This window comes from Sinohyriopsis cumingii, chromosome 14 (genome assembly GCF_028554795.1).
Source record: "Sinohyriopsis cumingii isolate HCF-2022 chromosome 14, ASM2855479v2, whole genome shotgun sequence".
Taxonomy (NCBI): Eukaryota; Metazoa; Mollusca; class Bivalvia; order Unionida; family Unionidae; genus Sinohyriopsis; species Sinohyriopsis cumingii.
In genome coordinates, this window is record NC_142974.1 from 112,524,408 (window position 1) to 112,591,991 (window position 67,584).

General features: G+C 35.2%; 1 protein-coding gene and 1 long non-coding RNA gene across 7 annotated transcripts; one reads left to right on the forward strand and one right to left on the reverse strand.

Moving 5' to 3' along the window:
• Nucleotides 1–19,418: 19,418 nt before the first annotated feature.
• On the reverse strand, nucleotides 19,419–24,944 carry LOC149784615 (uncharacterized). Its single transcript, XR_016413900.1, has 3 exons — nucleotides 24,865–24,944; nucleotides 22,230–22,389; nucleotides 19,419–22,049 (listed from the first exon to the last, which is right to left on the reverse strand). It is a non-coding gene; the product is annotated as an uncharacterized LOC149784615 (long non-coding RNA).
• On the forward strand, nucleotides 24,535–60,076 carry LOC149784616 (uncharacterized). 6 transcript variants are annotated; one of them, XM_089932680.1, is made up of 5 exons: nucleotides 24,535–24,734; nucleotides 32,501–32,661; nucleotides 42,939–43,724; nucleotides 53,839–54,036; nucleotides 58,785–60,076. In XM_089932680.1, the coding sequence occupies exons 2-5, from the start codon at nucleotides 32,586–32,588 to the stop codon at nucleotides 59,447–59,449; spliced, it is 1,725 nt and encodes a 574-aa protein (XP_089788806.1). In that variant the 5' UTR covers nucleotides 24,535–24,734; nucleotides 32,501–32,585; the 3' UTR covers nucleotides 59,450–60,076. The 6 variants fall into 6 exon arrangements, with proteins under 6 accessions (XP_089788806.1, XP_089788800.1, XP_089788804.1 ...); XM_089932674.1 differs by lacking the exon at nucleotides 24,535–24,734 and adding an exon at nucleotides 25,018–25,121; XM_089932678.1 differs by lacking the exon at nucleotides 24,535–24,734 and adding an exon at nucleotides 26,656–26,894.
• Nucleotides 60,077–67,584: the final 7,508 nt, after the last annotated feature.

The following is a 67,584-nucleotide window of genomic DNA, read 5'->3' on the forward strand; positions in this document are numbered from 1 at the left end:
TCATATGCTCCTCTCGTCTATAGATAGTAGAGAGTAGCAGCCATGCAAGATACTGTTCGAACGCGCAAGCACTACTTGAATCACCAAGATACAAAGTTTTGCAACTGCAGTAGACTATTTCTCAACGCGAAGTAAGAAAAGGAGATCACCTCTCAAGCCCTGCTATTGTGACTCAAGTCGATTATATGCTCGGCGAACTCTGACGTCTCAAAAGATCAAAATCGTCTCATAAGGATTTTATCTCACGAAATTAGAGCAATCTCTGCGTGCCTCACATTCAAATGCAACGTTTTGATCCTTGGCTTCATGGAAGCTGTTGACTAGCATGCAGATTCAAAGCTCTTAAGTTTTTATCTCAGGGATATGTCTTCTGACAGACAACATTTTAATATGGCGGTTCATGTGGCTGCAACTTAAATGACCACCAGACCTAATTAAACAAACACAGTCTCATAGCGTCGCTAGATTCGCCGATGAATTTTAATGGTAAGAAGACTTCGTCTCTTAAATTTGATAGAGCGGTCCCGGATAACTTATCCATAGGCTATTTTGCTTTATGCAATAAAGGGAGTTATCATTTACAAGTTATCCAAGCTTTCTTTCCTAGAAGTATACCCAAAGTATAGATGGATGTTAAGCATTCTCTCCACTTATTACCTATTCTAATGTTAATGTGATCGGGGAATTGATTCAAAGGTTTATTACAATTTTATAATAAATTATATTTATCTCATATTCCTTATCCTCTCAAATATTTGAGAACCGTCCCAGAAAACTTTCTTTGTACCTTTACGTCTAAAGAAACATTTGTTTTCTTCATTTCTGACTGGCGAATTTATAGCCATTTTCACAACTGTAGGATTTAAAATAAACGTAATAGAGATTATCTTCAAACTTTACTGAGTTTGTCAGCATACATTTATTGAATTACAGATAAAGGGTATTTCCATATTGTCTAAATGTACAAAAAACACATTTATTTTTATGTTTTAATTGTATTGAGCCAGTAACAAGTGATTTTAAGAAAATGTTGTATCCAAGAATGTAATAACTGAGAAATATTAACACTTAAAGACTATACCTTACATTATTTGCATGTTCGTGCATCATCATTTCAATTTATTTGTGTATTGAATAGATAGCACACATTTTTAAGCGAACCAACTTTGAATGGAGTAATTATTGAAATAAATACAAAGAATTATTTCCACATGTATATTTTGTGGTAGTTGTCGCATGTACTGATGAATATCATGACAGCTACCTTCCTATTTGGTAAATTTTACTGTCATGATTTTAATCCGCATATGCTACAATAGCCACAAAATTTTGACGTGGAAGTATTTTTTTTTTATTTATCAGTTAAGCAAAGTAAAATACTGTATCTCTATAAATGTTATTTTTTATTTGTATGTGCTACAGGTTATTCCCCGAAGCCTAGTAGAAGACATGGCTCAGTCATGGGTTGTTCCAATATCCACAGATGAGCTGGATCTATTTCTTAGATTTCAGCATGACGTTGGTATAATCCTTTACTTCATGTGAGATTGGGATTAGTTTCCATTTCCACGCAAACACAAGAAGCATTTTCGTATCCTGTCTAATTCTTTAAGTGAGAATGGATATGATCATTACAAGTATTTACATAAGCAAATAAATTTCAAGTATTGGAGATGGACACTTTAAAATGTAACTCTAAGATTCATTCAGGAATGTTACGATTAGCTTTTTGTTCCTATTGTTGTACCAAGAGCATTTACCTTACGACTAAATTATAATCAGTCTCACTATTTTAGATACATACAAGAAATCAGGGAAAGGTTGGAGGAAAGAACACATTTGGTCATACAAGGAAAGAACCCTTTGACTTTGAAAATATTGATCAAAGTTGGGAATAAAACAAATTCTCAACTGCTACCTGTTGGTATAAAAGTATATATTTTAGTCATAACTGAACTTCTAGCGAGTAAAATGTATTCCATGTATCGAGGCCGTGAAACTATTTAGTCAGTTGAGGTGCAAGTGTTGTATGGATCATTTGAGTGCATACCATAAACATATATGTAAAATTATCCAAGCGCTCATGCAACTGGATTGACTAAGTTGACTGGATATTCCCTAGCAAGATCCACGGCTCTTATCTTTACTTATTTAGAACATATGAAGACCAGTCTAACGTCATCTTGTTCCAACCTGCTGACATGTTGTTTGCGATGTGTGCTCATGATAAGTTGAAAAGAGACATAATAAAGCTTATCTTCTCTAGTGCTCTTCTGCTACGAAAAGTGCAGAAAATGTGGTATGATACATTATTCTTATTATGTTAAACAGTAGTGGCAGAAGTAACCTTCATCGCCATTCCCATCCAAAACTTGCTTGTCAGCGTATGCTACTCTCAGACCTTGCTAATTACCTAGAACTGTACTGACTACTGGGGCAATATTTCATGCGGAATTCAATTCTCTAGGCATAATTGATAATGATTACATTAAATATAGTAGTCCATCGTTGATTAAATTGAATTATTTATAAGGGTACCAAGCAAACATAAGTGTTTTTTGAAAAAAGAAAATTCAGCCATTCCTTTTGTGCAGAGATATGTAAAGACGTTTTGGTCAGAGTCTAAATCAACCCTTTTCTAAACATTTCATCATACCAACATACTCATTCAGAAGAGTAAAGTTAATATTTTATTCAGCACAAGCAATCATCATAATATAGCAAATAAAAGTCTTAAATGTGCCCATATAACCAATAAAAAGAACTTAACATTTAAATAAGTTACATGCAAATTGATTTTTGAATTTAAATTTATGTTTATTTTTCTAGTGATACATGTGGTTTCTACTACACGGTCGTATCAAATTCAACGGATATAAGAGAGCCTCAAAATAAATATAAACAGCTTTTGAGTTTAAAGATGCATATTTGTGAAGCCAAAATGTTGCTGATGCTGTTTAGTAAGGGTCTTAGGTACGCCATTACAAATTTAATTTAGTAATTGGAACTTAAAACCTGCTGCTATTGCGTTGATTGTCTTTTTCAAGATATTGTCCAAATTAAATATTCTCTCCTCCAATTATTATTTGGAGCCCCAGAGTTGAAAAGATCATGAACACAGTCTGATTCCTAAATTATTCCTAACATATAACATATGTTGCTCTTTTTCTTTAAACATATAGGTGAGTACACCTGAGGTAGGATGCTCAATGAATTTTGCTTTTGCACCTGTCTTTAAATTCATTTTTCAGCCAAAACATATCATCTTTTGGTGTTGTTTCAGCCTTTTGTGCTCCAGCTTCATCCTTTATAGTGCTGTTAAAATCCCTTCCATGGCGTTGTTTCATCCTTTCTGGTGTTGTGTGAGTCCTCTTTGGAGGTGTTTCATCCATGTAGATGTTGATTCATTCTTTTTCGTGTTGTTTCATCCATTGTGGTGTTGTTTAATCCATTTGCTGATGTTTCAGTCATTTTGGTGTTGTTTCGTCCGTTTTGGTGTTTCATCTATTTTGGTGTTGTTTCAGTCCTTTATGATGGTGGATCGTATTGGGTGTCGTTTCATCCTTTTGGCGTTGTCTCAGCCCTTCTCAGAGGTTCCTGTATGTGAGGATGAATTTCCTTACCAATCACGTGTTCACATTCCAACACACAAGATGGCTCAGATTATATTCCTCATAGCAGGTTTATGGCGAGGACTTTAATGTCAGCTTACATTGACCGCATTCTCCTTGTAACTCTGAAAGTGGCTTTGGAGTTAGTTCCACTAGAAAAACTTCACTTGTGTCCTCATCTTTTTATGCTACTAGCAAACTGAGCACCACACAAGGATGCATACTTGGCTTGGATCCCCTATTATTCGAATTTTGTCACCATCGGAATTGGCGGCTAGATCGGGACAAAACTCTGATTTGTGTTCCAATCCACACCTTAAAATTTCACTCTTTTCTGCACAAAGTTGCATCAGATTTGTGATGATGTGCTCATTCGTTGCCAGAGAGGGTAGGTCTTCAGGGAATGGGATCTTGGGAAGATCCGATCGTTCAGATTAATATTCTAGAAGAGCAGATAGTGTTCTTAGTAAGAAAGGGGATAACAACTTCATACGGCGTCACTGTGATATGATTTCATCAGGCAACATACTCCTCTTTGCGTGGAAATATGGAACCTACTCTCATGTTCAGTTTCTTTGGAGACCATACTCAGAGTCAGCCATATTCCAGGCAAAAATGATATCCTTTCAAACAGATTGTCCAGTTGGGAGAGTTGTAACGGCGCACATTCATGAGTGAGGGAGGCAAACAGTATACATGTTTGCTACGAGACTGCACAACAAGCTCTCGTATGATGCTCTTTCAGCGCCTTATGAGACGTCTATGCAGGTGGACACTTTCGGTCAGATGTGGGATCATCTGTATGCTTTCCAAATAATTATGCAGATTAATAATTTCAGGTTCTTCACGTCTTGGCTCATTCTAATAACCCCGTTTTGGTCCCAATAGTCGTGCTTTAGTGATCTATATGAGCTGTTTGCAGATGAGCTCACGTGCTAACACAGAGAAGTAGCATTTGTAATGAGTTAGTCTGTCGGTGCCATCCAGTGTTTGACGGGATCGATAGGTCTGTGCGCCTTAAATGTTCTGTCTTAGTGTGGACAGGGGATGGCAGCAATGCAGGTAGTGAGGTCACTGTATCGGGCCTTTCTGACCTGCCTCCTTTGTTCTGCTGCCGCTGTCCTGTTGGCCTCGCACGCTGCCGTCCTTTTCCGATGGAGGAGCGCCACATTACCCTGTTTTGGGCATCTGCTTCCACGTGTCAGTGCTTACGCTAAGTTCCTTCCAAGACGTCTCCAGGATGTCCTTGTAGCGTTTCCACTGGTCTCCACTGGATCGTTTTTCTTGTTCGAGCTCGACATAAAAGAGTTTTTGTTTCAGAATCTGGTGGTCTGGCAATCAAGCTAGATGGTCTGCCCAGCGTAACTGTTTCGGAAACAGGCTGTTGTAGATACTGAGCTGGATTGCTTGGGCAAGGACCTCTGTATCCGGTATCCTGTCTTGCCACTTTAATTTGAGGATTCTTCTGAGGAAAGGTTTTTGAATGTGGTTCAACGTTTTAGCATGGTTCTGGTACACTATCCAGGTTTCGCAGGTGATTAATAGCGTAGGGAGTACTACCATTCTGTACACCTTCAGCTTCGTCTGTATACTAATGCCTCTTCTATTCAAGATATTGGCATGTAGTATGCCTAAGACTGAACTGGCCTTTGCAATCCTGGCATTAACTTCATCATCGATTACACCGTTATGGGACAGAATGATGCCAAAATAGGTGAACCTGCTCACTGTGCTCAGTTTATGGCCGTTGACTGTGATGTTTGTCTCAGCATACGGTTTTCCTGGGATTGGCTCATGCACTACTTATGTCTTCTTTGTGTGATCGTAACGCCGAAATTTGTGCAAACATCAGAAAATGTGTCGATGCTCCGTTGCATGCCAGTTTCAGAGCCAGCTTTGAGGGCGCAGTCAGCAGAAAATAGTAAGTCTCTGACGATGTAAGTGGTGACTTTAATGTTTTCTTGAAATCTCCTGAGGTTGAACAGATTGCCATCAGTTCGGTATCTGATGTCGATCACCACGTCACTATCGATGAAGGCATCAGCGAGCATGGTGCAGAACATGAGCCTGAAAAGTGGTGGCGCCAGTACTCAGTCTTGTTTCACTCCTTTCGAGACAGTAAATGGCTCAGAAATCTCAACATTGGAATTGCTGCACCATGGTGATAAATTTCCTTGAGCATCCGTACTTTGCCATAATCTGCCACAGGCCCTCTATACTAATAGTGTTGAAGGCTTTTGTCAGGTCGACACAGGTAGAGAAAAAGTCCGCATTCTGTCTAACTGCAAACACCATGTCGATGGTTCCGCGCTTCTTCATGTATCCACATTGGCTTTATGGTGGGTGTCCTTGGTCAAGTTGTGATGTGAGATGCTTGTGGATATTCCTGGCGAGTGTGCTTTCCTGCGATGGAAAGCAAAGATATACCTCAGAAGTTGTCACAGGCCTGACGATTTCCTTTCCGCTTATACAGGTGTATAATAGATGCTTCTTTGAATTCATGTCGGATAGTCTCTTTTTGCCACATGAGCTGAAATAACTGATAGAGCTTGTCAGTCAAAATCGCACCGTCTTCCTTGTATATTTCTTCTGGGTTTGAATCTGAGCCAGGAGCAGAGGTATTGTTTTTTGGATCTCTAACAGGGTTGGTGGGTCATCCAGTGATTCATTTACTGGCATCTGGGGAAGACTATCAATGGTTTCATAATTGACTCATTAATGGACACTGGGCAGTTCAAGATGCAGTTGGAGTGTTCAGCTCACCTTTAGATGATCTTCTCATTATCCGTGATCAGCCTGTTTTCCTGAGGAGATGGGATGATCTTGATGATGAGTGGCCATAGACTTGATTCAGCACATCATAACACCTCTTTATCTTATGTTTGTAAGCGTAGCTTTGGATCTTATCAGCGTTGACTAGGAAGCAGCGCACTTCCAAAGATAATGCTGCCCGGTGAAGAATCTTTTGTAAACGGTGAAATAGGAAAAGCATTGGTCAAAGCTATTCCTCTTCAAATTCTATTGCATAGTTTCTTCTCTTCTTTTTTTCTAAGAAAGTTAATGTTCAGTACCGACTAGTAAAAGATGTAGGACAATTCTTGTGACACTCAAGTTCTCAAAGACAAGTATCTAGCTCATTAACGGAACCTTCTCGTTTGTTGGAAGAGCAGTGCGATTCATGTTTTGTGATTGAAATAGGTTTGTTTACGGTTCAATGGCAATTACGATTTGGTTTCTCAATCTGCATTTCTGACCAAGAAACAGCTACCTTCAGTAGTTTCCATTCCCACTGCGTTCCCCAATCTAAGTCGTAGCTGTGCTTGGAATAATCAATGTAGGCTCATATGCCAAGATAGGGCTTTAATATTTATTTTACTTCTTTGAAAGCAGAGGGTAAGGTCAGAACTGGTTTTTCTTTTCTCAGGGATTCCTCTCACAGCATGGCCGCCACCATTTAGAGATGAATTGTCCTAACTATCAAAAGATGTTATCAATCCCTCAGCCAGATGGATCCTGCTTTAATGCTAATTAATGCTTACGTGGTTACTGATGTTGCTGCATCTTGTGACTACCTTAATCACTCGTCCTTGGATGACATTATGATAGTTACATTCTGGTAGTCTCTCTCTACTTTTTCATAATTTTACCTTCATTGTGTTTGTACCAGATCGAAAGCATTTCTTCTAATGTCCAATCGTGACACCACAACAGAAGACAAAGCGATCTTACCAGTAGGGAGTATTCCTACAGTAAGGGTGAGTGCGTCTGTTTTCTTATTCGAATTTTATTTTAGAGGCCATCAGTATCCCTGCTAACTAGTAAATTTAAAACGGAATTGAAACAGGCATTGTGCTACTTGTACTAAAGGCTTTTGGTGGATAAAACCATTTTAAAATTATTTATTAATTTCAGATTTTTGATTTGGGAGTGGTAAAATTATTTTTTTATATTATTTAATGCTAGCTAGCTATTGCTGCAAAAATTCTTCCGAAAGAAGAAGATATTCTTACAATGAATATAATAAAGGAATCATAGTTTATGCTCTGTTCAATTCCGGGCCTCCTTGAGAGAATGTTTAGCGCTCACTGGGATGCATCCCGATAAATAAAAGCAACGAACGAAGGTAAGTATTACATAATTACTATTAGTTTTAGTCCCAAAATTCAGTTTCATCGGGAAAAGTGCCTGGAAAAAATATGGAAATTTTTGTTCTATGAAGAGTGTGGGAGCCACTCATTACAAAAAACATACGGAATAGAATGGCTATATTTGACAGCGGCTTTATGTAGCATCTTCTCGCAACAGTCACTTAAAATGCTTGAAGCAATCAGAGCGACTTTGCCAAGAAAACCAAATGTGATAATTAGCAATTACTTGAGTGCACTTGGTTCATCACATCATTGTTGTGAAGCGTTGTATGACAATTGCAAAAAAAATTGTTTTACATTGAATGCTGCCATCTTAAAGAAAACGGAACATCTGGTTAAATGGCGTCATGTTTGTCAAGAAATTATAATCCATTTTTCGGATGATGTGTATGAAGAAATCACATGTATATAATGAGAAAGAATGCTATATATGCACATGTAAGTGTTATGTTGAAATAAAATAACCTAAAATAACTTGACCTTTCAAATTCCTGCTTACTGCACTATAGCATTTCTATGTATCATCCACAGCATGGAAATATTAAAAGAGAACATTGTGTTGGACCCACATTGGATCACTGATGCCCTCACGTCCCTCATCACTGCTGAGATGTTTGTCCTGGGAGGTATCCCAGATGTCACTGAAAAATGGATTGAGTTTAAAGAGTGTGGAAAACTGGTTCCAGAACTAATTGGTTTGAAAAATGTTCTTATATCGAGTCAAAACAATACTCCTTATCATTTAAGCCTGTTACTATATTCCTTACCTAAAAACCAAATATTCATTATTTTTTCAACTGTTCATTGCATCGTTTATGAATAATTACATTGAAAAGTATTGCTTTCTCACAAGTTGGCACAGGTATTACATGCCCTTAAATAAATGCAGTAAGGACTTATCACAAACATATAATCTACCCTTGATATGAAGGCAGTATCACTAGAACAAAGATCTCACTCATGCAGAAATTATGGAGTATTGGGATACATTGTGAAATAAAAGAGATCGTTGTAGAGATTATGGAGTATGGTATTGGGACACATTATGAAATAAACAGATCAGTTGTAGAGATCATGGAGTATTGGTATACATAGCGAAATAACACAAATCACTTGAAGAGATAATGGAGTATGGCATTTGGACACATTGTGAAATAAAAAGAGGTCAGTTGTATAGAGTACGTAGCATGATATTAAGATATATTGTGAAACAAACATAGATCACATGCAGATTTAAGAAATTCAAACAACTAATGCTACACCTACAGTAAGTGTAGGTATTATTTCACTGATAATGAAACGTAATGATGACAATTATTAGAAATAATTGTAAAATTAATAATGCAGTCAAACATAGAAGCATGATCTCAGCACATTTTTTAAATGTTGTGCATAGCTTGCAATTAGGCAAGATAAAGCTCTATCGATTTCAGGTTCAAAATCTATCGTCACGGTCACTATGACTGAGGAAGAAAAATCATTTTTGCATCGTAACTCCAGTTCTCCACCATTCACAGTAACCCAACTTTGTGGATATCATTTACTTGCGGTAAGCAATAACCCATTTTAGGCTCCAAGAGTCAAATGTCAAGGTCACTCAAACTGAAAAGATAAAAATGGTTCCTCAAAATTACTGGAGTTCTCCATCATTTACAGTTACCCAACTTTGCTGATTATTTGCACCTAAGACTTGACAAAAGCGATATAAAAGGCCAAAGACATCGTATCACGAAAGGTATAGTTCAATAATGTGCGAGATCCAGGCATATCATGCATGTGATCTACCGTCTGATTTCCTGAGATTGTTGCTAATCGTAAGGCCATAATTCTGATCTGGTTTCGACAAAAAAAAAATAGAATAATCGCTTCGAAGATCAACATGGTGGATAAGTTAAATTATGAGTCAGACGCACACATTTTAATGAAGTATATTGCATATTTGCATGGCTGACCTTGTTGCCATACAGTAAGCCATGTTTTCGATCTAATTTTGATCAGACTTGGAATATAGTCTTATATCATAAAAGATCTAGGATACGTGTGATACTTATTAATAAGGGAATCTTGCATGCAATTGGCTGGGCTTATTGCCACGCAGGAAGTCATAATTCTGCTTCGATTTTGATCACAATTGGTATATAAGCATATATTATCAACATCTTGAGTAATTTCAGAATCAAGTGAAGTGGGATCCTTGCATTTTATTGCTGCCATCTTGTATCTGACTGGCTAATATTGCTACCCTTTCAAAAGAAATATGTTTGAGCTAACGGGTTTATTATTAGCAAGATCACGGATTGATTTACTAATGAGAAATAAATTATGCATATTAAACATGACTTTAATTTGTGGGTCACGCCATTGTTAACTATATAAAATAAACATGATATGAAGTCAGCAATATGGTTTATATAGGATGTATTCTTACAATAGCAAACACGTCTGCATTGTAAAATAGACAATTGTAATGAACTACGCAAGCCAAATGAATGATATAATGCCCAAATTTGCCTATGGTTTAACCTGATTATTGGTATATGATATATCGTAGGTTTGTCATGACATTATTTACTTATTTAGCAACTTTCGTCTTCTCTTTTCAAGATTATATCTGGACAAAAGAAAAATATCCAGATTTCCATGACAACAAGATGCACATTTTGTTGCTCATGGAACAGATGAATATCATTGCAAAGCCAATGTCATGGAGTGAGAATTCGTTGGAAACAAAGGTCAGTTCATATTATAACGCTAAAATCTTTTCACGTCTAATGACGCAGCAAGAAAAAAATTCTAGGTGACCATAGCCTTCTGTACGAAACAGCAAGTATTACACAGTGTTTATATAATAATTTCTAAACCGTGTTTTAACAAACTATAACATACTGATTAAACAAAAATGTTAATAGTCAAATCTTACTGATTTTCCTAGTGAACACTTTAAGGAGTCAGCAAACTAATGCTTATCAACCTAACTACAAATAGAGGCTGTAAAAACCTCCTTATTTTTTTATTGAATTTAATTCGCACACACTGTGGTCTGTCACAAGCAAGATATTTATGTCATCGTGGATGGCCTCATCATGGCTCGTATTGGATGGATTACGTTTTGTTGCCGACATTTCTTAGAAAGTTTCAGAAATACATTTATGTAATAGAGTACATCCATTACATCAGGTGGAGCTTCGTTGTAATTTGTTCTACAGTTGACAGTGCACAAACTGTACAAAATGCTTTTCACTAAAGTCCATTAACATATGGTTGTTACAAGAGACGAAAAATACATGTCTGAGCAAAGTAGAATGCAATAATATTTAGTTTATTCACAAGATATAAAATGTTTAATAGTACAATGATATCTGAAAACAACGGAGGAAGGAAAGAATTATTCTGCTTTTATGAACAAGCAAGCAAAGATAATGTTTGAGCGGGTTTATATGAAAAAGCACTGAAGCAATCTGCTACATAACTTGCATATGGTATTCAATTAATTAAATAAGTATAAGCTGATTGTTACGTTTATTTTAACTTTATAATGTGTTTCTTTCTCAACATCTTTTCACACAGTGAAATACCAATATCGACGATACATTCTCTAGTCAGCCATCGTATAACACTTCTGTACCAAATATCTATATGACACATTGAGCCTATGTAATGCACTTATGGACCTAATGTACATATCACACTGACACACTGTAAAACACTTTTGTGCCTAATATACATCTGACACATTAATCCACTGTTTAAAATTTCCGTATGTATGACACATCGACCCAAGAACTGAAAAGTATCTTCTCACACAGTGAAATATTAATATCCAAGATACATCCTCTAGTAAGCTTTTTTATTACACTTCTGGATCACCTATACATACCAAACACTGTCCCAAAGAATTTCGGTACCTATTAGGTCTATAAGTACCCAAATGAATCATTGGGAACCAAAACTTAGTTTGAAGTTACTTGAACGTACCATGAACTTTGAAAGTAAAATTACAAGAAATAATAATCCAAACCATCTACGGTTAAATGTCTATAAATATACATTTACACAGTACAGACAACAAGATGGAGTTAGCAAGTTCTTTGAAATTAAATGTCTTTTGTAGCAGTAGGAGTTAATTCATCATCATCATCATCATCATCAGCATCATCTTTTGAAATTGAACTGGAATGATTACTATTATGATAGCATAGTTGGGAAATAAGACTTATATTTACAGCGATATGAATTATTTGCATTTTGATACATTTAAGTTTAAAAGCTGGATTTAACAAGATGAAGTCAGGTTTTGATTGGATATAGCAAAGACGCTGAAAGCACTTTCGAGAATGAGATATTTATAACGTAATTGAACATTAAATGAATCTGACACAACAATTCCACACAATGGATTTATCAAAATGACGTACACCAGGCTTAGGAAATGATATCGTTCATAGCTGGAGCTAACCAGAACATGTAACATAAAGGAGTAATCAAACAAAACTCAATGTACAGAACTTTCAATCAAATGTTACTGATACACTGATTTAACACCATAAATGATCGACGTTTAGCATGTAAACACAAATATGAACGATGCACGATCACCAATAGTACTGTAAGGATAATATATTAGTTCTCTGCAATATAGAATCGTTGAGACCCTCAGCCTCCATTCTAACTAATAAATTCAGCAATGAACTAGTAGCAGGTATTATTCTGATGTAAATTATTATTTGATTGTGGGGAAAATTTTTAATTATGTAATGCATAGCTTCTACTATTGCAAATGTTCCATCTTGCCACCCTATCCTGACATCCTGTCCTCTAAGTCCAAGTCAAAAGAGGACGTTAATCCTCTTGTTGGTTGTCACTAACGAGTCAGACAGGCATCGTGTTGGTTGTCACTAACGAGTCAGACAGACATCGTGTTGGTTGTCACTAACGAATCAGACAGACCTCGTGTTTGTTTAAATTCAAACCTCAAATACTAATTTAGGAGTGGGCTGGGAAGCAGTGTCCTAAAAAGATAATGCAATAGTAGCAGCTAATAATCACATAATTAAAATTAATGTACCCCTCCCCACAACGAGACAAGCTACATGGTGCTAAAAGGAACATCAATGCTTGTTACTAATCGTGATGTTCGGTGGTTATCAGTCATTTAAAGTAAATGTGCTTAATGGCTGTCCATTGTTGACAAGAGAGGCAGGGAACTCACATGGGTAAGAACTGACCCCAGACTAAAATGTGGTTCTATGGCTGGTGCTTGAATATAGAGTTACGAGAAAACAAGCACAGTAATCTTTTCGCTTAAAATTTCTTTGTAATCATATAAATGGCAACGAAGAGAACATAGCTGTCATTACTAATTCTGCCTATACAAAACATTGTCATACTTCCCAAGAGTCAGCTTACAGATGAAGCTACAGAAGAACAGCCTATATCATAACTCGCATATCTTTTTGCCTTGATATATTATGCCCCGTTATTCATACTCAATAAAATGTTGCAAAGAATAATGACATATGGCATTATGTCCTTTTCACTTGACTGTACATGCCCGCTATTAATAGTATTCCATTCTACTGTAATCTTTATTAATTTTAAAGTTTATATGACAAATATGATTGCTTCATGAATATTTCAAAAGATTGACAGATATTCAAGTTGATAAATTGAATTACACTGTTTACTTAATATAAACTTGCTTCAAAACCAAAGGAAAAATGCAGTAAGCGATATTATTTTGTGTGAATTTCACTGCTTACGTATGATAAACTCGTTCCAACTCTAAAGGAAGATTCCTTTAAGTGATATTATCTTTTATGAATTTAAGATGATTTTTTAATTTTTAACTCTACTCGTCATACAACAAAAGAGCCTACGGGATGGTTTGTTGCCAATTTTTCCTTGTTTGTTTCTTCGCACAAGTCTGTTCTTTCTACTAATCCTAAACTACATGTAAAATTCCATGAAACGTTAGACATACATACGCATGCACATTTATCTTATTGTCTTCGTCGTTCCAAACGAAAGTGATGCTGCTTGCATGTCTAATGTAACCATCTCAACAACCATTTTGAAAATCTTGTTTTCACTAATCCTTCTGAATAGATGGTCAAAGCTGTATGAGATTTTCTCTAAAAGACCTTGCATTTGACTTAGCTGGTCCGAAATGACAAGGGTGTCTATTTGAACTCTTTTATGGCATTAACAACATCTTGTCATTACTACTCCTCTTTAACGGAAGTCACATGGAAATTAACCAGAACACATTTTATGACGTCTTACTGGTTCTGAATGAAAATGGTGCCAAAAAAAGTCCAATATGGCTACTTCATTAGCCATAATGAAATAGAGTTAGAGCTACTCCTTCAAAACGGATGGTCATATCATCATTGGGTTTGCAACATAAGTCTTTGCATTATGTCTTGTTGGCTCTAAATGGCGTCTTGTTAGTCCCAAATGAAAATGGCAATCTGACATCTAGCATGTCCACTGCTGCAGCTACTTTGAGCAAATTGTTGTTGCTGAAGAATAACAGAGATGGTTTCAACACATCAGCAGTCAAACGAAAGAAATTATTTTATGTTGAATTCCTTGAAATTCATTTTGGTCTAAAGATTATTTGTCCCTTCATGGGGTCCTTGTTATATGAATACTCTATTCAATCACTTGTTTCAAGCTGGTCATGGAAATAGATTTGAATATTAGAGTGACATAATGATAGAGTAATCGGCAGTAATGTCCCAAAAATTTGAAACAAGGTATTTATATATGCTACTAGTCGCTGACAAAATAGCACAAATCTTATTACTACCGTATATTGTACATGTAAAGGTATGAAACTGGCACCTGCTGTGCTTGGCCTTATGACACCGGGATATCGCCTATCAGTTATTTTGGTGTGGTCACTCGTTGGGTAAATGCAATAATATTTGAAAGGGGTGGCGTACAATCAACCATGGATGCAATTAAACCCATAGGGATATCTTTCAAAGGTAGTTGACATCCAACAAATTTAGTAACAGTCCTTTTGTACATGGCCCCATGTCCACGTCCATAGTATCAAGTGATCAATTGGATATTCACATTGTGTGTACTAACACATGATATTATTAACAAAGTTCAAGGGCTGATTTAACCTGCAGGCCCTGGCTGCTTTTTTATAAATGCTTACGCTAGAAGGAAAACCAATGCTGAAGACATTTATATATTTTTTTTTAGGAGGAACGTTACTTCCTTGTCCCATGCATGCTTCGCCAGAAGATGCCGGAAGATGCTATATCCCATGGGTCACATCCCCATATCAAGTGTTCATCTCTCCTCTGCTGTGTGTTTACAGGGAAATTCATACCATCGTCTATTTTCCACAGGGTAGTTGCTGCCTGTATATCCATCTGGCCCATCGCCAAAAGGAACTTGGAAAATCTAATCTTCTGTGGATGCTGCGTCTTCCATCATCATACTCATAGACTGAGTCTTCATTTCAGGGATTATGTTATTTTTGCAAGGGTTACAAAAATGAGTAACACTGACGAAAATCCCGACCAAGATGTATGTATCCAAGTTAGGATGTTCATCAATACCAATCTGTCAAAAATAATCGGGTGTATTGGTTCAATCTTGCAGTATGAATGGTACATTCAGTGTCCCCATTCTGAGGGAGACGGCTTGGAGAAAATGTTCCCAGTGTTACAACTACAGAAATGGAACGAATTACCCTGTTATTTCCATGGCAAGGGTCACATGGTGTCATCAAATGATGTGCTGAAATTCTGGTTTAAGGATCAGGTAACTAAGAAAATATTTATCATAGGATGACAATTCCTGACAAAATATTTATTTTTGTTTGAAAAATTGGTGATATGAATTTGAACAAGTTTGTAAAAAATTTAAATAGTCATGTATTTTAGTATCTGTGTCAAATTTGTTCGTGCTTGAGATCCATGCATATTAATCATGTAATTGTACATGACATTGGCTGAATCTATTTATACACTGACCACCACGTATCTGCTCTGGTCATAATTAATCTTGGACAAAACGTCCCATTGACTTTATGCCCAGAAGGACAAGTGATTTGATTTTTTTAAACTTTAATTGCAGCCGTTTTCCGCTCTATGTAATATTGAATCTGCTTAGATTGCAGTTGCCCTTACTCAGTCACCATTCATAAATGTGAGCAGATGAGCAGAAATTTCAAGTCCAGATTAAATTATTTTATCAAGATCTTGGATGACTTCCATGATGTATGAGATCCACATGCACTAATAAGTTGGATCTACATCTGATTGACTCAGATTATTTCTACTGTGAAGGCCATAGTTCTCATCTGATTTGGATCAGACTTCGACATTAATCTTACATCATCAGTATCGCAGAATTGTTTAATTTTATAATCAGCAGCAGCTATGAATATTACTAAGTCGATCACATCAGACTGGCAGAGATTGCTAACCCCTATTGAAGCAATATTTGTATTTGATTTTGATTAAACTTATAGTATAACCACTATTGAAGCAATGTTTTATAAGATTTAGATTAAACTTACAGATCTTTGATTAATTTGATAGAGGGTAAGCATTCTTTATATATATATATATATATATATATATATATATAGATATTAATGAGGTGACTTTGCATGTGATTGGATGATCTTTATAAGAGTCTGTAACTGTTTCTGGTTTCTGGTTATATTTTAATTATACTTGTTTAACAGTCGTGTGCTATTAAGTCATTGGATGAGCTTGCTAACAGTCTGACTACTATTTCTGATCGTATTTTAATTATACATGTTTAACAGTTATTAAGTCATTGGATGAGTTGATTATGAGCTATAGCATAGTATATCTAAGGTATCTGATTGTATGAACTTGTTACCTCTCACTCAGGCGATACCAGAGTTTGAGAGAGTTCAGTTTAGATCCGATGCATAATCTTCTTATAGCATAATGGTCTGATACAGGTTATGTAATAAGTGAGACCTATTGATATAAATGATGAAATTTTGCGTATGATTGATTGAGCGTTTTACCTCTTTGGATACATTATTTATCATGCAATTCAAATAACTAGGCTGATATAATTAAGATCTTGTAGGATCAATGCAAGTTAATTTAACAATTATCTTGATAAATATTCATTCGACCAGTGTTTAAAAAAAGATAAAATTGACATGATATAATAGTTGGGAATTTGTGTAGGGTTGTGTTATTACAGTAGGGTTGTGTTATTACAATAGGGTTGTGTTCTTACAATACGTCAGATGCCTGCTTATTGAAATAGTCAACTGTTAAGTTACAAACGCCATATGATACTGGACCCACTTGGACGTCTAGTTAAATTATGCTCAGAATAATTATTTTCAAAAGAAACAATCTTGTTTGCAGATACATTTATTAAAATAAAATACTGATATGATTGAAACAAAACGTTTGAGTTTTTAGTTTAACCTCAATGCAAAAATTGCCAAACAGCTTTTGACGTAATTTCTAATCAAGTGTCCTGACAGTCATATCTACTTATTTGTTGTGTACATCTTTCTTAAACTCCAAAGTGTGTTTTTATAAAAGTTCAAACAAAACTAGTCAAAATGTAGACAAGGGGGAAAGTGATTCCGAGACTGAGTATCATGCCAGATATAAAATGTTTGAGGTTTAGGAATACACAAGATCTTATTTCATAAGAGAAAGAAAACTGAATGACCTACAGCACTTGCGCAGATTTATCAAAGTTCATACTAAAACGTGATTCAGATTTGATAGTTACCTTGGTATATAATAACTGATCCAATATATTACAAAGTAACTCTGGCTCAGAAATTTCATGCAGGTAAAACAAGAGTAAGAATCAATAAAATTCTTATACTATTTGTTATTTATAATTTTGGACAATTTATATTGATATTATCTTGGAATGTATATATTTTTATCTTTGGAGACAACTTGGTGGACTTTATGCGTGTGTGTCTTTGTGTGTGTCGTTGTGTATGTCTGTTCCTGTTAATATCAAATTAAATATTACCCGTCTTACTTTACAGGTAAATAGAGAACCCATCATGCAGGACCACATCAACTATTTTCGCCTTGAGATTGCTCTGCGTAACATTTGTTGTGAGGCCCTGAGGGAAATTCTACTCAAACATGTACCAGCTGGACTTTCGGACATTTACCAGGCAATAAAAGCCAAACAGGCCTATTTAATTAGTAATATACTGAACGATGATCAGTGTAAGGAAGTTTTCCCAGGTCCTCAGGATGTAGGAAATGTGGAGGAATTTGACATTTCATTGTTGTATACTTTGATCAGGAATGTCAGTTCCATTCCTGCTCCATCAACAGGATGGACAAAGCCTACAGAAGATACACCAGTGAGGGACACAACGCTTGAAGCCAATGTGGAGAGGATTCGCTTTTATAGGAATCATATAAGTGCTAATTATGTGGATGGGATGTGTAACAAACAGGCGTTTGAGTATTACTGGGAACAGATTGAGTTTGTGCTTAGTGACATTGAACATGCACTTGGGAAACAGGGATACAGAGAAGAGTTAGATAACAGTAGGAGCGAGGCCATACCCAACTAGTTCTTTCCCAAGATGTGCAACGTAGCAAGTGGCTACCTTTACAGTGATTCATCAATATTAATGAAATATCCGCTTGAATAAATGGATGATCCTCTTTGTCAAGATATTCAAACCATAAACACTTTTGTCAGAGACATTACAGTTCTAGAAATAAAAGGTCATCCACTACAGAAGCCACATTGTTAGAGACATTTAAGTTATTGTTACACAGAATCATCATTGTTAGAAACATTTAAATTGGAAGGATAACAACATCCTATAGGGAAGCCATCCTACAAAATAATCATGTTGTCGGGTCGGAGAGATGATAGTGAGATTATTAAAAGAAACCATGTTTTCAAAACATTTATATTATCCTTCAAATTAATCCAACTGTCCGTTCTGCATGGTAACATTTATCAGAATTGATAGTATATTACTACAAACTAACTAGCTGTCAGAAAGATGATGGTATTCCACAAAGTAACCTTGCTGTCAGATAGTTGCATTCCAATAATAAAAACCAGATGTCTAAGAGATGGCATTTTGTTCCCAGAAAGTGATCATTCTGTCAGAGAGATAATAGTTGTCTTCCTGCAAAGTACACATACTTCGAGAGATAATAGTTACCTCCATACAAAGTAACCACGCTGTTAGAGAGATGGTGTTTATTTTCCTACAGAGCAACCGTTCTGTTAGAGAAATGATGGTCACATTTTTACACAATGACCATGGTTTCGGAGAGACGATAGGTAATAATTGTCTACCTGCTGTCTGAGTATTTTAGTGCAGATTAACCCTTCTGTTGGATATGCGATAGTTGTCTACATGCAAAGTCACTTTGATGTTCGAGATGCGAAATTTGTCTTCCTAAAACGTAACCCTGCTGTCAGAGAGATGATAGACTCACTGTCACAGAGATGTCAGTTACCTTTCTGCAATGTAACTGTTTTGTCAGATAGATAATATTATCCTAAAATAACAGTGTCAGTGTCAAAGTGATCTTATTCGTGGAGTGGAAATTTTAATCATTATATTACTTAAAAAGATCCAAACTAGTCCTCTGGTTTGCGAGATGATGGTCAGGATACAGCTTAACCTTGCTATTTCAGACATAATTGTCAAGATACAAGGCAACCACACTAACACAGACAAGATTTTTACACCTGAAAGTAGTACTACTGTTGGAAGGAGGTCCATATGGATAGAAATGATAGTCACACTATAAAATTGCCAAGAAAGCCTTAATGAGAGATATGATAGAAACTCTACGAATTTTTTCCTACTGCTTGAAATGACAGGCAACTTTTAATGTAGCCTCATTGTTAATGATACCTGTCTGAAACGATACCTGAGGTTTGGGAGATAATAGTTATCTTTTTAAATTATTCCCCTTATAAGTTTAGATAAAAATGTGTGGCAAAAAAGTGATCAATAAGGCATATTTTCAGTAATCTCTGGTTACAACTGTTATTTCTTGTACAATATTTCTTTGTGTACATTTTAATTCTCAAATATATGGACCTTTAGATTTTATACTTCGTTGGTACAAAAATAGAATTTTCAATTAGGGGTGCGTCTGTTAATAGATGAACTGTGTATGCAATCTTTTTAAATTGTTCAGTATATTACCCAAATGACGATATTTTTACTTCATTGATGTTAATAACATTTTAAGAGTTTTGATTGTGTCAGTTGATGCAACAACGAGTTTTTATTCAGTATTTGAATGCCTTGGATCTACAATATTCTCCCTTCTCTACTTGACTTGATACGAAAGACATAACTGACATATAAAACAAGGGTTTGTTTTAATTTTATTTGACCAATACAATAAACTTTAAAACAAACCAAACTCAAAACACCTTTGCCATTTAATTCGGTTTCCATTAAATTGTCCAACGATATGGCTTTCATGTTTAGTTGACGCTTTTCGCACTTACACTGAGGAGGAATATCACAATTGTTATTATATCACACACACACACACACACACACACACACACACACACACGTGTAAAACTTACAACATGGGGACATATGATTTTTACCATCAAAATGGGGCCAATTTTATTTTAACAAATTCAGGTTGAGAAAGATGTATTTTACTACGCATTTGATGTATACATGTCATTTATAATTGATTTGTGGTTGATTTCCAAGAAACACCGTATCACTATCGTTACCATCACAACGGGGACACACAAATATTTATGCCATCTAAATACTGCAGTATACATACACATGGTTCACTTCCATATTAACAGACTAAAGTGAAATTATCATGTGGAATTGGTATATTATGTCTGTCGTATATATAAGTAACAATGTTTGTCCAGGATTCTGAAATATTGAATTGTGTGAAAATACCGAAAATTTGTCCCTTTTTCTAAAATGAAATAACAATAAAATATGCATGCTAATCTTCAGTTAAAATAATTTTATTGGCAATTATATGGTTTAGAACTTAAAATGTCCCCCAAGTTATTAAAAATTAAACTTTGGTTTACTAAAATTTGCCACTTTAGTGCAATCCCATTCATTAATAAACCAGTGCATGATAAGATCTCTTCGAAATGAAACACACCAAAATTTATTTTTTATGATGGCTTGGTTTAGTTGTAGTGAACTCAGAATATAGCCGAATAAGTGACTGTGTCCCTGGAGCTAAATAGTCCCTATTAAAATCTAACTGTGTGGATTGATTGTACGACTCCTTGTGCAGTATTTATGTACTGGCGCTACGTTAAGGAAATGTAATAACGAGAAACCACGCAGTTGTGAGGTAGGCAGGTACTCGTGAAGTTGTGATGTAAATGTATAGCTGTTATAGTGATGGTCATGCATTAATTAGAGGAAAATTATTATAGTTTCTTTCATTCATTCACTAAAGAGACCCCTGCATAAAATATTATTCATGATCTGATTTAAAAAGGAAATAAAATATACAAGCACAGATGAACGGTTAGCATCTCTTGTCCATCGTAAAAACCATGTATAATATCTCCATGTAACCTTTTATTCAGTTTTCTTGTGTTCCTGGTCTAATTTGGCGAAATGTTTTATGAACATTGGACTAACCATTAATAAACATGTATATGCTGTCTGTGTTAAAAAAGAAAACAGATCTTATGTATTTGTCTATGTTTACTTAAATGATTTAAATACTGTAAGTTCTTCTTGATGCCATCTACGTTGAGTAATTCAGAATCAAAGTGCGCAAGCCGACAGCAAAACAGTGTGAATTGTTACCGCGTAAACGGGGCGCAGTTTCCCGACTGATACACACGAGGTTTTGAGTCGAGTGGGACGTGTGTATTGTTGTGTATAGCATGATCTGACAAAATACTGACACAACGGGTCGATGCTCATATACGCTTATTTTAAGGTTTGTATCATTAAGTAAGGTCTTCGCATTCCATTTAAGCCGACATTACAAAACGGGGACGTACCCGTTTCGAGGCGTGTCCCCGGTTTGTTGTTGTGTATTTATACTGATGTCCCCTTTTCGCGCATTTTACAAACACACACACACATACACACACACTTTTTCGACAAGACATACACAACACTTTTATTTATAATTTTGCATTTTCACACACTTTTATCCCATATGAATAACCAAGACTGGACACAAATAGCCGGATATGTTTCTGTGATGATCCCTCTAGGATTGTATACGTTATACGGTATTCGACCATCGTCTCAGTCAAAACATCGTGCACTGACCTGAAATAAACAATTTTTTGCAAGCAATCATACAAAATTGATGCATTTATGTCCTAAGGAAGTAGAGCGGTTGCACATGTTTCATGTTTGTATACGATTACCAAAGAATTCAAATGAAGTTTATAATAACGTTTATCATATTCTTTGCAAATTTTACTAGCATTACTTGCATATACGTACTCTTCGGTAAGATTCACTGGACCAATGTTTCTGTCACTGATATCGAATACAGTGTTTGTGTCGGGGATGTGGAGAATCGTACTCGCACCATATGGATCCACTTCCATTTCCGCTGACTCCGCAGAGGAATATCATTCGACAACTCGCCAATAGTAGGAATCTATGAAATAAATCAGACAAAAAAAAAACATTCCATTTTCTATTTTTCTTCGCACCAGATAATGAATTTTTTTTTTAACAAAATCGTCATAGGTATAACGACAACTTGTGACTCATGGAGATATAAATATTAAGGCAGTCGATAACCGAGTAGTTTAATTCATTGCCTTACGAATTCATCCAGCTCACCGCCGCAGGTTCGATTCCAATGTCAGACAGGTTGAAACTTAGCATGTGAGAAAACTTGCACTCGGTAGGTCGATGGTTGTTGCTGGATGTATCCGTGCTCTCCCTCGCCCCTCCCCCTCAAATACCGATAATAATAGGCAAATCAGGGCACTTTTAGATTAAAGATGTCAGCACCATTTTTCTGGATAACCGCCGTGAATTTTATGAGAAATTAATCAACTATATTCCTAGAATAAATAATTTTTTTACAATCTTCTTAGATAAATGTTTTCGATTCATACTCTGTAGGATGCACAATTAAAACATGCAGAAGCCAAAACATTCATACGAGATTTAATGGAATACATGAAGATAAATATTGCCATGATTAGCAGAGAATTGTCTTAATTGTCTTAAATAAAGAGAATTTTATTAAATAAAGAAATATTTCTTAATTTTTGTGCCCTGTTGTAAAAGTCAGCAATAGGCAAAAGTCTCACTGATAATTTTATTATTTATGGCCTGCACCGCCATCATTATATGTTGCATTGTAGTTCTTGTGACTTCAAGATAAGGTCGAGTACGCAAGAATAATAAAATGTGTTTGCTCGTGGCCCCCCCCCCCCATTTCCAATTGAATGGTTATGCTACATAGAAGTGAATATGAAGATTTTCACACATGTAAATTATTTATATTGTTTTTAAGTTAGTACATAAGCGTGTGTTTTAAGCATTACGATTGTTTCACATACTATGGCTGACTGTAACCAATTATAAGGGTAAAATGCACATATGTTATCAAATATGGTTGATATTGGTGGCAATATTGTATATTACCTTTACAGTTTAAGCATAGCCTTATTAATATGAAACTTTATAAATATATTTAACAGTGTACTTACCAGTGATGCACGTGCGATTTTGCCAAAACCCACACACGTCACAAGCAATCGCATGCTGTCGCGACCTAACTACCCAAGCACAATGAATACAGTGAACATTACGCCATTATGCCCATTACGTATCTTTTTAATAAGTCGTAATAAATTGATAGACGGGTATGGAAAACAGATTATGGTGAAAGACGATGAAACAATACGTACCAGAACCTTAATTGTGTGTCGTTGAGATAAGTTGTACACAGCAGGTAATTCAGTAAAACAATGCTAAAATTAAAATAAATAGATTGTAATAAAGTTAACATGCAAATAAATCCCTAAACACCTGAATTAGTGATCACCAGTAAAGACGTTGCCGTTTATATAGGTATTACATGTTGTAATTATCTTATTATTTGTTGCTGCTCATGCGCATGTACCTTATGAGAGTAGATGTTTCCTCGTCCCATAGGAAGTTTATAGATAATCGCCTGGGGTAGATTAGTAAGGAGTGTCTCAGTAATCGTTACAAAAACTCTTAAAATCGTACGACACATCAAGCGCTGTTGAGACTGGAGGCGTGGGAAAGAGTTGTGATTGTAGAGACTTATATTTGCGTCTTAATTGTGATTATCAAAGTTTCCTAACTTATTAAAAAAATCTGAGACAGAAAAACAGGTACAGGAAGTGTGAAAAGCACAATGCGATAGCTGCTTCTTCCCTAATATCGGTACTTCAATCTGCGTGATCGGTAAAGGTCTGACGTTTACTATGCGTGCTTTATTCTTGTTTAGGTTTTAATCCTCACTGACCAGCGCTTCGGTTTTCGCATCTCAGTGTTTTAGTGATAAATGTAAAAATTTCATTGACTTAGAAGTGAATAAATATGGGTATTGTAGAAAAGCTGCCTTTCTCCTTCTTCTTCTTCTTCTTCTTATTATTATTATTATTAATCAAACTTTTAAACGGGCTTTTGTAACCCGGGCCTTTTCCGTTCAGGTCCTTTCTGACCCGTTACTGGCCTTTCTGGACCGGGCATTTTTAACCCGGGCCTTTTCCGTACCGGTCCTTTCTGAGCCGTTACCATATGACATGACCATGTGCAATCGGACGCAGGACACAATTAATTTTACTATATGTTCTCTACATTTGTTTCTCAGTACGGACCTTTCCACCGTGTGACAATCAATACAAATCATATGTTAATCTAAAATACCTTCAAAGATGACTTCACGGTGAAGTTCTCGTCAAAGGTTGACCTGCTCTTTTTTTAGATGCTGAACTGTCAACACATCAACATGTAAACAGAACACAGATTTCACTTCCTGATCATTACCAAGGCCTTATTACTCACACTCACTGTGTACTGTCGCCGAAATACACACATACAACAACACCTTGAGCTCATATTATCAAGAATAAACAGTTACCTTTAAATCCCTACCAAAAATGCATAAATTAAACTCTTCTATCACCACCAAAATGAGAGAGGAAAAACTGTTCTAAAAATAGACTGAACTGGAAGTATTAATTGTGACGTAATTCCAATCAGGCTTTAAGACTGGTTAGGTTGATTCAACTTCCATTTGCCGCTTGGATTTTGTACCTCGCACATTGCTGAATATATAAATGCGTTTTGGCGAAACCGAGAGAGAGAAAAAAATGGATACAATATAATCCATATTAGGTATTTCTTTCATTGTTATATTCCAAAACTTTAATTAAGATGAGATGAGTAAAAACTCTTCAGATAGATGATGTTACTTGTCAAAGTTGATTGGGAAAAAAAAATATTGTTTATAAGTTAAAATGGCTTTCAAATACGTCTTGTCACAGGAGCCCTGTTATCCTGTCAGCACCTGTGTCAGATATAGTTATAACCTCACATGCCCTTGAGATTTTTTCCCATCAATAAGCTACTACATTATTTGTTAACCATTAACAGTCTGGTCCAGTGTGAGTCAGGAATTCAGCAGCTAAAATACATTTCTAAATTTAAAGTGAGTTTTCACGTTTATGAGGGTTTTTTCAATTGTAAAATTTGAATTGGGAATGTGGATGAAAAATGTTTCGGATTCCAGTGTACATGAGCTTGGGGTTAAAATACATTTCCAAGTTTTAAGAGAGTTTCAGTTTTATGAAGTTCTTTTTGAAAAGAGTAAAATTGACATTGGGGATAAAAATTTGTCGCAGTTCTGGAGCAGATGAAGTGAGTTTCAGTTTTATGAGAGTTATTTTAAAGTGTAAAATTGAAATTGGGGATGGGGATCAAAATCTGTTTCAGATTCAGGAACAGAGGGATTTCAGATTAAAATGCATTTCCAACTTGTAAGTTAGTTTCAGCTTTATGAGGTGTGCTTAAAGTGTAAAATTGAAATTGTGGTGAACATTTTCTTCAACTTTGGATTAGAGAGGTTTTCTTATATAATATGAAAGAAGGAACAATTTAAGAACTCCCTCGAAATTGGTCTTGATTGGATTACTCTGTTCAGCAAGTTCAGTTTTGATGGGTTTCAATGTTCATTTGGTTGGGGTTTTAGGGCACAGCAAGTATGTTTTTTCATGCAGAGATATAAATTAAACTCCAGTGACTTGCCCAAGGACACACCACTTTTATTGCATCAAACACAATGTTTATACAACAAAACACAAACTATAACACAAATATGGGTTATTTAGATTTGCATGAAAATGAAGTTTACTTCGTGGTAAAAACCAGTGGATAAATAACATTGAAGGGTACTTCACTCTGCAATAAGCAATATTTAATGGAATATTTTCAAATTATTGCAATCCAAATAAATGCGGATACAAGCATTGCTTAATGAATACCATAATAAAACAGATAAGCACAGTGGATACCATACATGCATTTCTGGATGTGAATAGTTGCATGAAAAAATAAAAAATAAATAATGTAGTGTTTTTTTTGTATGTCAATTTTTAATTTAGTTTTGTCTGTATGTACAATTAAACAATATCGAACAATAGACCTCAGTTTGTCAAATTGTCAGTATGTCATGTTTATTACATAACCCTACTCAGCATGATGAATTGAATTTTCAGTAAATTTCAAATGTCATTTTATAGGCGATTAAACAGTAGTTACATTTAAAGTTTCAGTACCAATGCACCAATAAAGAAAATATTCTTCAAAATCCATGCACAAAAAACAATACCCAACAAAATTAATCTCCAACATGATGAATGAAACAAACACAACATTAGTATCCTAAAATTTCAGGTTGCAATCTCCGTCCCAGTCGCTAGATTTTACTTGGGGAAAAAAATTCTGCCATTGTTTAGTTACAGTGGATAATGCTTGTGCCCACTCTCTTGCTCTCTCTCATGATATGTGACTCAGTTATTGTGACAATTAACTACTCGTGATAAAAAAGATGCTGAAAAGAATGAGAACAGAGAAAGCGCCATAAATTAAACTGGATTACAGTGTGAGATTGTGCATGAGTATTGGCATATATTTCCAGTTCACTTGTCAGTAGATATTAAATCTGATTAATGTAAAAATTATATTTTATTAGGCTACTATGCAAACAGCTGCAAGAGGACCTACTGCAAGAAAACATTTGGTCAGTGAGCTTTTAAGAAACTTTTTAAAATAGTAGTAATATTATACTGTAACTTTTTCATGATGCATTCATTATTCTGAGCAAATTCAACTAATCTGTTGACCGCATTATTAATTTCCCAAGTATTAAAAGATAGCACAGATTCTGCGCCGTGTTCGGTACGATTATTAGACCATATATAACACATATTTACTGCAGGATGGGCTACTTCTGTTCAGGTCCAGCATCTGTCTTTAGGTCTCACTGGATAGTTTCGTATTTTGACACCCCCCTAATTTTTAAGGTAGAAGGCATGAACCTAATTATCACAAGCCTAGCATTTATAAATTCACACATAAGCTAAATCTATAATGTGGTTCAGATTTACTTTGAGTTAGGCTTGGAAATAGGTTGGCTTGTGGGTGACTGCCTGTCACAGTTAGATTTGCATTGGAGATCAAATGCGTAACTCGGGCTGCAAATGAGCTGTCGACTTGTCTTACGTATTTTTGTGTGTCTGCTACAGAGGTAAATATCTAAAAATCTAGATGGTTGAGGGGTGATGAAAAGTATGCTAATTTGTTATAGTACTAGTGAACTTTATTCATGCATAAGGCACATACTGATTCTTTTAGCTGCCTTGTCACAGAAAAATATTCAAAATAGCTATTTCTTGTCAAAAATGAATGTAAAATTTAGGGGTTGGTGGCAGTGTTGGTTCAGTATAAAAACCACCAGTTGCATCAGGAATTAACCTGATTACTGCAGTCAAAATCTCACATGTATGCTTTCTACAAAAATCATTAGTTTGTTTTTATTTGTATCTTCAGTGTAAAATTATTCTCACTTTTCTGTAATTGGTCATCGTCGAATGAAAATTCACCAGATAAACTGTCCAGTGAGACCTTAATATTTGAAGTCTGATGATGTCATCAACCATTATTTCTGCTATACAAACTTACATATTTCTGTTCTGCAAATTTATATAAAATTATAAAATGATACAATCTGAAACAAAAAGCAAGCTAAGCATTTTATCTTATGAAATTACTTTCTTCATGTTATTCAGCCCACAGTAGAATGGGCTACTTCCGTCTGGTGGATTCTTATATGAAAGGTTTGTGACCGCAGTGGTGAAAATAACGGTTAATTTGTCGGATTCGATTAATGACATGGTCTTCCGAGAGTTATGCATTGCTACGTAACTGTCTTTTGAATGTATATGTGTAGTTTTTCAGTGTCCTTGTGATCCTGAAGTGATAAAGACGCATGAGAAAAGTCTAATCGAGCGAAGGGTTGTGGTCACCATTGCACTTCTTGTGTTCATTTATATTACCGATACAGTGATTTCATCATCATTCATGCTGTCAGAGATTTCGCCGTACTTTATTGATAAAACATCAGACTCATGTGGTCTTGTCAAGCAATCTTGATTTTTAAGTGATGCTTCATGCCTAGTTTGCGAACAGATAAAACCCTCGGCCTTGGGACCGAGTGATTTTACTTGAGAATGGAATATCTAATGGGCACGGTGAGTCTTGTTGGTAAGGCTTCACCTTTATTAAGATTTAAAAATATTAAGAGCAGATTTTGTGATCCATATATGACAAATGTGGAAATAGTCTGAATATAGTTCCCCATCAGTTTGTAACCCCTACTGATTGAAAAAATGAAATGAGAGAAAAAGATGCACATAATTTATTTATTTCATTCATTCATTTATAATTTCAAGCCTCATTATGACCAGGATGTCATAACATTTATATTGTCTGCGCATTTTTTTCCAAACGGAAGTTTCACAGTGTAAAATATGAACTTGCTCGCCAATCATTTGCAGTTTCTGGACAACTCCATTTATAACGTTAGGGTGGATGTACACATTGTAATAGCACACATTACCGACATTACCATATCCAGTAAAGACGTGTGTGATTTGGATTTTTTACATAGCTTTTAAAAAAATCAGTCATATCACTATGATGTCTGCATTGTCGTAGTTTATAGTGATGTCTAGCACTGGGGCATCACGCCTCAGACATGTAGCATCATGTTCCACCCAGTCACATTCTCCTGACACCAGGCCTTAACAGTCCGAACTAACCTTTAATGCTGAGCACTTAGCAATTCAACTGTTATTACCATTTTTGTCTTTGGTATGACTCGGCCGGGGTTTGAACACGTGACCTCCCGCATCCAAAGTGGACACTGCCACTGGAGCGGTCAGTAAAGATCTAATAGCCCAGATTAACAAGCACAGTGGAGTAAATGTCTGCAGTGCTGTAATTACTCACATTTTCAAGTACTCTCTAGAACACTGTAATGTCCAATGTTAGCAAGCGCATCAGGGTCAATGTCTACAGTGGTGTAATGGCCCATGATAGCAAGCAAAGCAGGGTTATTGTGAACAATTAGATTATAAACATGCTGACTTGACATGAAATTTGTTAAATATATTTTTAAGTAAATCATACATTTTAGTTTCATCCTCTTCTATAGCAATCCACTCTGAAGTCCATATTTTCTAATGGGCTGAGTTATATCTGAGACTCCACTGTGCTTCAGTCTGTTTATAGTAGTTATGGTGCAAGTTGTATTTTGAAATTTGATGAAATAAATAAAACCCAGAGCAGCAACTATAAGGATTGTATTTGTGGACTTTTAGGAATTGTGTAGGTTTTACAGGGCTCGAAATTAGCAGTAGTCCACTAGCCCGAGGCTCCGGCCAAAGTCTGATGTTGCTGCATTTTAGTTGATTGTAAAATAGTAATAATATCTTGCCCTTGCTGATGAGATAACCATAGACGACTGCAACTGAGTTTGAGTATATTGAATATCTCAACGAGAACTCTAATGAGCCTAACAAGATGGGAATCAAAACATTTTATATGTGTTTTTGTTGCCGCACAAAGCTGTATTTGAAGTTCAAGGTAGTACAAAAACAGCTGCTAATGGCTAGTGGTGATGTTAGCATCAGTACACAAGTTGCACTTGTTAACAACGAATGGAGCCTGATTAAAAGTGCCAGATATGAACTTCCTAATCAAACAGTAGAAGATATTTCTATGCACTTGCCAGTTGCAAGAACTATTCTTAACATTGTGTCATTCAGTGATGATTACTTGAGATCGAGTTCAACGAACATGATTTGGTTCAAAGATTCTGAAAATGGAAGTGCATTTTCAAACGAATTTGCTTATTTTGATGCACTTGGTGCTGTAGCTTATGCACCTACTAGATTAGTTATAGTAAGAAATTTTCTTTGAGCAAACGCTGAAAAGTCATTTGGAATTGCTGCACCACTGTAGATGCAGACGAAGCTGCAACAAGGACCTTGCTTACAAATCATTGTAATATTCTTGAAATTACTCCACCTGTGGTTGTAAATGATGGAACTGCAATGTTAGCTGTGTCAAATATTAGTATAGATAACACCACTGTCAGAAACCGAAGATGCAATGAATATTACGCTAAATGAATAGCGTTTTCTAGCTAAACAAGAAAAAGTACAGTGATGTTACCGTTAAGCACCATATTTAGGTTATGCCAAGACTATAACAAGGTGTTCCGTGGTATAAAACACACTCATACTTGACTCAGCAGATCAAAGTGATTGTTTTTGATCGCGACTTTCTTCAAGTTCAACAAATAGGGATCAATTTTGGGGTATTTTCTGGTTTAAAAAGGGGAACCATGCCTGACTCCACGTTATAAGTGGGTTTGCAAGTTATCGAGGGAGTGGTGTATGACAATCATGTAAGGTCAGATTGGAAAGTGATAAAACATAATTTGTTAAGGTAATGGAACTTGTTTACAATTAGTTTGGAAGCTCATTCCATGTGGGTAAAGTTGTGAATTTTATCATTACTATAACACCTGCCCTTACACAACGTTGAAAAATGCCTCAAAAAGAGCACCTTTTGAGTCTAAATTCAGTGTCAGTAATTATCCTTCCAGATAAGATTGAATATTTATCGCAAAATAAGTAGAATTTGCAGTATTCCCAGGGATTCTGTTTGCTTTTTCCTGGCCATATGCAGGCAGAAATGTGTATAAGCCTGCACTTCACAGCTATTTATATTTTTGGATAATAGTACAATGCAAACAAAAATCAAATGAATTATTTTTGTGAGAGGCCATTTTAAGGGTTTTGATTTATTGATAATTTTGATGTGAAGAGCAGTTTTATGTCTTCATCTCTGCTTTGAAAAAGATTAATGAGACTCAATTTGACTAATAATGTTACTCATCCAAAACATTACATTTAACCGATACCTTTGAAATGAGTCTCATCCTAATCAGTCACTGTATTTGATTATGTCTAAAAAATGTCACAAAGAAGTCCATTTACATATACATTTGCCACCCTAAATATTATGCTTCTTACACTTTGCATCAAGTAGTGGGGTGTTGTTCAGTTTGTAAAACACAGTGGTAAATACCTATAGTGCATTATGGATGGATGTGAAAGAATTGATTTATTAAGACATAAAATGTAAATGCATTAGATCAATGCCAACTTTGCAAATGTGAAAGCCCTCATACATGGGAATTGGCTTAGTCTAATTATGAATAATTAACAGACAAGTCTCGTGTGTTGGTCAATGCTTTAATGCAGATTTCAAAATATTAGTCGGCAGTAGATTATATTTTCCATATATACAAACTGGTACAAATAGCAGAGTCGTAATACCTTTAATAGTGTAGTCATTGTCATAATCATAGCCATTATCATCACCACACATCACTACTACCACCACCGTTAGTAAAGTTATACTACCACCACTGTTAGTAAAGGTATAAGTCGACAGCATTGATATGGCACCTTAACAATGGCACACTTACATTCATAGTGCTGATAGTATTGTTTGGTGATATGCAAAGAGGTGATTTGATTGTAGTTGTAGAAACAGCAGCAGCAGTAATAGTTGTTGTTGTGGTAGTGGTTGCAGTTTCAAAAGGAGGATAAGAAGGGGAGAACGATGATTTCAACCCATATTAGTTGTTTTTATTCAACTGGAGAGAGAGAGAATATGTGCAGTTATGTTATTGATGTCAAACATAACATAACACATGTGTGAAGACTGAAAACTTTGGTGCTTTGCATTGATAACTGGACCTTTATTCATTCTTCATTCCTGCATTTTATTGAACAAACCACATGAATGAGGTACACATATTGCAACAGAAGTCATTCGATCCACGAAAAATCCCTGAAGTAATTGTTTGCAATAACATATATTACCCAGGTAAGGTATCATATTCTTGACCTAGCTCGCTCAACTTCCAGGTACGGTAATGTATTCATAACCTAGATCTTAGCTATATGCTAATGAAATTATATGCAGTGTTTGACTGGTATGTTTATAGCACTAAAAGTTTGCCAGGGAGCAAAGAAGATATACGTTATGTAAATTCAAGTAGATTAGATTTTAAGGGATTTAGACATTACTGTATGTACATGAATTTTAGCTGGAACTTTCTTTTCTATCTTTTGCAGCCTATGCCTAACATCTAAACTGTGCTAGTTTTACGATTCACTTCAACTAGAGTCAATACGTCTCGATCCAATCACTTTAAACAACATGATGGCTACAGCAATGTCACAAGAATCTGTTTGCAGTCTGGTCATGGTTGAAACTCAGAAACTAAGAAAGAAAGGTATGTAATAGATAAATAAAACGAAAAACATGAAACTGCACAAATCATAGTTATATGTAACGTGTGCCGACAGTGTGATAAGTAGTGTTATTATATGCTCATTTTCATCCCTGTTAATTTTACATTGTCAGAATTGTGCAGTATTTTACGATATTGAACACCTTCATGTTGCACAAACATACTCAACACGTGTGCCCAAAAGTAGTATAGTGTATTAGAGACTACTTTGTAAACAAATCATGAACACTCTTGTATTAGGTGCTTTAGGTTTTGTTTCTGAATGATCTAAAGCAGATGATCTTTGGCTGACACACACCAGCTGCTTTGAAATATTCCATGTTTCCTTTTTTGATACAATGATTCGGATATAGTCATGCAGTAGACGTTATACAGGTGATAGCATTGCTGGGGTCCCATCAATGAGCATGCAAGTTTCTTCTTTAGCATTTAATAAGAATGGCAAAGTATAGTCTTGCAGTTTTACATCCTGAATTTCCTCAAAATGTCCTTTCTAAGTTCAGCAAATCCGAATCACATGAGCTATGTCTTCAGTTCTAATACTTGATTACACACTGCAAAATTGTACTGTAATTTCAACTACATTTCCAAATAAGTCTTGGGTAGAATAAAAAAATGAATTATATAATAAAAAGGTTACTGCATCTATATGGGAAAATATGAACTCATCTTTCTTGGATGAATGCTGGCACCCACAAGGTCATGCAGTTTTAATCTGAAAAAACTCATATTTTTCCATACAATGCAGTAATCTATAAACACTGCATAATGACATCACTAATGTAAACCTATAGGGTGCATGGGAGGTTGACCGACAGCAGTAGATGTTCCCAACAGTGATTCGACTGTGCGGATGGATGTACAAATTATATTCAGCATAATGCCAGTATATATCATGATTAATGTTTGAGATGTTTTATATTAATTATCGTTATTAACATAAGGGCCAGTATTGTTGCTTACAGTTGACCTGTCATACATGTACTATATAATGACTGTAGTTATTATATAGTACATGTACAACAGGTCATTTATAAGCAATGATACGAGCCACTTTGGTTATTAAAAGGTGCCACACATATTCTGGGGTGTTATGGTATAGAGAGTCTTAAAGTTTAGGATCGGCGAACAAATAAATGAAAATACTGTCCTTCAAGATATTATATATGCCTATTTGGTATTATTGTTCTGTACTAACATAAATTTCATTTGCAGTTTAAATCAGATGATTGTGGGAAACAATTGATAAACAGATGCCTTGTAGATTCTAGGTTATGCCAGGGGCATTACTCTGATATCACGGTATTATCGAAAAATTATTTTTATGATAGTATATACTTGTCCTAATGTTAGGATCATTGATGTATAAACTGCACAGATTGTAACTCAGAATTAAATGCTACTTCAGTGGCTCTCATTCTGTCACCTGTACCCTCCAAGGAAATCCAAATTACATGAACATATTGTACTGTAATTTCGACTACATTTCCAACTGCAATCAGATTCTCCTTACTGCACTCAAAATGAAATGAACATGATATTCCATAACATATCTTTAATAATTACAATTGAAAGTTCATATTTATCCCATATCATGATTCCAGACATTCAATAACAGAACAGAAAAACGCTTGCAGAGGGGTCAGGACTTGTACCTCCTGGTCAAAACAATAATTCTTTTTAAACTGATGTCTCATGGATGTGCCTTGTGCACATTAATATTGTTATTGTGTATTGAAGAACCTATGGCTGTGTATTTATTTTGGAATACAGCATAAATTCAATTACTTTGTTTCTTGTAGAATTTTTTATGATTAAGCCTTAGGTAGCGTATGAAAATGCGTATATAATAAAATGGTTAGTGCATTTGTGTGGTAAAATAAGAATAATGGCAGATGAAAGAGAATCATTTGTGTTGAGATGTAAAGTATGTGAAAGACTGCTATAATAACATGAAATATAAAGAAGTAGTCTACACATGTATATCAACGTGTATGCCTTAACTATATCAAGTACAGTAGTTGTGTCTAACAGTTTTCGGTTTAAAACAAACCCTATTTCAAAATGTTACTAAATAGGTACAACATAGTTGGGTTCAGTTACAATTACGATGTGCTTGCAGATGCCAATTATAATTCAGTTGACCTCTCCAGAGGCCAAAGTGGTTAGAGTGTCCACCTCAGGTGGCCTAGTTGTTAGAGTGTCCACCTCAGGTGGCCTAGTGGTTAGAGTGTCCACCTCAGGTGGCCTAGTGGTTAGAGTGTCCGCCTTGGATGCGAGAGGTAGTGGGTTCGATCATAGGCCAAGTCATATGGTATACAAAATTAGAATGAGAAGGGAGTCACCTGAGGCTAAACAGATCTTAGGACCTACCCAATATGTGTAAATATCTGATCATGCCTGGTTTGGCTAAATATTTTTCTTTCTCTGTTTTTTGTTGTTGATATCTCACTTAAAATCAAATGCAAATTTAAATTTTGGACAAAACATCCAAGAATAGAAAGTAAAAACATATACAGACCTATAAAATGACCCAAAAAATAAATACCATATATGGTAAAAATGTTAAATGATGTATGAATTACTTTGTACTTTATAATTAGATAATAAAAGATATAGTAAGATTAGTGCTTTAATATACCAAAAGGTCTTCAAGAGTGTTAAAATGCTAACCTGATATATATTAATATTACTGCTGTACTACTTAGTGAAATTATCTATTTATGTTATGGAGAAAAAAGATATTAGCATCAAAAAGCACATACACAATTCCTCAATGTTAATGTATCAAAATTGGCAAAACGTTATCTCCTGTTGATAGGCATAATAAGTACTTAGAACAAGCATGTTACATATTTACTGGAATGGAAGGATGGTGATAATAAATGATAGTATATTGAATGAACTTCTATGATTGGATTAGGGGGAAGTGGGGAAAAACATTTTATCCACTAGTCCATTAATATGAGAAAAAGGTGTATGCAAGTAACATGTTCCTATGTTTGATGATGTTTGGCAGTGGAAATCTGTTTATAACATGTTATCTGGAACTGTAAGTTAATTTTAAAACAGTATGGACCTTAGATTGGGGAGGGTGAGATTCCTGAAAAATTTTTTTTTTTTTTGTTTTTTTGCTAAGCTTTCTAGAAATTTAGTCCCATGGAGTAAATAAAACGAGACACAAAAACTCTTAAATTCTCTTCAGTGTGATGTGGGTTTACCGATATTTTTCATCATATGATAGACTGTACATGTCGACCATTATAACTGGTAGAGGATGAACAAGGGAAAACTGCGATAAGAACCACCAACCCACAGGAAACTAATGGTATACTGTCTCACATGCCCACATTGGTTGAACCCGAGATTGAAACCCACATGGACAGAAATGAGATGGCAGTGATTCATAATGGACTACACTCTTGACCACTCAGCCACCTGGGGCCATCCCTTGGTACAACATCTTAGGTTTGAATAATTGCTCCACATAAAGGATGGATTGAAATTAGGATGCAAAATGGATATGATGATAAAACAATTCATCATACTGTTAATAAAATAAATAATGAGAAACATTTTTCGGGCATAATGAGCTCCTGATTACAACACATAATGGATACAAAGTATAAAATGTAAGAATGGAATATATTAATATCATTTAAAGTGTTACCAACAAATACTTTGCTATCACATATTATCATTCTGTGCATGAAAATTGACAAAATATAAGAAATGTACTTGCTTATTCCTATAACTGGATTGAATCTACATTTGAAAACCAAAAGATATTAAAAGAAGATAATGGATGAGTTGGACTTGTCTTGTACCTCTTTTCTGACGTAACTGCAGTATGGGAATTAGTCACAAGCAAGAGGGTTTCTTCTTTTCTACATTGTGAATTTTTGGCGGTGGTTCTGAAAAGGATCATATTGAATTAGGGCCACAAAAAATGGAGTTCTCTCAAGAGTTCTTCAAGAGCCAAAGGGAGAACTCCTATTTGAGGCAATTTGTAGAAGTCGTTGTTTCCTTCCTCTCGTTGTTGTGGGTTGCTGGTTTGACTTCTCAGTGTTCCTATGTGTCAGCAATTGGTCTGAGGTAATTGCTATGTGCTTCCTAGTGTGGTGTGTTGTTATTTATAGTTTTGTTGTATCTTTATTTTTGTTCCGCCTTGTACGGAGGGACCTGATGACTGGGCTTGGGTCACCTTATAATTCTTAATTTAAAGGATTGAATGATATTCTGTTGTTGTGTTCAGACCTTGATTGTTACATGGTTAGTATATTTTTGCATGCATCAAGTGTAGGTGGGAAAGATGAGAGGGTGGAAAGAAGGAAGGAAGAAAGAAATTTTATCTTGCTAAATGTATTGTTTTTATTATTTTTTTTTTTTATTTGAATCTTGTCTCAAATTAAACCCTTTTCCTTTATTTATATTCGTTTTTTGAAATGTATCGATGTTATCGTTAGTAGGTACAGGCCCTGTATTCAGATCCCTGTGGTCTTATCAAAGTTGCCTGTCCTCTTTAGTTAATGCCTATCGCCTATCTTTTAGTTTGTTGTTCCCTATTTTTTTTTTGAGAATACAGGTCCTTTTGTTGAGTATTCAGATCCCTAGGGACTTATCAAAGGTTCTTGTTCTCTTTGATTAACGCCTATCTTCTGCCTGATTCCTATCGTTTTGTTTTTGTTTTCCCTTATTTATTGAGGTTGCAGGCTCCGGTGCTGAGTATTCAGATCCCTCGGGACCTATCAAGGGTACCTGCTCTCCTTGGTTTATTCTTGTCTTCTAATCAATATCGATCTTTTAATTTATTGTTTTTATTTATTGAGAATACAGGCCCTTTTGCCGAGTATTCAGGTCCTGTGGACTTAACAAAGGTGCCTGCTCTCTTTGTTTGATACCTATTTGGTGACCTTGAATTTGGTTGTTTTGGTTTGTTTGTTGTTTTTATTGTGTTTTTTTTTTAACCTTGAGTTTGCTTTTTAGCTAGCAACATTTGCTCTTTAACTCCTTGGCTCAAAGTTTGTTGTATTTGTCTATTTATTTTAGGTATGATAGTACATGTCTGTATGTTAATTCCCTGTTATTTATTTTGGTATCTAGGAAGTCTGGATATGTGTAGGGGAACCTGATTTTTGTTGTTGATGTTTCTGAAGTTCCATTCTGTGTGAATGGTATTTGAGGCAATTATTGAAGATGTGTTCCAGAGTCTCTGTATTGGTGCAGTGGGGACATTGTGTGTTTTTGTCTAGCCCTTTGTTAATATGTCACCCTAAGCTTCTCTTAAGCAGGGTTTTTTCGGTTCTTATTCTATTTATGATTCTGATGTCTGAGTTTTGTAAAGTCTTTGGTAGTATAATATTCCTAGCAACTTTTTTTTGCCATTTGTATAGGTGTCTGATTTTGGGGATGTTCTCCCATATTTGTTACCATTTGTTGTTGATCTTTTGAGTTATCTGGCTGTATATTTCTGGCACACTATATTGTATGGCCACTGTTGTGTTTTTCATGAGGCTGCATTTTGCACTTAAATCTGCTTTGTCATTTCCTGGTAGGTTGATGTGTGAAGGTACCCATAGGAATGCCAGTTTTTTGTTGACTATATTCTATTTCCCTAATTGTCTGTAGTGCTGTTTCCATTAAGTTCCCTCTACTTTTTGATGTACCGGATTCAAATTATTTAAGTACATTTAGAGAATCGGTGATAATTACATATTGTTGTGTGGTTTTTGCTGCTATCCATTTCAGTGCCTCATATATTGCCAAAAATTCAGCCGTGTAGATTGAGCATTCGTTTTGGAGTCTGTCATGTATTTCAATTTTGTGTTCAGGGATGACTATGGATGCTCCTGTTCTATTTAACTATTTTGATTGGAACTGTCTGTATATATTTGAACATGTGTTGGATATGTTTCTGAAATACTCTTTTGGACTTCTGCTAAGATGCCTATTGGATTATGATATTTAGATCCAAGTTTTTGTGCTGTTATATTGATGTTTGGGGTGTTGTTTTTCCATGGGGGAATATCAGTTAGCTGGAATTGTTCAGCTTGTATTCCTCATTGACCTATTTCGGCACAGAGTGTGTGTACCTTACTAGTTGCTGGGGGATTTGGGACAAGTTTTGTCCTAAAACGTTTTTGGCATTTGTCAATTATAATTTTAGTAGGGTTACTTTCTTTGTGTATTGAGTTTCTTGTAGCGTATCTAAGGATCTGTTCTCATCTTAAGTGTAGGTGTAAGTCCCCTGATAAAATTTGTAATTCTTCTGTGCGATGCTTGGTAGTGTTCCTGTGCAAAGCCTTAGCGCTTTGTACTGGATGTTGTCTAGTTTTTGGAGTAAGTTTGTATTTGCTGAAGCGTATGCTTGGCATCCATAGTCTAATCGGCCCTAATTAGTGACTTGTATAACATTACTGGTAACATGGTCTGTTGATCTGCTCCCCATGTTGTTCCCCTTATATTTTTTAGTAGGTTTAGGTCCTGGCTGCATCTTTTTATGATGTTATTGATATGTGGTTTCCATGTAAGATGTTCATCTAGTAACATTCCTAGAAAGTACGTATATTTAACAAAATTTGTTGGGGTGTTTTATAAGTATAGTTTAGGGTATGTTATTTTGCGTGTGTCTAGTGAAGAGTATTGTACTATGTTTGACCTGGCTTTTTAAACAATTCAAAATTACTGCCCAAAAGGGGGCCCCGAGTGGCTGAGTGGTCTAAATTGCTCTCCATTATGGATCACTACCATCTCATCTCTGTCTGCGTGCGTTCGAGTCGGATTCAGCCAATGTGGGTATGTGAGAAAGCTTGCCAGTAGCTTCTCGTGGGTCGGTGGTTCTTTCTGGGGTTTTCCCGGGTTCTTCCTCCAACATTAATACTGGCTGCCATGTGTAGCCTATCGTGTGCTGAAGAATGGCGTTAAACACCACCACAACAACAACAGCTATCCAAACGCTGTAGCTGTCTGCATGAAAGTGCTGCTCCTGTATCAATTAGTGCTGTTGTTTTTGTGTTATTGATAATCAATGTTAAGTGATTTCTGTTAATGTCTGTAGTGATTGTGTCCTGTATGCTACTGAGATTTCATTGTGGCATTTTCTTACTGTGATGGAATCTTAGTTTCTCTAGTCATGTTGTTGACTGAGTCTGTGAGGCTGATCTGCACACTACTGCAAAATGGTTAAATTTTCCACATTTATGGCATTGTTTGCCATTTGCTGGGCATCTCTGCTTTACATGACCAGGAAATCTTCCGCACCATCCACAAACCTCAGGTTGCCGCCTTGTGCGGTTGTTCCATTGTCCACTTTCTTTCGATGAATGCTTGAATTCGAGCTTGAATGATACTGCCACTGACATTGCTTCAAGTTTTTTTTCCAGTCTCTGAATAGCTGATACAAGTGTTTGTTTTGCTCTTTAGTGCTGTCTGTCATAGTGACTTCAGCGAGTCGTGCACTTTGACGGAGATCATGAACCGTTTCTTGATTCTGTTGTAATATGAATTGTTGTATATGTGGCTTTAGTCCATTATGATATGCTTGATTTCTGTCTGTGGTAGTTCCAGCTCTTTGATGTAACTGCGCTATGGGGGATTAGCCACAAGCAAGAGGGTTTCTTCTTTTCTACATTTAATGGAATTCTGTTACCTTTAGTTCTTGATGCTGACTCACTGCACTATGTTTAACCTGGCTTTTTAAACAATCCTAGCGGACTTTAGAGAGAACATTCCCTGAAGACCTATTCTAAAACTAAACTTTGGTCTGATTGTGTTAGGTGCAGTCACCCTTTATCTAACTCTAATCAACATCAAAATGCACAGATTCTAAATTATGTAATCCAAAATAAAGCCATTTATGTACTCTCCATACACACTTTTTTCCACTGATGCTGTATTTTAGAATTTTCAAAAATATTATTTTGAGTAGGAAATTACTTGCAACTTTATCCTTTTTGAGCAAATTAATTCAGAAATAAACTATAACTACCCAACTCTATTTTAAGCACTTTATACCTAATAAAAGAGAGTTAAATTTCCCTTCAAATGGTCACTAATTTTAATGTTTAAGTATTAAGGCAGACTTGCTATAATTGGTTTTAATTAGCTTTACAAACACATAATCCAACTGTCCTTTGTTTCAATTTCTCTAGACTGTAACCTGACACCATAGCTTTTGAATAGCTGCTGATAGATACTGTATTCCCCCAAATCTCAGCCTCTACATTAATGGTGACTGTAGAGTTACTCTATCATAGACATACTGTTATTAAATATTTGGAGAGAACTTAGAAAATGTATACACGAATATATCTTCTCTTCTAAAACTTATATAAATACCATTGCACCTGGAATAACTAAATACTTGCATTACCTAATGATGGTGCTGCCTGTTTGCACAAACCAAGTAAAAGTGTACATTGCATGCATGTACATTATAACAAATAACAGTAGTATTGTTGGGCATGACTGGATCAAATATGAAACATTATGGTCTCATAAAATACTCAAGAAGCAACAAGAGCATTCCATGCATAAAAAACAATGCGGAGGTTTCATAATTTATAATTTGAAGGGGGAAAAAATGGGGAAGCTAAATTTTAATTTTGTTGAAACTGTATCAACAAACCTGTACTTGGAATGTACCAATTACATCCAAACAGGGCTTTTCTTTGAAGTAATCAGGGTAATACATACTTGTAATGTTGATCATCATTGGCAAATATTGCAGGCTGACATATTCTATCTCTTTGACGATTATTTTTTAAGTATTGTTTTAAGTGCCATGGGTACTGATAGGGCTTCTTGTTTTCGTCAGTAAAAAAGAAAAATATGGAAAACATCCACTCCCATTGTACTTGTGTTTAGAAAGTGAATGAGTGTTTTCATCAATTGTTAATGTTTACTGACATAAATGAGTGCCTGTTTTGAGAGTTGGTTGTGTCTCTCTGGTTTGTATTGCCACTGTAATGTGGGTTTTTTTTTTTGTCTCAAAATATGGACGTTAACTGTTTTATATTTCAAAGGAAAAGTTTACCTTTTTTCTCTTTTTACATAGAATAAGTTCTTCATTCACAAGGCAGTCTATCCTCTATGTAATTTTTCACTGGTTTTTAAAATAGAAAATATAATGTAAATTTACTGTAATTCTTTGTCTATGATTTGATAATTTTATGCATACTCTTCCATTTGTTTGTACCCGCTAGTGATTTTACAAACAAAAGGCATCAAGGATATAAAAAAAATTAAAAAACGTAGTCATTCATTTTTTTCTATCCTTGATGACATATGTTTTCATAAATCTGTTGGTGCTACACCCTAACAGGAAAGTATGTGAATAATGTAACAGCTTGAATTCTGTGTATGTTAAACATCTATATTCACGTCTTCTTATTTTGACTGAAAACCTGAAGATTGTGCCCAGTTTGGATATGACCTCAGTTCTATTGATAATGACTGCCTTAGAGGCAAATATCAGTTGTGTAGGTGCTTTTGTCTTTTCATAAGCAGCAAGTATGTCAGTTGTACATAGTTACTAGGTGAGGACCTTAGCAATTTCCAAGCAATGACCTAGGGGCTACATCTACTGGGATAAGGGTTATTTCAGTTGCATGTATTAATTTGTCTCTCTTTGCACAGTAGGCATATATTTGGTTATATGGTGGGGATCTCAATAGTTTCCAGGTTGATACAAGGAAAACAACAGCCATTAGAATAGGAGTGGGATAAAAAAAAACATTTGAGGGTGAGGATAGACCCTGGGCTGTCACCTCATATAGTTTGTATTGATACTTGGTCATATATCACATTTGGTAATTATCAGGAGTTACTTGAAATTTATGCAAAATCACAGCTACCCCTTTAGTCCTACTTTATTCTGGGTAATGTTTATCATTTTAGACTCAAACGAATTGTTTATAGTTCGTTCTACATATCATAGCTAATTTTTCCTATCTGTAAATTGGTAAATATTCATGTCATCGTTATTCAATGTTGCTAAAAATATCTAATTTGTTTTAAATACTTCGTGTGACATGAATCAAGTATTTTGTGGAATGAAATATAATAGTAATAATAATACAAATAATACGACTATTATGGTAATGGTGGTGGTGACTAAAATTACGACTGTAGGCTATTGTTTTAGGTCAGAAATAGATATATAGATGTGTACAAGTTTATTTTGCATTGTTTACTAAAAGTATATATGTCTGTATTTTGTTTATTTCGTATCCTGATGTGTGTCACTCTTTTATCCACAGCCAGCCATAAACCCGACTACCATGGCATTGTCGTGATTGAAGACACGTTGTTGGTCATAGACAGGAAGGCGTGTAATCTCCAGCGTTTCAGTCGTGGTGACGGCAAACTGCTGTCTACATCACAAAGACTGGAGTCCTTTCCCATGGGTGTCTGTCTTCTTAGCAAGACGGAAGTGGCTGTGTGTCTGTCAGACATTATGATTGTAATCTTGGCATTTGAATCTATAAATGATGTAAAACTGGTCAAAACATTTGATGTAAGCACAGGATTTGATTGGTGTCATTCAGTGGCAAAATTTAATTCAAGGGACAAACTAGTTGTCAGCGGTGTGGGATTGGATGGCATGTTGTGTTGGGGTGTTGTATCGATTACAGATGAAATTGTAGACTCAACTCACAATATCTGTAAATGGATTCAAGGTCATATGACTCACTTGGCCATACATGACAGCACAGTTTACATATCATGTCGGACTCATCACTCCACTACTACAGGTGTGTATGCATATGATACTTTTAATCCACACACACCCAAGTTCCTATATAGACACCAGGAATTAAAAGACCCATGGTCGATAGTGGCTGGAAGGGATTGTGTGCTCGTGAGTGACTACATCTCTAACAGCATTCATCAGCTGACAGACAACGGTCAACTAGTGACCATACACACAGTGTCATCAAGGCCCCGTGAAATATTCTCTGATGACCAGCATGGAGTTCTTTACACCACAGGCAAGGACAGTAATGTGATTACTGTATATCGGCTGGAGTATTTACAAGAACCAGGTAATTCTATTTTATTTTGCATCAACTTTACATCACACGACAACAAAAACTACATTATTTATTTATTTACAGATCTCAATGATTTAGATTCACCTTTTGAATAATGCTTTATAATTGATTCAATTAAAACTTCACTATCAAGACAAAAATGTTTTATCCCTTTACCTCATAGAGTGTATGGCTTTTGAGTCCTTTGATATACATGTAGCAAAGTTACACAGAGCAGTGTGCTATAAATAGAACACATGCTACCTATTTGACAACATACACATAGACCTGCCTGTTAACTGTTAAGCAGTGTAGTATATGTTACGTTTAACAGCAATTTAACCATTTTACATTTTTGTACACATCTACTATGTATGGAAAGATTTAAGACTAAAATCCGATCGTTATAGCTGTATAATTATTTTTCACGGAAGAATTTTTATGTGCTTTAAAAGCTTGAGAGAATTTGTACACCATCAAGTCAGTGAGGCTGTGTGACCAACCGTAACTGCCATTTCTTGTACTCGAAATTTACAAGTTCTTTGTCCGCGTCTACATCACTAAATCATCTGAATTTGATAATTTATAAAACTAATTGCTGCCTACATCAATATCAGAGCATTTACATAAGTTATTGAATCTTTCATAGTTCTAATCATGAAAACTCGAGTAAGTACTGAACGAAATCCGCGACCTCCATTTTGGTAGAGTGGAGAATACGACCCAGTTGCTTTAAATAGCAGATTTCGACCAGAGCATAAACAGCGACCACGTGATCTGACGTAATGGTCATTCACCGCAATGAATGTAGTGTCTAATAGGTGGTTTTCCCTGAAGGCTCTCATTGAGAAGGAAAAGAAACGATTGCACACTGAGCCCAAAAGTCAATGATGACAAAAAGGAAGGCTAAAGAAATCTTTGCCAAAGTATCAAAAAGAGCTCAACTGCCACATCAGCAGGTTGTGTCCATTGGAGAAAAGGACAAGTGAATGTATGGGATTATTTGTATATAGTGCGGAGCCATCCATTTAGTACATACGCATGGAATTGGTGAGGGGGGATAAACCAAATGCATATGCTTGAGTATGGGGTGTGGGTCTACTGATAATGTACATACGCATAAATGGAGGTGGGGGTGAAACCTCGATGATAATTATCATATCTAAATTGTTAGATTGGATTCAGTCAGTATTTGAATTTTAGCGGACACTAATCAAACGTTTTAAAGTTACGCAGCTTATTTCTTTGATGCCGCCAGACATTCAGCGTCAGTGGACTATCCGTTTTATTAAACACATTAATATTATTAATCCTTAATTGTTTCTGCGTGGATTAAATATAGTCCATTCTATAGAATTCAGGGGCAGGGGCGTCAAGAGTGCGTATACGGGGGGGGGGGGGGCAAGATTCGCCAGATTTTTGCGTACGTACTAAATGGATGGCCCCTTGATGTCCTGGATGTTTATTGTACAGATTTTTATCAACAGAGAGAAGTATAATATATCTGCTGCAAAAATTGGCAAATTATTGTGACTTATTATGATGTGAACACTGACATACACATGAAATAACTTCAGCATCAATAGTTTTGGAGAAAAAATTCCTGTGACTAAAAATATTGTGAAATTATTGAAGTAAAGTTTAACATTTTTGGTAAGTTTGTCAGTTTTTCGGATGATTATTTTGGTTTATTTTATCATCATAAGTTGCACCAAGAGCAGTTTTTTATTAGTGTAAAATGTGTTTTTGGTCGGGGGCCAAAGGCCCCTCTGGCCTCCCAGATCAGGGGCACTGTCCCTCCAGACCCCATTGGGGGAGGACCCACAAACCCCTTACAATTTTTTCAGCTTTTTTTTCGGGAAGACCAAAATCATGTCTGACTATTCCACAACCCACCGTGTTCATATTCGACACAACTCGATATTATATCATTAAGAAAATCAAAACTTTGTAGGCTTCCATTAATTTCTCCTTCTAGCAAAATGAGTCGCAACTGATGGAATCATAAAACTGTTACTGAGCAACATGCATGACATCATGGGTGTATTGTGACAAAAAATTTTTCATTTCTTCGTGGAGAGATTGTGTACAATAAATAATGACATTAGGTTGTACAAACTATCTTAGTTTCCATCAGAACTCTGAAATAACCATACTTATACAGGATTGTTCTTATTTCGTTAATAAAATCTAATATATCACCATTATAAAAGTTAACAGATCGATTTCGTGGAAATGTTACTGCATTAGTCCACGCATGCGCAATATGATCAATAATTTAAATTGAAGTTCCTTTTGATTTATATTTCGATTCATACAAAATCTCTCTGGTTATTTTTACTTTTTGGGGGAATATTTATTGTTTGCCTAGCTCAGCGACATCTTTGACAGATGCTCCAATATCTTTAGCTATTTCTCCCCACGAGTCGAAATTGTAAAATGTTCCATTACTCGTTCGGCTACACATTGTAGCCTGGACAGTTTCATTGGTTTTAGATTATTAATGCTGAGTTTATTATTTATCGGATACATTGTATAAATAACCGTGGTTACAGGATATGCTCGTTCATAATAGGGTTTGTCAATACCAGTCAACATTCCAGGTTTGGAATTTTTACTCAATACAGCAGGTTTTCCATTATGAAGGACAGGGTCATATTTGTCATGGATAATCCAAGTATTATTGTCTGTTTCTGATAATACAATAAACTTTACTCTGAAAAAATATCTTTGATCAACAAGATAATTAATAATCGTTGCTGCTTGCTGGTTGTTCATTGTAGCATCGATAATATCAGTGTTGCATATTGTTTTAAATGTTGACCGCACATCAGATGTGCCATCTCTGCTAAATTCTTTCTTGGCGCAATGAATTCTATTATTCAAAGTTTTATTCATCGGATCAACCAGAGCTCCCATCGGTAAGTCAGGGGATATTCTATCAAGATTAAATTGATTTTTAGAAGGTTCTAGTTTAGATAATCTCTCAAACTCATCCATATTATAACTAAGACAAATATTTAAATTGAAAATTGTATATATAATGATACAAACAAAGAACAAATTTAGGTGGCTGATGATAAGCAATACAGCTCCCTGTAACAAAGCCTGCGTAAACAAATTTTGCGGATATCGTTTACAAAGCGTGCATTGTGGAAGTCTAGGAAGAAAACTGTGTCTGAAGTGTTGTGTTGGAGTCAGAGAAGAAACACAGTTGTGTGTGCAATGTGGTGGTAAAAAATACAGAGAGCTGAAAAGATACTATGATGAAGAAAAAAAACCACATACAAAGACAAAGTTGTAAGAAATGCTGAAGACTGTCTAGCTAGATTTTCAAAATAATCATTTAGACAAATAATCATTTAAACAAATGATATTATATATAAATGGAACAAAAAGAATTTGTAAAACATCCTATCATCAAGGAGCATGAGGCCTCTCATGATGGTACTGTCGACTAAAAACAATAGTCGGTACTGTCACTAATACTGGTTATCTCCAAATTAATACTAATTGGAATAAACATTATTTCTCCCATAAATTCGTATATGAGTATTTCCACGGATTAATCAAAAAAGGTTTTGTGATCGATCATATCCAGTATAACTAGGCAGATCTAGAAGATTAAAAAGTTCTTGTTTCTTTTCGTTCTACATCATGTTTAAATTTAAGAAAATGCTCATCATCATCTTTGGCAAGTTTATTACTAAATATAGAATATACCTCCTTAACCCAATCATCTTCACTCTTCCAAGAATCAGTATATCCAGGTTTTACATATTTTTCTTTTTACCGGTATGCGGTAATATTTACTGCTTCATTGCATCATGAATTATTGATAATGTCAAAACCAGTAGACATAAATTTATCCCTAATATCAATTATTTCTGACTGTTGTTGTTGAGGAAGTTGTGTTTTTTGTTTTGGAGGAGATTTGGTTTTTGTTGTTGAAGAGGTTGTGGTTTTTATTGAGGAGGTTGTAGTTCTCGTTGTAACAATGAGAAATATCTGTCTATTCCATTGATAAATGCAGTATTATATTCTATCTTTATCATCTCTGGCCTGATTGGAGCCTTTATTTATACGAAATATCCATTTGTATCAGGTTCCTTGATCCACAGGCTTATTAACATACTCAGGTTTTAAAAATCTTTCTCTGTTATTAAAACTTGCAGCGGCAAATGAAGATAATCTATCCAGGTTTTTAATTGATTTTATTTTATTAATACTTTCTGCAGTAAATTTATTAATTAATTCAACTCTTTCTTTTGTTCGTTCTAATTCTGGTTCTGTTTCTGATATACGACCCTTTATATCACCTATTTCAGCACGAGCTTGGTCAGTACCCTCAGGTATTTCTTCCTTGACTCTGCCAAGGGGTTGAGCAGCAGTTATTTCGCCAGGAAGATCTCGTAAAATCTTTTTTCTTTAGTTCTTTCTACTTTTTTTTCCAGTTACTTTAGCAGCTTGTTCTAACATCAGAAGAAGACCTTCAGTAGCCTCAGCAACTCTTTCAGTAACCTTTGTAACAGGTTTAAATAATTGTTCTGAACCTTCTGCAAATTCAACTTTCTGGATGTTTTTGCAATTTTTGTCTGACAATCATGGACGGGAAGATATATTTTTATTGCCTCTATTCGAGCTAATCCAGCTGTATAAGACTCCACACCTGGTGCCATTGTTGATATAACATAATAATTTAATTACTCACACATTACAGCAGCACAGAGGGTGCGACCTCAACGAAAAACATCACTGTTGGTAAACAAATGTGCATAAAAATTTGAAAACACTAACGACAAAAATAAAGTAACAAAATAAACTAACCCAATTAGAGAAACTTGGTTGGATAGAAACTTCGGTTTGGCATTATTGACCTTATATTTTCATTTTCATATTAAGCTTTATTGTTTTTAAACTGACGTTCTAGCAAAAGGTCTGTTCATCCTCTCTGCTGCTAATGGACTAAAAGTGAACTTGAATATGACACGCAAGACGATAAATCAAAACAATGGGAGCTCAAACATTCTTAACATCAGGTTCTTTGGCTTGAGGTGAACGAAGATCAAACAGTCACAACTTATAAATAGTTCCTGAATGACATCATCAGTAGCCATTTTTGTGGTATGATGCACAGGCATTTGATTCCGTGGTAAACCAATGTGTACACTCCCCAATTAACACAAGGTAACTAACTCTTGTCAGTCACAATCTAACCCCTCCTTTGACTCCAGTCTAATTTTCTGATACTATCTGTGCATTCAGTCACTCATAATGTACACCACTGTAAAGAAGACGCTCCACACCTTTCATCCATTACGATTTAAGCAACCTTACTGATTCTGAAGGGCCAATTTTGCAAAAGGTTTACCCGTTGCTTCATGTCTTCCACATACCACCGATAATTCCAGGGATCAACTTCTGGTCTACTTAAGAGTGAATGTGACTGTTGCGCATTACGTATACAAACAATTCCTGTCTACTTCGGAGTGAATGTGACTATCGGGAATTATGTATACAAACAATAAATACTGAAAATAAGAACCATCCATATTAAAATTAAAATTTAATTATGTTCTTTCATGTTCATTTGGAAAATGAAAGTACATGCATTATCTCAACTAGTCAGCTCATCTACTATATTGTACGCGTATCGTAGCAGTCATGACCCTTCTACATTTGCATAAAATAAGAAACATTCCAAGTGCGATATTTCATGACAGGAGGGAAAGGTGAAATATTTTTTCTTGAGACAGATGTCATGAAAATCCATTTAGCACCAATAAAGTAAAAGAAAAGAAAAAACCAGTGTAATACTGTTGAAAATGGCAGAAATTAACAATTACTATGTGGTATATTCTGGCTAGACATTTATACATAGGTTCATAACCCACCCACCCACACATCCCTGCCAATGCCCAGGTACTTGATACAGGAGAAAGCTAGTGATAAGACACTTACCTCTTAATTGGCTTATCATTACCCCCTCCCCCAATCTAATGCCAGTATACAAATGGTATTAATTTTGTGTTTAAAGAACAGGGGTGGGGATAAAGTCCTCACATTTTTTGGAACAAAATTTCAAGTTTTCTAACAGATTCTAACAGATTTAAAAAATATTTCTTGGCCTGATATATAAACAATTATAATATTTTTTTATATTTTGGAAAATAAAAACTTACAGACAAAAGAGATTTTAAAAAATGTCCTGGCTCAAGAAAGATTTCCTGACCCCCCCCCCCTCCAAATTTGGAGTGAACTCATTATTTAAACTTCCATGCATCTGTATTATTCTCATATGGACATTCCAGATGTGTTTAGTGCATTCCCTCCCCCACAATATTAAATTTGCAGCCATATCATTCTACACTTTATCAAGGTAAAAAGTAGATGTTTAGAATAAAAATTATTACAGGGACTGTAAAAAAAATCTATTTACTTCATTTGGTTACTTTTGGACTGGGACTTTTTCTTACAAAGTATAATTATCATGATTGAGATAAAAGCACATACTTGGTGTGGTTATTTCTATGCATGTGTAGATGACTTTAATATATTTTCAAGCCAAAACAGCCAATTTTAAATATTGTACAAATGTACATGTTTGGACTTCTATTATTCTTGAATAATACATTGTTTCCTTAATTTGGCAGTAGGCAAATGATCATTGGTATGCATATGTCTGGGTATACTGTGTCATTATGTTTTCATTACATAATAACCTATGTATTTTTTCAATGATTAATTACTTCATAAGATTAAAATTTAGACAATCTCCGTGATTTATTATCATCCCATAAAGAGAGAGAGAAAGATAGGATTTGAGTTCGGATGTGAGTTTATGTTATCATGTAAAATTATTGGAACCTTGCATCATCACTCCTCCAGAAAGGAAAACCTAAATTGATAGTATTTTTAAACTGAAAACAGCAATATATATATATATATATATATATATATATATATATATATGTATATATATATATATATATATATATATATGTCTTAGTAATGTTTAAGATAATGAACAAAGACAAAAATAGAGGACAAGAAGCTACATTTTGGTGAAGCCATCCTTTTAATTATTTACAAATTAAAACCTGAGCTTGAACACTGGGCTTAAATATATGAAACCCTAATTTGGGAGGTTAATGTTGAAGCAACATTAATATTACCAAAACCTATGGTTTGGGCAGACTGACTGAATAGGATGCACAACACATGATTTTCTTCTGATGAGTTATAACAAAGGTGGATTCAACCAGTATCAATTAGGCTTTTGTTATGAGGTGTGGTATTAAAATAAATTAGTGAGCTGAGAAAGGCTGAATTGTGCACTTGGAACAAAACAAATGCCATATTTGATTTGTTCATTACAGGGTCTATTTCAAACTTGACAACAGTATACATAACACCTAGCTTTCAAAATTCACATAGATACATCTATGTTTTATCATTATACCATACATATTCGCTTAGAAGTCGAGTCTAACTGCAAATAACAAATATCCTGATCTGCTGTAGCATAATATGCCTGCAGATCAGTTTCAGTGTGGTTCTACTTACTATTCCTAACAAACTGCAAAGACCCAGATCTGCCTGCATATTATGTGATGAAATATCTGGATCAGTGAAGTTATCATTTCAGCTCATCTTATAAGCAAGTAAATGGAGTAATTTTCATAAATATTCCAAAACAGGTACAAAGAGTTGTATAATCATCTTAACTGAGGCTATCATTGTTATTGGGAGCAAATCTAGAGACATGAGACGAGGCAATCCTTATCATCACTGATCTAGATGCTCCTACTGAAATCTGAATAATTAGAATATATGATGCAATAATTTAAACACAAATTTACCTATCATCTCGAAAAACCATGTTCATTGCAGATATTGTTGTATTGTATATTGGAAACATAAATATAGAAGTATAGAATTCTGAAAACATGAGTTGGAGTTTGAGTCTACCCTATAAATTGCCCCATTATTATTTTATCATGATAAGACAACCTGGCATTATTCCTGATCAGTGTTATAGGTGTAAGATAAGACAATCCTTTCAATCACCATTCTGTACTCTGATGCAGGACTTTAAATCAAAAATGGACCAATCTACAATGAATTAAAATTGGTACAACATATAAGAAACTTAAGTGCAAAACAATATTTAAGGCATACAACATTTTGTCTCATTGAGAAGAGGTCTGAATCAAGAAGGTATGCAGTATTTAAGAATAATATGACAACCAAGAAACTTTGGAAATATGAATGGCAAAATCTTTGTACGCCATCAGTCATTGGAACAGCATTCCAAAATCCTACATAGCCAATATCTTGTTACTATTGGATTTGGATGTACGTCATCCAGTAGAGATTAAAACTGAATGAATATCAACACAGTGCAGTTTCATCTGACTGTTTGGAAAATCTTTTCCTTTTCCAGATTCTCACTAGGTCCAATAAATAAATGTGTTGAACATAGCGGGAATTTCAGGGAGAGTCCAAATTTATTTTAGGGATACATGTACTTTCCAAACAGCATTAGTAGACAATACTTGTATTGTTCTTTGATCTAAAACTGAAATCGTTATGTTCAAATGAAGAATGAGTTGGCCATCTGTTATTTTGTTCCATCACATGTTCCAAGCCAAAAATAATACCATGTCATTAAATTACTGTATATTTTGGCAAGATCCTCAAGACTCTGAGAAGAAAATCAGTTCCTTTTTATAGAGTTCTCCAACTTTTGGTCAACCTACGTAATTTTAATGGAATTGATGCCTGCAGTGTGTAACTGAGATTTCAGGTATCTTCCTTTACTTCTGAGACTATAACCAAACTAGAATCATTGTTATTTGTACATCACCCTTTTTAACAATAAAATTTTCTTTTGGTTTCATAAGCAATGTTCATAAGTGTTCATTATACAAGTTGCCAAAAACATATCCAGCTGCAACACATGACTGCAGTTGACTGTCATCTGTTCTACTGTAACAACCAATCAAATCTTCATATAGATTTCTGATGCATGAAGCAATCATGGCATCGTCCACTTGTGTGACACTAATGCTGGGATCAAACTTGATGTATAACAACTTCCAATATTCAAACAGTGTCTCATCTTTAAGTATTACAGTCTTACAATACAGTCTGCATCATGCCAGTTTAATGCATCTACATTTTGATACTGCCTCTTTTATCATCACCTTGCAAGAAAAATTAAAATACAGAGTCGTTGATGTTAGTAAGACCATGGTTGATATTCTATCTTCTTTGTGTCTTGTTCAAGGTCTCTTTATACTTGCTATTGTTTTCCAAATCAAGAGCTGAAGTTTTAAGGTGGTCTAACATTTTTACTTGTAAGAAACATTGACTGACCAAGTTTATTTTTTTCCTTTCTGTACAAGCCGTTCTTTCCTTTCTTCATATTATTGCATCTACTCTTTGCAATGCCTTAATTTTCCTTGTCCTGGCTCTGAAACAAGTATGGAAGGTGCACATGCAACTTGTGTGGTGTTGAAAATGACAGTAGTATTTTTGTCCAAAACAATTTCACCATTTCTGTCAAAAGCCTTTCCAAATGCAAAACAACTTTCACTTGGCACAGAATTCCAAAATTTTTCAAGAATTTGCATGCATTCCTGAGACACTTAAAACTGGTAAACTTCAAAATAATATTCAGTCCATGTCCTTGAATCTAGTTTTCTGACCTCTATATTACCACATACTGTATTCAAGATGTATGTGATTTTGGTACAATATCTCAAGAAATGTATTCAACTCTTGCAATTTTAGAACAATTAATTTTTAATTTAAAATGAATAATTGCACTATTTGACCTTGTTGACATTCACTATAGGACTAACTACAGCAGACGTCATTTTCTCAGTTTGATGATGAGGCTTAGGAGTAGTGGCAATTACATATTAATACCGAACTGCAGACAGTTGGTCTTTGACCTGAATACCCAAAACAAGGTGGACTGAGTCCTGGTATCGTATGTCCTTTTCTAATGATAAAGTTGGCAATATGGTGGTTTAAACATCAGCATTTTATCAGTGCAGCAGTACATACTATAACTGTAAACATACTGACATTTTTTGTTTTTTTAAATTGCAAATAGGGGTGAAAAAGAATAATACAGGGCTTATGAAAGCTGAGACTGACCAGACTGAGGCAGTGTATGTCCTGGAACAACTTGTACAACGGGCCAAGTCTGTTGGCATAATCAGATCTCCAAGTATATGTGGCACTGGATTTCGTGTTGGATCCTGTTATGTAATGACAGCAAAACATGTTGTTGATGGAATTATGAATGTGGGTGAGTATCGTAAAATAATAACGGGCAAATGAATCTTCTATAAAAATGTCTTCCTTTTAGTATCCTATACAAGTTTCCCTTTCTGTTAAAGAGTTACCTCCCCACTTTAGTATTTCACTACATAATACATAAGGAAAGCATGACATTTTTATTCATATTAAGTGACAGTAAGTGTGGTATAATTGGTATTTGAAATCAGTGATTTCTGATCTGACTGCAGTAATTTTCTGATAGGGCTGATACTCTATTCAAGTAGATGGTCCTTGTTGTTGTGGAGTTTAATGCTGTTTTTCAGTACACGAAAGGCTATGCATGGTGGCCAGTATTAATGGTGGAGGATGAACCTGGGAAAACCCCAGGAAGAACAACCGACCAACAAGAAGCTACTGGCAAGCTTTTTCACATACCCACATTGGCCAAATCCTAGACTCGAACCCACACAGACAGAGGTGACATGGCAGTGATCCGTAACTGAGGGCACTTTAGACCACTTGGGGCCCCAGGTGGTTTTTGTGGCCAGCACAAAATGTTCAAAGTTTCTGAAGGCCCAGTTCATGTTGTGGAGGAACATGGAATATTTTTAGTTGCTGGTACTGGAGACCATAGAAAATAGTAGTTATGAAGTGGTTAGTAAATTTGTTAGCATTTTATCTGTAATGTATTAACCGAATAGTAAACCGGTTAGTTGCAGTCAGAAACACCTCATGACAAGACTGAGAACTTTAAAGAATTAGTTTCCAGTTTCTAAGATCTGCATACTGAACTTGTCAGAACATATTTTTTCTATTTGCCTTTGCATCAGCTCTAATTTTACAATTGACATGTAATGCTTCTGTCACATTTTCTGCCATTTTGTACAGTAGTTGATATCACTATTGCTGATCGTCAAACCAATTAAACGCTAAATAAGAAACTTGTGTGTTGTTAAGGTAGAGTTAAATTTAGAGTTACATTTTCTAACAAGACATGCTCAAGACACAAAATAAAAAAAATTTCAGTTTGTTGTTCATTTTACCATGTTGGATTATCACAGCAACTTTAAGAGTAATTATGTAGTCAGTTCCTTAAACATCAGTGTATGGTGAATACATGACATCGTTTGGACTTTCAAAGTTTCATAGCTAAATGCCTTGTTATAGAGAGGGAGCAGAACCATGTTAACTCCTAACCAATAAAGAGTTGCAGTGCTGTTTGCAAGAATAATCACTTTAAAACAGGCTTGCATATCTGTATAATCCAGGCATAAATACATGACTTAAAAGTTTATATGTTATGGTAAATTTAACAGTGAGTGCTCTTACTTGAATTTGATTTTCTTCTCTGACATTTCAAACAGAATGAGTCAGACTGTTGAATGATTACTGCTTCCAGTATAGCAGATATCAACCGTTGTCTATCATCAGCTAAGTTCATCGTTAGCTGAAACACGGTTGCATGTTTTTATGAAGAAATAGTAGAATATGTCAGCATATGCAGGATCTAAAGTGTGCTAACGATGAATCTTGCAAATGAAAAACACATCTATGCTAGTCACATGCTGTTTGGACCTGGAAGGATATTTTGTAATCCTCCAATGCGAGAGAAATTGTGCCATGACTTCTCACTATCCAGCAAAAAAACTGGAGGGGCAATAAAATATTTCACTGTTGGTGGAAGATAGATCCAGTGTATAACCCTGCCACACGCTCGTGCACACACACATACCCAATAACCTGCTTCATTTGTGGAGTTATTGTGCTCAGACTTGACATTGATGACAGTTGTACCATGGAAAAGTGCATCCATGATTGTAGCTGGTCAGAGATGATGCTAACTTGATGATTTATAATGCAAGTCTAGTGCTGTTGCTAATGGCAGATGAGTTACAAAAATGGCATCAGTATGAATTCCACCTTCCCTAATTAAAATTCTCTTAATCCCTTGAGAATCAATTTCAGAAAATGACAGATTTATGAATTTGTGTAAGATAATGAAAACAACACTTTATGCTGGCTGGTATTTTATCCTAAATAATTCTGCAGCAACTGCCAGGGGCTCAAACTCTGCATGGAATAATGTGTTCTGTTATCCATCAGACTGAGTATTTGATGTCAACTCTGTTCCAAACTGCTGATTTTGTAAATGTGTATGTACCTAATCATATTGTTTCAATTTATATTTGAAGCTGCTTGTTTTATATATCAACCACTGAACTGAATTGGATCTCTGTTGAGCTGGTGGTCTTTATAAATAGGATAAAAGTTGAAAAGATGGATTTAAAATTTAAAGACAGAGGAAAACCTACATACACTTGGCAGATGTATACACAACACATGCTTATAAAAATACCTTTTGGACTGCTGGTTGTTATATGATGCATATTGGTTTAAGCAATATTTAATAATAATAATAATAATAATAACAATAGAAATAATACATTATTATTGGATGGTACAACTCATTTATTAAAATATTTAGTGATCTTGTATTATATATTAAAAGCTGAGGTGGTTGAAGCATCCCGTATGAAGCACAATAAGATTGTCATCTTTCTTTCGTTGATAGTTGATACCACTGATTTCATCCTTTATATTCAAAGGACTTTTTCAATGCATTATATGTAAAGAATTTCTCAGTTCATTATATGCAAATGAATTTGTCAGTGCATTTGGTTTTTATCCTCGTAGTATTACAAATAAGCTAGATTGAAACCTTAAGGAGTACATAGAGGGGAACAATTATGGTTTGGGCAAGTATATCATTCAGGTAAGGAGGCATTGTAAATTTATAAACCTGCATTATAAATAATTTTTGTAAACAGCAATCCACTTTAAAGACTTTGAAGAAACCATTAGAAGTTTAGAAAGATGATCAGTTGTTTTTATTCAAGCATTTGTAACTTTGAAGTGCTTCTGGTAGCTGCCCAGGAAGTTGTCATGCCATCTTCACGAAATCACAACCTCAACCCAAACATGGCTTTGTAACTTCGCTAGATTCAGCCAAGATGCATTTTGAATTTAAGTCATTAAGCATGTGCTGAATCGCACAGTGATCTAGCTCACAAGTGTATAAGCACAGTCTTCAATTGTGCTAAGTTCATCACATCAGCAGAGAAATCATAATCATGCGGGTAGAGTTTTGATGTTCAAGCTTTTCATTCTCGCTTGCCTGTTCACCTTATTTTAATGTGCTCGAGTAATGCATTTGACAGAGAAAGTAAATCTGTAAGTAAATTATGTTCCTCCAAATGCGTTTAAACACACTCAAATTACTATATCTTCTCCCAAATGTTCCCTCTGATGCAAGCATCTTTTTAAAAGTTTTGCTCAAGTTTAAAGTGGTTACACTAGGGTTTCTGGTGGCCAACTTAATGGAAGAGAGTTGAGTTATAAGAGTTACTTCCCTTAAGGGTAATGAGAGATGGATGCATGGATAGATAGATATGTGGAATTATGTTTGGTTTTTTTGTCTTCCATGGAGAATTTGATTTGAAAGTGACATTATTCATAATCTCAATGTTCACTAAGTATTTTCAAAGAAACATAATTTAGATATTTTCATGAACATTACTTGTTATACAAATTCATTGTTTATTAATGGTGCCAGTATGCCATAATTTAAAAATCATTAAGTAATGTTTTGTCAGAATGACTCACTACAAATAATCACAGAAAGCATGATGATGTGAAGACCTTTAACATTTGCACACATGATGTTAATCTGCAATCAGGAATGGCTGAAGATAGTATAGAAGTCTTCAGGCAGCTTGTTTCATATCTAATCAGCAGAATTTTAAGAAAAATCTGGAGAAAACTGGCTGCTAGCAGATAATTTGCACTGAATCTGCTCTGTGTCCATAGATCGATATCAGTTGAGCAGTCTCATGCTATCTTGTCCATAGATCGATATCAGTTGAGCAATCTCATGCTATCTTGTTCAAAGATCGATATCAGTTGAGCAGTCTCATGCTATCTTTTCCATAGATCGATATCAGTTGAGCAGTCTCATGCTATCTTGTCCATAGATCGATATCAGTTGAGCAGTCTCATGCTATCTTAGACCTCTTGTTTCTAAAGGTACATATATTTAAAAAAGCTTGAATTAATTATGTAGTGAAAATTCTCTTAGCTTGAATTAATTATGTAGAGAAAGTCTCTTAGCTCACACCATGGGTGTTCTAATAATTTAAGCTGGTGTCCAAACATAAAATTCATAATGCGGCTGTCTGCTTGCGCCGGAAGAGTTTAAAAATACAAAAATTGAACACAATTACTATATGACACTAATGCATTTTTATTACATGATTAGTATTGTTAATTAAAATATTCATATATTGTGGTAGATAATTAAAGTATCAGAAATCAATTCAGAAAATTAAAAAAAAGTATTAATTTGAATGAATATTTTCAAAAGGGATGTCAGCGTCACAGTTGGGCATACAATGTGAAGGACTGGGCTGTGGGTTGGACAAGCCTGACTTACACTATGTTCTTACATCTGCTGTCTATCCATCACCCCATCAATGCGCCATGCTTCTAAGTTTTAAATTTCTGCTTAAACCATTTCATTCAAATGTAGGAGAAAGAATTCTGACATGGAATTTCCTAAAATTTTCACAAATAATGTTGATTTTGAAACCAGTATGGCCTCCAATATTACAAGTACAAAAAGAATTCAAATTAGTAGTACTGTTTGAGGTAAGTGATCCTTAATGTTAAGACAGTAATGTTTTATATCTTGATCTAATTTAAGTTATCATACTTTTGCAGTTCCAGTTCCAATAGGACAGCATATGCAACACCAACAGTATCAGTCACTGAATGACCCCAATGTGTTTATAGATTTCTCCTATGAAATGAATAAACCAACAAGTGATGGGAACCTCATTTTTCATTTTGAAAAAATAGTATATGCCAATGATGAATTGGATACAGCTGTTCTTCAGCTAAAACTTGATACCAACAAAATATACCCACCACCATTGACACATTTTACACAACCACCCAACCTTGAAAGTCAGTGCTACTTGATTGGTCATTCAAAGGGTGAAATAAAAAAAAAAGACACGTTCAACTGTGTTAAGCTGACACCACATGAAATAGCTGTTGCCAGAGAATGGAGCATGAAACGTGTTAATGTTGATGGGTTTGTTGGTATTGAGGATTCACGTCGTGTTCTCTTGCACTGTTCATTTGAGAAAGGTGCGTCAGGATCACCAGGATTTTGGATTGATCCAAGTAATGGTCAGGCTTGGATTGTACTGATGCTGCTACGTGGCTTTCCCGAGTGGTACTACAATGAACATTACAAGGATCAAAGAATTGGAGTGGTTCCCAGGGATCTAATAGAGCAGGGTGTTTGTATGGCAGCCATATATGACGATATGAATAGTAAAGTACCATCTCTTTGCCAGGAAATATTTTGCCATAAATAAGCTGATGTGGGGATGATGTATATTTGAAGAATATCAGAGATGGTTTCAACACTCAGCAAGGAAAAGGCAGAAACAGCCATATCTGAATTCCTTTAAATTCTTTTTCACCAGATCAGCATCAGACCCTCTAATGGACTGTTGCTTAATTTTTTCAGATTAGAACTATATCAATGGTATCAACTTCTGCATACATTCTGTCTATGATAGTACATGATTTCATTTTTTTCTGTCTGGCTAAGACTATCCTGTGATTACCCTGCATGAAACTGATAAAGTAGAAGTTGTTGGTTCACTGCTTTAGAGTTATAGATCTTGGGTAGATGCCACAATGCACATAACTCTGAGTCTTCAGAAATTATAGTGAACTTATACTACAACATTTCGGATTATATTATTGTGATAATCCAAATAATGTTAGTACATCATCACAATTCAGGCCTCTCGCACATCAATACATTCAGTATTTTAACTTATTTGGAAATCTACTGAAATTCAATTGGAACTCTAGTCATTGGGACTTGTGCTAGAATTTCTAGGTATATTTGGGATTTATTTCATAATAGTATAAGGTACTTTTAAATTTTCACTTTGCATAAAGAAATAAAGTACTTGTTGACGTTAACGAAACCTGATGGTTATCACTTTTTTTTCTGTTTCCTAGTTTAAGACTATTGAATCATAACGCCATGTAGTTTAGCTTGACTGGTGATACTGCCTTATGCAAGTAAATTCATATTTAACACATTGATCAGTTTAACGTGACTGGTGATACTGCCTTATGTCAGTAAATTCATATTTAACACATTGATTAGTTTATCTGGACTGGTGATACTGCCTTATGTCAGTAAATTCATATTTAACACATTGATTAGTTTAGCTAGACTGGTGATACTGCCTTATGCAAGTAAATTCATATTTAACACATTGATCAGTTTAACGTGACTGGTGATACTGCCTTATGTCAGTAAATTCATATTTAACAGATTGATTAGTTTAGTGTGACTGGTGATACTGCCTTATGTCAGTAAATTCATATTTAACACATTGATCAGTTTAACGTGACTGGTGATACTGCCTTATGTCAGTAAATTCATATTTAACAGATTGATTAGTTTAGTGTGACTGGTGATACTGCCTTATGTCAGTAAATTCATATTTAACACATTGATTAGTTTAGCTAGACTGGTGATACTGCCTTATGCAAGTAAATTCATATTTAACACATTGATTAGTTTAGCTAGACTGGTGATACTGCCTTATGTCAGTTGTTGTTGTTGTTGTGGGGTTTAACGCCATTTTTCCCTTATGTCAGTAAATTCATGTTTAACACATTGATTAGTTTAGCTAGACTGGTGATACTGCCTTATGTCAGTAAATTCATATTTAACACATTGATTAGTTTAGCTAGACTGGTGACACTGTCTTATACCGAAAAGTTTTATATTTAACACAGACACTGTCCAGTTTAGCTAAACTGATGACACTGCCTTCTACAAATAATTCAAATTTAACACGGCAATATATGATAATCAATTACACGGCATGCAGATAACAGTATTAATCAGAGGTGATATACAAACATGTTGTAGACTTTAGAAAATTGACTAAGGTAGCACTAGCCTAATTATATCTTCTAAATAAGTATTTTTTCTCTCCTCCAGTACACCATTTAAACCAAAATTAAAACAGACAGACGTCTAATCCAGTACACCATTTAAACCAAATTTAAACAGACAAATGTCTAATCCAGTACACCATTTAAACCAAACCAGACAGACGTCTAATCCAGTACACCATTTAAACGAAAATTAAAACAGACATCTAATCCAGTACACCATTTAAACCAAAATTAAAACAGACGTCTAATCCAGTACACCATTTAAACCAAAACAGACACATGTCTAATCCAGTACACCATTTAAACCAAAACAGACACACATATAATCCAGTACACCATTTAAACCAAACCAGACACACGTCTAATCCAGTACACCATTTAAACCAAAACAGACACACATCTAATCCAGTACACCATTTAAACCAAACCAGACACATATCTAATCCAGTACACTATTTAAACCAAAATTAAAACAGACACACATCTAATCCAGTACACCATTTAAACCAAACCAGACACACATTTAATCCAGTACACCATTTAAACCAAACCAGACACACATCTAATCCAGTACACCATTTAAACCAAAAAGACAGACATCTAATCCAGTACACCATTTAAACCAAACCAGACACACGTCTAATCCAGTACACCATTTAAACCAAACCAGACACGCATCTAATCCAGCACACCATTTAAACCAGACCAGACACACGTCTAATTCAGTACACCATTTAAACCAAACCAGACACACATCTAATCCAGTACACCATTTAAACCAAACCAGACACACATCTAATCCAGTACACCATTTAAACCAAACCAGACACACGTCTAATCCAGTACACCATTTAAACCAAAACAGACACACATCTAATCCAGTACACCATTTAAACCAAAACAGACACACGTCTAATCCAGTACACCATTTAATCCAAACCAGACACACATCTAATCCAGTACACCATTTCAACCAAACCAGACACACATCTAATCCAGTACACCATTTCAACCAAACCAGACAGACGTCTGATCCAGTACACCATTTAAACCAAAACAGACACACATCTAATCCAGTACACCATTTCCAAACCAGACACATATCTAATCCAGTACACCATTTAAACCAAAATTAAAACAGACACACATCTAATCCAGTACACCATTTAAACCAAACCAGACACACATTTAATCCAGTACACCATTTAAACCAAACCAGACACACATCTAATCCAGTACACCATTTAAACCAAACCAGACACACATCTAATCCAGTACACCATTTAAACCAAAAAGACAGACATCTAATCCAGTACACCATTTAAACCAAACCAGACACACGTCTAATCCAGTACACCATTTAAACCAAACCAGACATGCATCTAATCCAGCACACCATTTAAACCAAACCAGACACACGTCTAATCCAGTACACCATTTAAACCAAACCAGACACACGTCTAATCCAGTACACCATTTGAACCAAACCAGACAAACATCTAATCCAGTACACCACTGGACTCGGGTATAAAACAGGCTTCCTCCTCTCATTCAATACACGATTGGAACAAAAATAATAAAGAGGCTTCTATCTCTGATGCAGGACACCATGGGAAGCAAGTAACATAAACAGGTGTATTTCTCTCTCTCCTCTCACTCTCATCAACTACACTCATTAGAACAAAGTAAGAAACCATTATTCTCTATCTTATGCAATAGAAAATTGGAATTAAAAACATGGGCCTCTCCCTCCATCTCATCCAGTTCCACAATGGATCCAAAGCATGGCTTCTCTCTTCTATCTCTATTTCATCCAGTACACCATTGGAACCAAATAAATAAATGGCTTCTCTACTTTTCATCCATCTCTCCATTGGAACTAAACATAAAACAACAGGCTTCCGGCTCTCACCCATCCGGTACACCATTGAAACCAAATAAACAAGTGACACACACACACACACACACACACATACACACATTATATATATATATATATATATATATATATATATATATATATATATATATATATATGAATCCATTCTAAAAGCAAATATTAAATGATATGTAATAGAGAATCACTTCAAATATGTCTTCCAATATTATGATAATTTTTAAGAGGTTAGTGTTAGGATTGGTCGGCCTCGTGTCAGGATAATATGACATGTCTGCTACATGATGCCCCAGTGATAACCATCACTATAAGCTGCCACACTGCAGACATGACTGAAAATTGTTAAAGCTACGTTAAAAATCCAAATCACACACGCATGTTGATTTAGTTTCTTCCAATATTATGTATTACATAGTATGAAGTGACTAAGCAAGAAAACGTGGATTTTCTCAGCAATATAAATAGCAAGTAAATACAAGTATCGAAATGTTGCATGCAGTAAATTTGGCAACGTAAAAAATGACATAATTTGTATTCCAAATTGCTAGAGTGATGGGGAAAGGTGTCAACAAGGATATGATTAGAGTCTTTCAGTACATGTTATCATTATGTTTACTCAGTTTAGAACAAAACTTGAAACATCATGTAGGACAAGTAAAATTGTATCTTCATTTAAATTCATCTTACTAATCTAGTATCTGACTGGACAAGCTTCTTAATAATTGAGATTTTTATTTTCTTCCCACGTGTAATCAAAATGCTGTAAATTGGCTGCTAACATTGTCACAATTTTCAATTGCCGATATTTGTTCAGCAAGATACATCTCTAATCCATATCCACCCACAACCACCCACCTATGCACACATATATGTATATAGGTGGAACGAATATTATCATACAGGTTCGATAATATATATTTGTTTCCTACCAAGATTTTAACCCCAGGTCTGCCAGTTATGGCACCAAGCCTTGCTGCACGGACTAAGCTAAATACCCCTTGACCACGTGCAAATCACTCCAACCCCTACCCCCCACAAAATGAAAGGATTAAACATATTCGATGGTATAAACATGCATAGGATCATAACATATTTTGACCTGTTGTTCTGCATTTATCTTTCTGGTGTGTGTTTTATAGCTTTTCTCAGAAATAGTTAAACAATATTCAAATTACTAAGATTTTGAAAAGAATTTCTCTGAAGTTTAATTTTTATTTTTAAATTCATACAGTTCATTTAATGAAGTCTAAAGAGATACTTTCCAAATTAGTAATTTTATCAACAGGTGTATTCGATATACGCTGATAATTGAAGCATCATATCAATTGGTCCACTTATCAATTCAAAACTTTTAATTAGGCCTGTCTAGTGCTGTGACTGAGTTTGCGATGTCATGACCTTCAACATTTAAATAACTTATTAATGTATATGCTCCAATACCAGCTCTAAAACAGTGAAGACTTAGATCTGCGGTCGGGAAATAAGCCTTAGGATAAGAGTCTACGCTGTTTGATTGCAATAATTTGTATAATGAAAGATTAGACTTAATTGTGTTAGACGAAGTGACACCCCACGTCTTTACGCATGTGTATGCTATGTGGAAGGATCGATCTTAAATCTAAGCACACATTTGGAAATTTAAGTGTTCGATATTTTCTATTCTTTCATTTGCATAACAGTTAATTCCTTACCTGGCAGTATTGTCTCTTTATGTAAGAGGGGATGAGCACTTGCTTTAGTTTTATTTATCATCTGCACTAAACATGATTACATTTATACTTACTGAGGAATGTAAATTAAATCTCTCTATGTATCCGTCCAATTATCCTTTCATCCTTTGTTTTATCCACCGACCCGCCTATGTATGCATGTATGGATGGATGGATGGATGGATGGATGTGTGTGTGTGTATGTATGTATGTATGTATGTATGTATGGATTTGGATTTGTTAACATAACTCACTATTTTTGCAGTCATATTGATTCGATGTATGCAGTGTGGCAAGTTATGTCTATCACTGGGGGCATCGTGCCGCACACATATAGCATGACGTCCCACCCATTCACATTATTAGACTGACCAGTCCTAACAATAGCCTCTTAATGCTGACCGCCATGTGAGACAGCTGTTTGTACTATTTTTAAAGGTCCTTGGTATGACTCGGCCGCGGTTTGAACCCGCAAACTCCCGCATCTGAGGCAGACCCGTGTAACGACTAGGTTACAGGAGCGGTCTAAATGTATGTATGTATGTATGTATGTATTTACGTATGTGTGTATGCATGTATGTATAATTAATACAAAGAGGCATATGAAGGCTTCCTTTCAAAACCTTCAAAAATACTTCATGGTTGACAACATTACTGTTATTCATATATGCATAAAAATAATACAAAACAGATCATGAATGAATTTCAATGAGCATATTTCCAGGAAATATCGACCACTTTGCAGTGCTCAAACATATTGCCCTGAAAACAAGACCAACTATATTTTGTATGCAACAAGACCGCCAGAATCAGGATATTTTCTTCGAGTCAAAAAATAAACTAATCCACTCTTTTAGTTTTAAATGTAAGTGACGTCGTTTTGTTATACATGGCTTGCTCACTATATAAGCAGATGCAATGTTGATCCGCTCTTATCACAGCCTGCACTTATCACGGTACCATTTGTATTTTCATTGATATCAATGCTAATGTTTTGCGAAATAAATATACTTGCTATCCTACCTCAGCATGCATGTTACACGCTGTCATAGAGAAGTATGTTAGATTGTCAATTTGACAAGGACACAACCAGGTACTCCATGGCATTTAAGAGAGATAACTCTACTGGTACTAGACAGGGGTAAGAGTTATTTAGTAACTACAGGCACATTTTCAGCCATGTGTACCATATTTTAAAAAAGTCATACCAAATACAAAATATGATCTTCATATAAATTAACATAATCTCACATGTTGTCAAGAGGCTCAACTATTTTAAGCCTAATAGAAAGTATAAGTCTTACATAATGCACCATTCACAGGTAGTGGTGTTGTTTATTTTTTAATAAAATGTTCCCTACACTTTAAGCTCCGCCCACCTGGGGTTGTACAATTGGTACCGTAATACCTATAGCCAACCTTAATTTCATCAATAATATGTGGTATAGCTCGGGACTGTACAAGTAACAAGTGAACTTAGTCTCGCTTGTTTACAAGTTTACAAGACACCAAAATGTGTCTTATATTAAAATGTATGTAGTGGTCTTTGAGCTGTTAATAATAATAATAATAAACTATCTTTAACGAGGATAATACATTTGGTCATGGCTGACCCATCTGCCATGTGGTCCTCAGTTTTTGTAATAAAATAATAAAAATAGAAGTTCATGCACATAACCATGTATCGTTGCACACTCATTCGTACATATTTGACATGAATGACTGTGTGACTATACTGGGAGACATACAAATATATATCAATTATGGATATGATTTTAAAGTTTTCTATTCAGAGCTTTTAATATTTCATTCCAGCTGGTCTAGAAAGAATTTCTTTAATGATAATTTAAAAGAAGCAAGAGATGTTGAATTGCGTATCCTCATTGGTAAGGAATTCCATACAGTAGGTGCTGATACAGAAAATGAGCTTTTGTAATGATTGGTTTTCGACCAAGGAATCTGGAGATCGTTGTTTGTCGTCGATCGGAGATTACGCTCAGTATTTGATGATCTTAATTCAATTATGTTAGAGATATAATCTGGAGAAAGACCGTTTAAGGACTTGTATGTCATGATTCCTTTAAAATAAAGAATACGTTTTTGTATAGGTAGCCATTTCAGACGTGAAAACAAAACATTTGAGGGAGTCATAACAGGAAGTTTCAGTATTATTCGAGCTGCCCTTTTCTGGAGTCTATCAATTCTGGACAGATTATAATTTGATGTGTTTCCCCATATGGTACAGCCGTAATCTATCATTGGTAGTATATAACCCGAAAAATAAATTTCAAGTGAATGTGGAGGTAGAAATTTTGAAAGCAATTTTAATAGAGTTATTCTTTTGACTACCATTGCACATAAGTGATCAATATGCGCATTCCAGCTGAGGTGTTGATCAATGTAGATACCAAGAAGTTTTTGATTTTTGACAATAGATACGTCTAAGCCATTTTGAGTTAGAAGTAAATCCATGTTAGTAGATAGACGCTGCCTTGTTCCAATTGTCATACATTTCGTTTTAGAGATGTTAATATGCATTTTGTTTGATGACACCAAACTGATATATTGTTGAGGTCGGTTTGAAATTTATTTTTAATGGAGTCAAGAGATTTAGCAGATAAATGCAATGTCGAATCGTCAGCGAAAAGATCTGTGTTAGCGTGCTTTGGATACAAGGCTAAGTCATTGATAAATAGTAGAAAAAGAAGAGGCCCTAATATAGATCCTCGATGAACACCACTTAAGATATGACTTGGTTCGGATATATGTTTACCCGTGCAAACAACCTGGTGTCTGTTTGTGAGATACGACGTGAACCAGGCAACTGAGTTTGGAGAAAACTTGTAGGCTGAAAGTTTTTTAATGAGCACCGAATGGTCAACCAAGTCGAATGCTTTTTTAAAATCAATGA

Bases quoted from the DNA above. Each gene is read 5' to 3' on its own strand.
- LOC149784616 (XM_089932680.1), top strand. From the start codon at position 32,586: ATGATGGCTACAGCAATGTCACAAGAATCTGTTTGCAGTCTGGTCATG. The intron at 32,662-42,938 runs GTATGTAATAGA...TTTTATCCACAG, and splicing joins TCAGAAACTAAGAAAGAAAG to CCAGCCATAAACCCGACTAC. The intron at 43,725-53,838 runs GTAATTCTATTT...AATTGCAAATAG, and splicing joins GGAGTATTTACAAGAACCAG to GGGTGAAAAAGAATAATACA.